This window comes from Megascapheus bottae, chromosome 9 (assembly GCF_031878675.1).
Source record: "Megascapheus bottae isolate mThoBot1 chromosome 9, mThoBot2.hap1, whole genome shotgun sequence".
In the NCBI taxonomy this organism is placed as follows: domain Eukaryota; kingdom Metazoa; phylum Chordata; class Mammalia; order Rodentia; family Geomyidae; genus Megascapheus; species Megascapheus bottae.
Window position 1 is genome coordinate 41,718,561 of NC_143517.1, and position 68,086 is coordinate 41,786,646.

The following is a 68,086-nucleotide window of genomic DNA, read 5'->3' on the forward strand; positions in this document are numbered from 1 at the left end:
GCGGCAAATCACTGCAGCCCCCGGGCTACCGCCTGGGCAGGGGCAATGGAATGACCCTACAGGTAACAGGAGACTGGACCTGACTGCTAGGAGCTTGTTGAGCCCAGCCAGAGGAAGGTCCTGGCAGGGAAGTACCCAGACAGTAGGACAAAGCACAGAAAGAGGGAGATGCAGCTGCAAAGAGTTCAACCTCGAGGACCTGGGTGGGCTACTGTCTGGGGGTTTGGCAGGTTGATAGGAGGAGAAAATAAGCGGGAGGAGAGAGGAAGGGAGACATTGAAGGCAGAGGAGCATGCAGAAGCAGCCTGGAGGCAGAAGGCCAGGACTGGAGGAGGAAACTGAAGGCAGAGGCAGGCAGGGAGGAAGGCAAGGAGGGCCTTCGTTCTGCATCACTGGTTGCCAAACCTGGCCTTGCCACCGGTTCACAGGAACTCTTTTAAAAATTCTCGTTCCTGCTTCTTGTCCTAAATCCACTGAGCTGGAACGGGGACAGCAGAGGAAAAGGGCAAGTACCTATACTTCATGATCCCTCTCCTCCTTCCTCTCTACAGGACTAGCTCCACCACCCGAAAGGTGACAGGCAGGAAGTGTCCCTGCTCCATCCTTGCTGCCTCTCTCACCAGCTGTACTCTTCCTCAGGTCGCCATAGATACCTTCATAAAACCAAGGTCAGGCCAGCCACGCAGCTGCTCTAAACTTTCTGTGCTTCCCAGCCCACCCACGTAATATTCACTAAATCCTCAGCCGCTTAATCACCTCTCAGACCCCCTAGCTACCCACCTCTCCCTGCTCCCATTCCCTCAATCCTCCTCTGCTACAACTTACTCGATTTTTTAGACTGATCTCATTGGTATTTCTCTTTTTCAGGGAGGGATGATTTATTCCTGTACTGGAACTTAAACTTAGGGTCCCTGTTGTCCCTTAGATTTTTCACTCAAGGTTGGCACTCTCTTGGTTGAGCCATACCTCCCATGTCTGGCTTTTCGCTGGTTAATTGGAGATAAGAATCTTGTGCCTTCCTGACTACTGGCTTTGAACTGTGATCCTCAGATCTCAGGCTCAGGATTGTAGGCATGAGCCACTGGTCCTCAGCTTCACTGATTGATAGTACAAGAATAGGGATTAGGAGGAGAAAGAGGGAAAAGAGGAGGAGAAAAAGGGGGAAGAGGAAGGGGAGGAAGAGGAAGAGGAGGAGGAGGAGGAGGAGGAGGAGGAGGAGGAGATTAGAAAGAAAAAGAGACTGCCAGTGATTGTAAATAGAGATTCCCTTCTTGAATACTTGTTTGTTAAACATGTCATTTGAAATATAATGTAAAAACCAATGTTAATAAATTCTTTAATTAAAAATAAGAAAGAAGAAGACACACAAAACAAACAAGCTTGTGCCTTAAAACCTTTGCGCATGCTCTAATGGCTCTTTGCCAGAGAGCCCACACTACTCTACATGCCTTCTCCTCTTACCTTCTACAGAGTCCTACTTAGGTGTTACCTTATTGAAAAGGTCTCTGTGACCAGCCATGAAATGTAACAGTTCCAGCCTTATCACACCCATGACTCCAGCTGAGCCTGATTTCTCTTCATAGCACTTGTGAGTAGCTGATATGCACTATATGTTTATTTTATTTATATCTCCCATGAAACTGTGATTGCCATGTAAGCCCGAACTGTGATTGGTCCTCTGCCCTAACCCTATTGTGAATACAAGTGAGTACTAGTACATGCAGGAGACAATATTCCTTGCATGAATAAAATTACTTATAAGCTCTTCTGGGTCTCAAGTGTCCAACCTATTGTGCAGATAACTGACACAACTAATATAAAGTAGACACTCAAATACTAAAATATGAGTTTGGAGATAGGAACGGTGGCTCATGCTTTTTAAGATAAGTTATTCAGGAGGCTGTGATGAGGAAGACTTAGGCCCCAGGCCAGCCAGACAAAAAAAAATCCTAAAAATGTCATTTTAAACAATAAAATAACTGAACATGGCAGCATACAACTACTATTCCAGCTATGTGAAAAGTGTAAATAGGAGAATCATGGCCAAAATCATAACCCTATTCAAAAAATAGAGCAAAAAGGGCTGGAGATGTGGCTCAAGCAGTAAACCACCGGCCTAGCATGTCTGAAGGCTCCATTAATGGATCTAGAAGGCAGGGGCCGTGCAAGTGTCTCCTTCTAAAGCCACACCATCAGTTCCTGTCGACGGCAACTGCAGCCCCTCTCCTCTCCTGTCTAGGTGGGAAGGGAACTGCAGCCTATCGGCCTTGTAAAGGCGATGGGCCACGTCCTCAAAAGGTCAGGGAAGAATTTGAAGAATTCAGTTTGCTAACGTCTACTTTTCTTTGGTTGTGAAAAGTGTGTGTATTGGCCTGTAATTTTTTTTTAATTTTCTAGTATTAGAACTTAAGCAAGAAGAACGGAACCACGCTGAGCTGCAAGGGACAGACAGAGATCATCATACAAACATCACTTTCTCGGTAACCTGGGAATCATCATTGACAAAAGTTCTTCATGTGTCATATCCTACTTGAGTCCCCTCATAACTCTATAGGGAGACAGCGCACATTTTGAAGCATTCAACTTATAGATAAGGAAACTGGAACTCACAAACACAGATGCTCTTTTAACATTGTCCGTGAATGGGGGAGTGGAGACAGTCCCTTCTGTGTCTATAACCCAAGCTATTTCCACTCCATCCACTAGGCTATTTAGTAAGATGAAGAGTTACCTGTGTCAAGGACCACATTGTGTGAACCTCAGTACCTCCACCACACAGCTCTGGATCTCTGTGGGACACTTCCTTCAGGCAGGCCCATGCTAAGTACTTTCTGTGTTAACTAATGCAGGTGTCCCACTGACTCAAAAAAAAGAGAGATGCCATTCCTTTCAAAGAGGAAAACAAGGCCAAGAGATAGAGGACCCCATGGCCTAGGAACAACAGAAAGTCCAGGCAGGCTTACCAGGAGAACTATTAGAGAATGATGGCGCCACGCAGCAGACCTGGTAACAATAGATAAATAGACAGCCCCCGTTGGAATAACTCATTAAACACGAGGAGCAATCAGGAGAAACAATACACTCTGAAGTGAGTCCCATGTTTCCAAGAGTTCCCCTCTAGGACAGAAAGCCATCAGTGAGCAATAGCTATTGGCTTTGTTATGCGCCCTCAGCTGACTTCTTCTCCTTGTTCCTCCTGCCTTTTCTTTTTCCTGCTGTTCCCTCCCACACTACAAGACTTCGGATTCTTGCGTTGGGCATTTTAGGGGATACCCAAGCTGAGTCACAGGGTCAGGGCCCTGGAGAATCCCACCAACTATGAAAAGCTACCACTGCCACATAGCACTTCTGCTCATCTAGCTTTGGCTAAACTAAGTCATTCGATGTTTTTCCTTCTAGAAAGAGGACGGACCAGAGATTGACCTCTGCAAAGTAGAGGGGACATATGAAGAAAGTAGAGCTCTTGGCCCATGCCTTAGTTACCCTGACTGACCTTACCTTCTGCAGTGTGTGAGGCTGGTTTTAACCCTGGCAACCTCCCTTAAGGAATATGATCTTCCCCCTTGGAAGCAAGAGAGTAAAAACACATGTATTCAGGGCACAGGACAGCAAGCTGAGGGGTCAGCTCTAAGAGGGACAATAGGTAGTAAAACCTGAGCTTCATTCAATGCAGAACTGTCACAAAAGTCCTCTTCGCTAAAGCACAAGTGTATAAATGCCGCCACTATTAACCCTTGTAGGTGACAGAAAAGAATTATCTTTCCTAGCACTAGTTACTTTTATTATTCTTCTGAGTTCACATATATTTGTAATATTGGAGTGTCTCCTTGTGATACTTCCACACAAGCACACAGTGTACGTTGAACAAATACAGCCCCAGCACCTTATCCCTGTTGCTCTTTTTTTCAAACGACAGTTGGTAGGTTTATGTTGCTGATACGTAGATAGATACATAGGTAGAGGGCCAATAGTATGGCCTGGTGGTAGAGTGCTTGCTAGCATGAAGCCCTGAGTTTGATTCCTTCATACCACATACACAGAAAAAGCTAGAAGTGGTGCTGTGGCTCAAGTGGTAGAGAGCTAGCCTTGAGAAAGCCTAAGGATATGCCCAGACCCTGAGTTAAAGCCCCAAGACTCACAGAAATAAATGAATAAATGAATAAATAAATAAATAAATCTCACCACATAGAATTAAACATGCACAAAATCAATATCCAGAATATAAAAATGAACAGTTCATAAAAAGGATACACAGTGTGTGAACAGGTTCTGGATGCCAGTCCATCTTTGCTAGCAATTAAGAAGATGCAAATTTTGGTTTTTAAAAGTGGGATGTCAGTTTCTAGATAAGAAGCAAGGAAAAATAAATAATAATTTAGGAAATCCAATAGGAAGGTGTCTTCAGGGAAATATGTTGTTTTGATGCTGTAAATTGCTTCCATCTTTTTAGAAAGCAATCTGGCAATGAATAACAAGCCAACCATGCCTTTTTTCCCAAATAATTCATTTTTAGGGATATTGAACTAAGGAAATGACCCCAAAGAGAAAATTTTAGAAGCCACTTGTCTAAATAAGCCCTCACAATAACATTTTTTATAATAGAAAGAAACTGGAAACAGCCCAAATATCCAAAAATAGAGTTCTGGATGAGCAAATTCTATGATGGAATGTTTCATAATAATTAAAAAGACAAGTTTATGGCTAGTGCTAACCTCTTAGTTATGTGGACTTGAAATATTAAGAATAAAGGGGATAAAATATTAGATACATAGCTATTTTAACTATATAAAAATAAGTGAAAGTGGGGCAGGGAGTTTGGCCTAGTGGTAGAGTGCTTGCCTAGCATGCGCGAAGACCCAGGTTCGATTCCTCGGTACCACATACATAGAAAAAAGCCGGAAATAGTGCTGAGGCTCAAGGTAGAGCTCTAACCTTGAGAAAGTACAAGGACAGTGCTCAGACCCTGAGCTCAAGCCCATGACTGGCAAAAAAAAAATAAATAAAATAAAATAAGTGTAAGTTAGGTACGAGTAGTTCACACCTATAATCTTAACTACTGGGGAGGCTGGGGATTCCAGTTCAAAATTAGCTCAGACAGGAATCCCATGAGACTCTTATCTCCAGTTGATCACCAAAATGCTGCAAGTGAAGCTGAGGCTCAAGGATAAAGTACCAGCCTTAAGAGGAAAACAATAAAACAATCAGCAGTGATACTTACTACATTGAAAATGAATTGCACAATTTGGTGGAAAGGGAGGTCAGGAGGGAGAAAATGAGGGAGGGTATGGCACTATTCAAAAAGAAGTGTACTCATGGAAGTGGCATTGTGGCTAAGTGGTAGAGTGCTAGCCTTGGACTGGCCCAGGCCCAGAGTTCAAGCCCCACAACCGACCAAAAAAAAGAAAAAAGAAAGAAAAAGAAACATACTCATTATCTGACTTAATGTAACTGTAATTCCTCTGAATATTACCTTTATAATAAAAATTGTAAAAAAAAAAAAAAAAAGAAGAAGAAGAAGAGAAAGCTCAGGAATAGCAACCAGGCCCTGAAATCAAGCACTAACAAATAAATTATTACTGTTAATGAAATAAAGAAAATATAGATATAATTTAATGCTTAATTATTACTTTAATTTGAAAATTAAAGTTTTAGATATCTGTTGGAAAGGAACAAGTGGATATTATAGTAAATCATTAAAAATATATTTAGAAGTTAGAATAAGGAAAAGTAAGATGGGGCCCTGGGCTTGCCGAATTCTGAAGAAACAGAAGGGTGCAACAGACGACAGTACTGATGATTGTTAGATTCCATTCTTGGGTAAATTAAAAAGGTTTGGGGTTTAGCTTTTCAGTTCATATGTTTCTTTGAGCTTGGAAGTGGAGGAGATTTGAGGATTGAACCCAGTGCTATATACGTGGTCCCTAAAGAGATCTTCACATTGTGATTTTTTGGGGTCTTTTTTATTTTTTGGCAGTCCTGGGGCTTGAACTCAGGGCCTGAGCACTGTCCTTGGGCTTTCTCAAGGCTAACATTCTACCACTTGAGCCACAGAACCATTTCTGGCTTTTTCGATGTATGTGATACTGAGTCTTCATGCATGCTAGGCAAGCCCGCTACCACTAGGCCAAACTTCTGACCCACATTGTGGTGTTAGTCTGAGTTTTATACTTACTAGAGTTCAGTGAGATATCCTGTGAACAGAATATTTCGGTTGTTTTGTGAGCTCACGTCATTTGAACAGTTATTTCTGTTGGAAATGCTTATGGAAGGATGATGCTGATCAAGATGCATATCACTCCATAAACCAGCATGTTGAACTGAAACCCCTTTGTACAACGATTTGAAGGTCATTTAAAAAAATGCTGATTTTTAACTACTTTTTTTTTAATCTTCAAATGTCCTTTGAAAACTCTTGACCTTTGGGATTGGAGAAGTGGTAGATTTACTAGCTCATGGGCAGAAGCATTACGTACCAAGTTCTAGCCCTGATCTCAGACCAAAAAAAAAAAAAACAAGACATAAATACAATACACAGGAACAAAGAAGAAAGTAAAACATCATCTAAACTCCCTCCTATTCCTAAGAAATAATGTTGCTGATGTTACTGGATTCTTACCTCCAGAGAGAATTTAGGCAAGTCAAGAATCATAGAGGAAGCAATAGTAAGATTTGGTAGAAAAAGAACACAATTTCAGTAGACTACTACTAGCTCCAGTTCTACTACTCCACAGGACTGAGGCAGTCACTGGTAAACAAGTCTCATAAGGGGAAAGGCATAAAATGAGTCCATCTGATGGGTCCATCTGATGCCTAGAGTATGGAAGTAGAAAAGTGGCTCAAGTGGTAAAGCATCAGCATTGAGCAAAACAGTTAAACAAGACTATGAAGGCTCTAAGTTCAAGTTAGAACCAGCCCCAAAGGAAAGGCCTACATAGTATCATTTAGACAAGGGTCTGATGCGTAACTGAGGAGTTTAACCCTAAAAGTTGGCATGCCAAAAAGACCATCATAATCCACTCTGCATCAAATCTACCCTTTCCTATCTTCTTTAAACACAAATCACAAAACAAAGCTATACTTCTGCTTAATATGGCACAATTACCCTGTGTACAATAGAAGTCACTCTATCCTTCAAGAGGTTTATTTATATCTTGAACCTCAAAAATGTAGTATAAAGTTAACTATTACTTATAGATGTAATAGCTTAGTTAACTAGTTAACTACATTTATTAGCTATTTCTAAAAGATATAATGTATTAGATGAGAGGAGAACAAAAATGCATATAAGTATATAGATATCCATAACAAAACATAAAAGGTAGGCCCTTTTTACTACAAGGCTTAAACCAAGACATGTGAAAGGGTATCAATGTATGGGAATTAATGCACCATCTATCTGGCAAATATCATGTAACCCTTCTATTAATTACAATAAAAAATATGTGGAACAAATGCATATAAGTATATAGCTATCCATAACAAAATATAAAAGGTAGGCCCTTTTTACTACAAGGCTTAAATCCTTCCTGATGGTGTTTTCCAAGATGCACACAGATGAGACGAACCCCCACCTGCCTCAACCCTCCCATCCATCCACTGAGATAAATGGAGATGATTATATCAGGGATCCCGCCCGAGGACGAAAACCTTGAACCTGCCAACCATTGCCTCTGCTGGGTTGGTTCTTATGCAGTTGCTGAACTGTAGGTGTCCCGGCTGAGAAGATTTCACTAAGAAATATCGATGGTACCAGGAGTTTGGCCTAGTGGTAGAGTGCTTGTCTAGCATGCACAAAGGTTCGATTCCTTGGTACTACATACATTAAAAAAAAAAAAAGTGCCAAAGTGGTACTGTGGTTCAGGTGGTAGAGCTCTAGCCTTGAGAAAGCCCAAGGGCGGTGCTCAGACCCTGAGTTCAAGCCCCAGGACTGGCAAAAGAAAAGAAAAAAAGAAAAAGAAATATCAATGAATCAACTCTAGTCAGATGACTTTTTACCTTTTGTAAAATTTGTTGCTTCCTGTATAGTAGTTAGGAAACCCTATTATATGTGTTTATTATTCAGAAAGTCCTGCCACTTATATAATTCTCTATAAAGCTAAATCTAACATCATGGATAGGGACATATCCAATGTTCTGTTATTGACTGACATTCTGAGGTCTTTCTCTTATATCAAAACGGGAGTTTGGGGAAACTTCTTTCTCCATACAATGATTCCCTATGATCACTTTCCTCTGTTATCACTTTTCTCTGTTCCCTCTCAGTGCCCTCCTCTGTCTTTGGCCAGCTAGCATTACCAATGGGCCGAGGCCGCAGCTGGAAGAAGCTCATTATAGAATCCATCTCACTGCTTAATTGTGCAGAGCAATTGAGGATGCTGTGCTCAGATTTTGCTTTTTCATCCAGCTCTCTGTCACTATGGAAGCACAAAATATAATCCAACACATATTCCTTCCTTCTCCTGTTTCAGAGTGTTCAATTCTGATGAGCCAAAGGAATAACAAATGATTTGGTTCAGGAAGAATTACAGTTACAAAATCTAAACCAAAGCCTTTATCTGGTAGAGAGAAAGAACAGGAGGAAGAGGGTGTGGCACTGAGTGGGAGGGGACAGGAAGAGACCAACCTCCAGGCTTCCTTACCTCCCACTCATTGCCTTAAATATCTGTTCTTCTATATTGCTGCATCTTTGTAATCAGTTCTTGTCAGAGAGAATTGTATTGTGAATTCACACCTTAGCATTCTTTAGTTCTCTTACTAGGTGAGTTCATGCAACCTAAAAGATAAACCTGAACCAAGTCCTGAGAGAGAGATAGCAACTAAAAGGGACACGAGAAAGGTGGCTCTGGGACTGGGAGCGTGGCTTAGTGGTAGTGTGCTCGCCTAGCATGCAGGAAGCTTTGGGTTCAATTCCCTGGAATCACATACACAGAAAAGGCAGGAAGTGGCGGTGTGGCTCAAGTGTCATTCGGCAGAGCTCTAGACTTGAGCAAAAAGTGTCCATGGACAGTGCCCAGGCTCTGAGTTCAAGGCCCAGGATCAGCAAAAAAAAAAAAAGAAAGAAAGAAAGAGAAACATGGTTCTGTATAAGGAAAGGAAATTGATCAACTTTAGTCACAAAAGTATTTGAAGAAAGTTAGCAAATGGGATTCTTTTTGAGGGCCTCAATTACACACTGGTCTCACAGAATTAACCAGGCAACTTGTTCAATATTTCTGTATTGAAATTAATATCAGAGTCTAACATATTCTCATAAGCCCAGCTAAAGGGAATACATTGGGGACCAGGACATAAGCAGATTCCCAGCCCAAAGTCTAGCTCTCAGGATCCCCCAGGCTCATAGAATTAACACTGTATGCTTACTCTCATATTTATAGTTAGAATGCACATCCTTGGAAATGGATAGCATATAATGCTTGCATTGGTTCATTGACCTGTGGGGTGAGCTATTGTGAGGGAAAAGCCAAGCAGAAGTTTTTAAACCGCCCACATTGTATACCGCCAGCAGACGCTGTGGGCCTGGTAGCATAATGGCAGAGGAACTTGGATATGACTCAAAAGGCTATGGATGTCATCATAGATCAATGACCATTTTGTGAAGCTTTGTTCCTAATAGGTAAGAAATAGGAAATGGAAATAGGAATGCCCATTTATCCCCAATCCTGGGGAAGCTATTTTCAGGCTGGCAACCACTACGTCTAAGCATCAACCAAGGGTGTGAAGGAATGGCTTAATAGGTCAGTACTAGCCTAGTACTGATGAGCACCTGAGTTCAATCCACAGCACCACAAGGATAAAAAAAAAAAAGGCTGGGAGTTTGGCCTAGTGCTAGATTGCTTGCCTAGCATGCATGAAGACCTGGGTTCGAATCCTCGGTACCACATACATAGAAAAAAGCCAGAAGTGTGGCTCAAGTGGTAGAGTTCTAACCTTGAAAAAACCCAAGGACAGTGCAAGGATATGCTAGGGTTCAGTTTTTAGAACTCAACCCAGATCTCTTCAGGGCCTGTGATCTTCTTCCAGTTGCTGAGAATGCCAGCGACTAAATCTTACACAAAGTTGCATTTCTCACTGACCATTGTGTTCAGTGAGAGCTATGCTTGGCTCAAAGCTATGCCCCTTCTTAGAAGGCAGCCTACAGCCATGACTGGTTCAGTGGTTTGAAGGCCAGAACCTTTGCTTTTACTGGAAACAATTATGAAGAACTCACCTCCTAAGCAACTCATGGGGAAATGAAGTCTCGGACGTCACTAATTGCTGGTTAGCCTCTCCCTGTCATGAAGCCTGCTTTCTTCATTCTTACAGGTATAGTATATATCCTGAAAGTCTAACTCCTCTGCCATATGCACAAATCTTTTGAAATTAGACAATGACAAGTATCTTCTAGGCAGTTGAGAAACAGGCCTGAAACCCTCTGGAATACCCAGCATGGAAAAGAGAGGTGTATTCCAGCCAGAAGAAGAGGGCTGAGAGTTTTTGCAATCTGTGTTGATTTTCCTATACTAAATTCAAAGTGTACTGTATTTTACCATTAAAAGCTTACCTGTGGCTGACTTTTCACTGGAGAGTTTTGCAGTATCAAATGGTCGTAGATGGGTGTCTCCATCTGCAAAACTAGTTGCATGCACTAATAAATGGCTACAAATACCCAGTGGCTCATAACAACAAAGATTGGTTTCTCCCACTTCCTCCCTGTCTAGTGAACTAACACTGCTGCTTTCATCTCATCGGCTTTTACCTGGAGACTCAGGCTAAGGAGGCAGCCTCAGCTGGGAACATGGCCAGGCATTTGGCTTTATGAACCGCATATGCTGGCTCTTAACAGCTTCTGCTCAGAGGCAGTATGTATTTGATTGGCCAAAGCAAATCACATGACCACTTATGCATTACATAAGAAAGGGATATCTAATGTTCACAGAGAGAAACACCAAAATTAGGGGTGAACAAAAATATAGTCAACATGGTGAAGTGGTTTGCTTTTTGTCTTTCAAACATGGTCCTAGCTGGGCATCGGTAGTTCATATCCTTGATCCTACCTAATCAGGAGGCTGAGATGCGAGGATCACATTTCAAAGCCAGCTCAGGCAGGAGCATTTGTGAGACTCTTATCTCCAATTAACCTACAAAAAGTCAGAAGTGGAGCTGTGGCTCAAGTGATAAGAGTGCAAGCTTTGAGAAAAAAAACAACAAGTGAGAATGCAAGGCCCTGAGTTCAAGCCCCATTACTGGTACTGGCACACACACACAAACCCACATAGTACTAAGAATTCAGTCATAATACTCAATGTAGAGAGGTGAAAAGGGAAGTAGGAGACTTGACAAGATGGATGGGGAAAGGAATAGGTGAAGAGGGAGAACGATGAAATGGTCACACTGACCAAGATTAAGTTGTATTAAATTGTAATCCTCTTGTACAATCATTGGTAGACAAAAAATAAAATGTTTAAACTCAGAAATTCAGTGAAGCAAAAGTCTGTAAAGACAATTCTTCTTCTCTTTTGCCAGTCCAGGGCCTTGAACTCAGGGCCTGGACACTATCCCTGAGCCTCTTTTGCTCAAGGCAAGTGTTCCACCACTTGAGCCACAGCTCTACTTCCAGCTTTTTCTGTGTATGTGCTACTGAAGAATCGAACCTGGGGCTTTATGCATGCTAGGCAAGCACTCTACCACTAAGCCACATTCCCAGCCTGACAATGCTTCTTGACTTTTTCGATACTAGGATTTAAAGATTAACAATAAAAGACATTCAACTTAGTGATCTCCACCAGTTATATTTGATGTAGGATAAGTATTTTATGAGCTTTCTCATACGAGGGCATTCCTACTGTTTTATTCAATGGTAAACATGTAGCTGCTATAATAATTTAGACATATGAACTTTAAGAGAATTGGTAAATCAAATGGCCATGGTTTATCCTAATCTCTCTCACAGTCTAAAAGACATGAAAGGAATAAGAAAAGAAATGAAGGGAGCGAGGGAGGGAGGGAGGGAGGAAAAGCAGAGAGGGAGGGAAGAAGGAAGGAAAGAAGGAAGGAAAGGAGGGAAGGAGGGAGGGAGGGAGGAAAACAGCCCTAGAAATTCAGCACCGTGGGTAACCATGACTTGCAGACTCTGCAAGCCACCACTAATGGACAGTTCCCACCAGGGCCTGCACTTCAGAAGACGCCAGTCCAGGGCCAAGTTCTTTTTTTCACATCTCTAAAACCATGTACTAGTGACCATGTTTATCATTGCTGAGATGTATGGGGAAATAAAGAATTATCATCTTTTCAAGTAAAAAGAACATTTGAGTCATAGAAAGCCACCTGCAGTATCTAATAATACAAAAACAGTTGGGATACAAAAAGTATTGCCAATTGACAAGCATTGTAGTAGAATTGTTGTGTTCCCACAGCCTAAAATGCATCCTTGGATGTCAAAGAAAAGTCTGGAAAATTATCCTGATGAAGCAGAGGAAGATAAAAAGTAAGCCTGTCTTGACTGTGCCTACTTGATTCAAGGTATAAGATCCAACCCTGCGACTCCAAAACAAATCCAAGATTATAGAGTTGGTATGATATAATTGCTCAAATTTAGTGAAGTTTGGAGTCAAGCATATGTGGATCTACCACTTATCAGCCATGGAACGAAACCCAAATTCTCTGAACCTTGATATCCAAATTTGTGAAACGAGACTAAAATATCAACATTCATATGAGTATGGCGAAAGTTAAATGAAATGCCATTCCTGGCCCAGAGCAAGTCCTTAATAAAATGTAGCTTTGGTCAAGCCTGGGTAGGGGAAAGCTTTACTTTCTCCCTCATCTTCATCATCACCAAAATACATCATTGACTGGAAAGAACTGGGCAGGTACAAAAGTAGCTCAGTTATGAAATTTCCAATAAGCTTGGTAGATATGTTTGTTTTTCACAAATTTATTCATAGTTATTACATGTCTTGAATCTGGTTTCAAAACATTGTGCTCAATCTAATTAACCAACAAACGGATTTAATGTTTTTTTAAAATTCTTTAGGGAAAAAAGTATTGTTTTTCCCCCACTAAATTCAGCAGCAACCAAACCACCACAAAAAGTAAGTGTCTTCATAATCAATCTATTTCCATTCTCACTGGGAAGTATTGAAAATGGTGATTTCATTATCTGAAATAATTCTTTGTCCTCATTCAGCAAGGGAAAGCATCTGCTCTCTAATAATAATGCCATGGGAAAAATCACCACAGAAATCATTTTGCATTTCCTTCTGGGATGAGTGTGAGAAACTTGTAACTGTACCATATCCTCAAGGGAAAAGGCAAATTTAAATCCATCAACAATATTGTCTTCTAAACAAAACTGCTACCGAGAATCCTATTTGCATATTTAGACTGTTACTTGGTAAAGCACAATTTATATGATGGTGTTTTATTTATTTATTGGGGAGGGGGTCTTGGGGCTTGAACTCAGCCTGGACACTGTCCCGGAGCTCTTGAGCCACAGCCCTACTTCCTGTTTTCTAGAGGTTAATTGGAGATAAGATTCTCAGGGTCTTTAGTGCCCGGACTGGCTTTGAACCTTGGTCCTCAGATCTCAATCTCCTGAGTAGCTAGGATTACAGGCATGAGCCACCACGTCCATGCCTGGCATGATGGTGTTTTTAATATGGCATAAAGTGAGGTAACCGAGTTACAGAGCAAGCTAGAATTTATTCACTCAACAGTATAGAAAAGTATATGTAGGTGACTTCATATAAATAGAGCTCATAGAGGAATGTTACCTCCCTCCTTGAGCTTTAAGAATGAGATTTTTCCCCAGGGGCTTTGGTAGCTATGGGCCATAAGAATGGGTGTAAACTGTTATGGTTTATATATGAAATGACCCCCACACTCTCTGAAGGCTTAGTTGTGATGTAAGTTTTCAGACCCCATTGATGAGTTCAAAGCTTCATGTGCTTTTGACAGGTGGGGTCTCAATGGTAGAAGTAGATCACTGGGTCTGTGACCTTAAAGAGTATAAGCTGGCTGTGTCATTTCATCAAAATACCATTCATACCTCTGTATGACCATTGCACTTAGACTGTGTTTCAATTAAAATATATTTTCTTGAAGAGGTAAAAATTTGAGATGTTACCTTTATTAGCTCTCCTATCTTATCATATACTGCCAAGCTAGTACTATCTATAGCTAGAAAACAAAATTCTGAGGATACATCCAGAGAACAGTGTATTGTAGATATTGTGATTTTACTTACTTATAAAAGTATAATACTCAGAAAATTTAATATTAGCATTTAATATTGGATTGCCTGCTGGGCAAGGTGGATCATGCCTGTAATCCTAGCTACTCATGAGCCTGAGATCTAAGAATCAAGGTTCAAAGCACTAACTCTTTGAGACTCTTACTTCTGATTAACCACTAGAAAAGTGGAAGTGGTGCTGTGGCTCAAGGGTAGGATGGCAGCCTTGAGCTGAAGAGCTCAGGGACAGCACCCAGGCCAGAGTCCAAGTCCTACAACTGACAAAAACAAACAAAAAACGGATTCCCTTTTCCTAGTGTATATCCCTTATACAGATTTAAACTTATACCATTTTTGGAAGATTACTAATGTATTTTTAAAACCAAGAATCTGGAAATCTTATCAAGGCAGATTAAGTCCCAGAGCTCTAGAGTTAGAAATCTATATTAAAACTGTCACCCATATATCTCAAAAAGATAAAAAAAATTCTAATCAAGAAGATATAAAAAGAATTGCAAAATGAATATCAAGAAACTGAAATGTGTCTGATGGTGGAGAGCAAAGGCTAATGGGAGGAAGAAGATGAATGAAAAGAGAAATGGTAGGTGAACTCAATCATAAAACTCAAAGCACATATGTGAAATGGAACAAGGACACTTGATAAGCCTGATGTGGGAAGAGATAGGTAGGAGGGGAAAATAATAGAAGAGCTGACTCTGGGTAACATGCATTGTACATATAAATGAACATGTCCAGTTGGAACTCTCTTGTACAATTATTTAATAAATAAAATAATTTCAATATATGTGATAGAAAGGTAATAAATTTGATATGAGTGACATCTATGTCTGCAGGCAGTCTTTTGAGCGATGGAAGTATGCATTGATTCTCTGACAAGAGGAAGAGTTCTGGAGTCACTAATGTGGTTACACAAGTGGAATCCCTTCAGAAAAACTGTGCAGTAACAGGAGAGAAAGAAGACAGTCCAAAGATGAAAGTGGAAGACACAGACTAGAAGACACCAGAGAACTTTCTTCTGCTGTCTTGATATCCATGAGCCCAGAAACTAGGGAGCTGGTCCACTGTGCCACAGAATGGCAGAGGAATAGTCCACACCACTGAGCTCTTAGTAACACCAGGTATTGCTTTCACTATATTACATTCTCCTTCTCATCAGTATTACCTACTCAACTTTCATAGCAGCCCAAGATTTTAAATGAGATAAAGGAAGGTGGGTGCTTTATCCCACTTAATAAAGTAAGAAACTAAGGCACAGAGGTTGAACAATTCCTCCAGAATTACATAATAAATGACACTGTGGAGATACCAAGCCTGATGGCCCAGCCCCTCCTGCGTCCCACTATTCTGTATGCCCACCAGAGAAACAGGAAAGAAGCACCTACTCCGTCTATAACCACTCAACCCTCATCACAATGGAAGTCTAAACCCAAGTTGAAACCTCAGCTGTTTTAAGACACTGACAGAAGATGGCTGATAGAGAATTTCTGGCTTCGGTTTTCCATGAGATACAGACACTGACGTATGCTGAAAGCATTCAAGCAAGCCTGACTCCATATTTGATTGCATTCTAAATGGTCATGCTGGCCTAAGACCATGTTTGTTCCTTCAGCAGAGCCCTGGTTTACCTCTGCAGAAAATGAAACGAAGAGTCTGGTGCTATGAGGGACAGTCTTTTGAACAAGGCCCTCTCTCAGAGCCTAGGTCCATGGGCTTCGTGTACTACAAGTATACTATACAAGAATAAACAGCTGTCTTGTTTTTTTGGTTTTATTTTGATCAAAGGAAACAGAATTGGTGTTTCATATGCTGAAATAGGAGTTCATTCTTAGACTTCTAGAACAGCAAAGTCAGCTTTTAGCAGAAATAAAGTTTAACACTTTCCCAGATTGGTTTTAAAGTCAATTATAAATAAATTGCTAAGCAATATGAATTATTGGTATCTCCTCTACCAGTCATGACATTTTAAAATATCTAAAATACATTTCATGGCTTTTGAGGGGAAAGAATACATGGTAAAATTACAAATGACATAAGTAAAAATAAGCTGTTATAATAAAATGATTTAATATTCCAGGTTCTATCCCATTGTGTACCTTTATATAAATGGCGAAGAACTTTACCACTTAGATACAGTGACAGAACCACTTTTAGGTGAGACCTTGTGTCCTTCTGATAAATTAGTAACCATCTAGTTCTTGAATGTTACAATACACTGAACACTTATGGGTTTTTTTTATCAGCACATAGAAAAGAAAGCAATTTACAAATAATGTGGAATAAATGGCTTGCGTGATTTCTGGGCCTTGCTCCAGATCTGCTCAATCAAACTTTCTGAGTGAGGCCTGGAATTTACGTATACAAAGATGCAAATATCACTTATACACCCCAAGGTCTGAACAGCTATTAGATTTTTTTGTGGCCAGGTTGGTCCCAGATTAAGCCTGCACTGTGAGTCACACTATAACCAGGCTCCATTGGAAACACCTCACTTGGGAAATGCTTCTTGGCTGAACGTCTAGACTCATGGCTGAATCAGTTCATGCTCACTGCACAGAGCTCTCTAAAATCAGTCTCCTAAATGTCCCACGCTTGCCCTCACCTGCTCGTGGAGTCAGGCTTGGACATTTGTGGTTGCATCAGAAAACAGTGTGCAAGGTTCTGCCATCATTTTGATCCACCATCATCTGTTAAGGTAAAAACTTTTCACCTCACTTGTCAACAGAGTGGCAAAGACATACCACATCTTCAGCCCAGCCTCATCTTCTCATAAAATAAGCCTACAAGTGGCACCCGATGAGCAGTGGCATCCTGAATGTAACACAGCTTTTACGAAGGGTCTGACTTGACCATGAGAGAGCTAACCATTACTTACACAGCTACCACCCACCAAGACCAGCTCAGCCATGACTGGCACGTGGCCGCCACCCTCCCTCTCAGTGCTCTTACCTGTCTACACTCAGTTCAGGTGCAGATTACTCATATTTCACTACTATGACATTCTTTAAACCCTAGGCCAATAGGTACTCCTGCTTTCTAGGTGAGCAAACTGAGAAAGCAACTCACCCAAAGGCTAATAAATAATAAAGTTGAGATTTCCCCCCCCCCCCGTCTGCCTGTGTAACTAAAGCATTTCACCTTTCCCCTTGGCTACTCTACCTCATTCCCCGCCCAGTGCTCACCAATGCACCACACATACTCTGAACCTTGGTCTTTGGCAAGTGCACCTGGAAATGCCTACATTTGATCCTTTCCACTCTCTTCATTTCACTCCCCTTTCTCTCATGAGACATTCCTCCTTGCCTCTGTGCCTCCCCACCCCAGCCATTTGGCATGAGCATTTGGCTTGATAATCTCTCAACAGGCTATTTGTGAAAGGTGTGAGCCACTGGGTGGAATAATCCCTGTAATTCATTCCTGTCACAGGAAACTTGAATATTAGCTAAATCACAACAGGAAACCAGTCATTTGCCAGTAATGCGATCAAACATTTTGCTTGGTCCAAATATACCTTCAGACTGGAAAACAATTCCAGCTGTCATCCAATCTGAAGAAATAACTGTGTTCTTTGTATTGTAGGCTCAAGTACCTGGTGTACTGTTTCAAGACAGAGGTTCTGCTTTGAACATTAAGTGTTCCTAATGGTTTCAGTTAAGAGGCAATCATGTAGTACAGTGGTCCCAAGTGCTATGGGCCTTCCCCGGAAGGACACTGGGATATGGTTCTAAAGTTCGAGGCATGCCGGAAAGCCAGTGGCAGAGCCTAAAGAGCCTTGGAAACCTTCCACAACCAGGAGAAGAGGCTTGTAGAAAGATAGCTAACCAGCTCAGGATGACCTCGTCTCTTTGGCAAAATGCAGGGTTTTCCGGGGTTAACCTAGGCTTGTGAAGGATCCTGAAATTGCTGGAAAAGTGAGCGTCTTACATTTTAAATGTTTTATAAAGAATATAATCACACTAGGAATAATGAATCCACCCTCTGGATGAGGGATTCAGGATGAGAGAATAATGATGTCATTTGGGATTGGTTTTTAAAGGGAAGATAATTTTAATTAAGATGTATTTGCTCTAATAGAAACCATGGGTAAGGATGACTTCAGCCATCTTGGTACTTATTACCTAAGAGCAGAAAACGGAAGATAAAAGGTTGCAAGACTGGTCTAACCATGTGTCAGTATCTTTAAAACCAAGCGGTGTAGCTCAGTGTAGAACACGTGCCCAGCGTGTATACTAGGATTATGTAGCCACTGATAGCGGCAGAGAGTCTAGAAAAGCAAGTATAAATTGTTCTCAGCTTGTATCTTTACAGTCTGAAACCTCTCTTTTAAGTGCCACCTTCACCTTTTATTTACAGAGAGGGTTTGTAAAATGATCTCTATATACCTGCAGAATCTCTGTCCCATCCATCACTGGTGAAAACCTACCACATCAGGCTCCTTTCCCTGAATTGATTCTCCTCCAAGAGACTCCATGTAAACCATACACAGTCTCAGTTTTGAGTCTCTGTTGGTGGAGCCTGGTCAAATGGAATTCTCTCCTGTAAATGATAACCCGATAGAATTCTGTCTGAACAAAATGGGCTTGAAAGATAGAGGAGTAGTGAGGCTAGCTCTTCAAGCTGTCCATTGGGAGACAAAATGCATCTTGAAATCTCCCCAGCCTGAGGATTCTTCCAACACAGTGACACATTATACTGTAAAAGCTACTTGTAAAGCAAAAGGGGACAGGGACATTGTCCAAAAAGAAATGTATTCTTCACCTGACTATAACCCCTTCGTTTTTTTGTTTTTTTTCCCAGTCCTGGGCCTTGAACTCAGAGCCTGAGCACTGTCCTTGGGCTTTCTCAAGGCTAGCACTCTACCACTTGAGCCACAGTACCACTTCCGGCATTTTTCTATGTGTGGTATCAAGGAATCGAACCCGGGTCTTTGTGCATGCTAGGCAAGCACTCTACCACTAGGTCAAACTCCAGGCCCCAAACCCCTTTGTATATCACCTTTATAGTAACAATAAAATTTTAAAGGAGAACTATTCATTATTAGGCCTGTGATTTGTTCATTGACTTTAAAGGGAATGTTTGTGATAGTGTAATAATAATAATTAATAATATTAAACCCTCACAGATAATGAAGGCCAACAGAGTTTTATTTGCTGCTGATTTCAATGGCAAAGTAAAGCTACCTCATTTGTTAAGGAAACATGAGAATATATGTCTTAGTCAACCATAAATTCTAGATGTTAAAATATTTTATGGTTGGTCTGCAAAATGGAAATGGAAACACACAATTGAAAAAAATATTAAACGTGACAAAGCAGGAAGCCAATAGCTCAGTCTTAGATAAGCCACTAACTTCAGAGTCTCTCTAAGTACACAGGCATGTCCCAGCATAAACCTAAAAATGTGTTACATAGAAATAACTGAGTACTTGTTTTGTGCTGGGTGCTACTTTAAATATTTTGTGTTTTATATCACACAAGAAGTACATGATATTTATGTTTTATGTATAGTTTATAGATCATGAACTTGAGGTATATTGAAGGCTATTAATTTGTGAGAGTCACCCAGCCAATAAGGAGAGTTAGAAAGCTGTCTCTCCTTCCCCAGCTCTCTGTTTCCTCCAGCCCCAGGGAAGGCAAGAAGCCAGGATTTGGCTCTAAGGCCTGTGCTTTTATCTCACAGTGCAACACCTCAGAATTTAAGATACTCTGTGGATTATCTAAATTAAGACAGACTTATGTTTCATAAAATGGAACATCATTTAATGACACACTCACAGCCAGCTGCAGGAAACCTATGTACTCTCTACCTCTTTGGGCTCTCCCTCTCCACCTGACTGATGGATGAGAAAACACCAAGGTCACCGTGTCTTTGTGACTAGCTCAGGCCTTCTGACTCTTCACATACACATGCAGCCTTTTGTGTTTCCACAACTGGTTTGGTACCAAACACAGGGTCTCCCTGAGCCACTGTCCCTAGACTTTTATCTCTCAGTGATCCTAGACATCTCTGGCCAGGGCGCAGTTCCCTACAGGCTCCTGCTAGAGTCTGGGTCCTGGAGAGCCAGGCCTGAGCCTGCCATAGACATTTTCAGTGTACAACCTGATAGAGCTTTTCTGGCAATGGATCTTCCTGCTCTGCCATCTCCCTCCTCAGGGCTGGCAGAGAGCATGCTAGTGGCTCAAGAGCTCCATCATGAGGACATCAGATGGAAGCTTCTAGCAAGACATTGCTACCTTCTTCCTGAACAGCTGTACCCCCACAGAAAGGACAAGGTAGAAGATGATGAATCATGGACCATCAGAGCAGCCAGGTCCACTTCAGCATTGCAGGAGAGGAAGGAGATTTAGCATGACCTGTCTCCTTGACTTCTTGTCTTCTACCACTCTGGCCTGTGGGGAAGTCCAGAAGCCACTGCAGGCTTGGCTGCAGTACCATGCCAGGCACATGGAGATCATTGAAAGTCCAGATGCTAAAGCTATTCCTCTCCCTCAGAGAATTAGATGCGATTAGCTTTGCTAATTTCTCCCATCAGCCCTGCCCACCAAATCCCCACTGGCTGCAACAGCACTTCCTGCCAGCTGTTAGCAACACGCCCCTCACCTCTGCTGGCTTCTCCCCAGAGCCTGAACGGCTCCTGCAACTCTTGCCAAGGCTACCAGCCTTTGAGGCAGCTGCCTCCAGCACTCAGCAATGTTTTGGGGATGAACATTCTGGGGAAGCATTAGCTTTCCTACCACTCCAGACTCCATCTTGCTTTAAGCTATGGAGTAGAAGCTCTCTACACTCACCTGGAAAATGAGGGTAATATTTTACTGGCTTTGGTTTTGATAGCTCTACCCTATGAGTGTAGACATTTCATCTGAACTGTCCATGGTTTTATCTCCATCACCTCCACAGCGCCTGGCACTCCATAAATGTTTCCTGGTAAGATTGCTAGGAGCATGAGATGGCATCTGTGAAACTTGTGGGTGGTGTAAGAGCCAGAGGTCAATGGCCTCTGGCTCTTGATTATTCTAATGACATGACAGTCAGCTTTCTACTTCCACTAATGAGTACTGTCACACATTCACCTGTCAAATAAATCTTCCACAGCAACTGCTACCTATTACACAGAACAATTGGTATATCTTTTGTTGTGCTTGATGTTTTGTGGTTTGGGAGATTCTGGTGCGTGCCAGGAGTGCTCCACCACTCGGCTACAGCCCCACTCCAGGATAATGCACAGTGCTTCCAGGAATGTAGTTCAACTGCAATCTCTATCATTTGAAAATGGTCCTGAGTATGGATTGTGATAAGCATGGAGAGTAGCCTGTAAACACGAAAGAGGAAGGGAAGTCGGGGAAGGTGTAAGTGCTCTACATTATTCTCTATGACCCATTGGACAAAGATGGATCCCAGGAAATGAGATGCTGCATTTTACCACACAGCAGGGTTATCTGTGGAAGAGTGGCGTTATGAGTTCATGTGCTCAGATAAGAAAAAGCTAGTTTTGTCTGGATATTGCCTTCCGTAGGCAAATTACACACTCTCCACCTCCTTGGTCCCTCTATTCCCCTCCCCCTTTCCTCCTCCCCCTCTCTGAACAGTGTAAAGGTCAGCATAAGTCCTCTGGTATTTTAGGTTCCACATCTAGAGATCCAAACCAACAGATGACTGAAATAAGAAGTATACTGTTTTATGGACTGGAACTAAAGCACACTTTCATTTCTTTCATTTTTCTTTTGTGTGTGTGTCTTTTGTGATTTTCTTTCTTTTTTTATTGCTTTTGCTTTTTGGGTGTGGGGTGTGGGGTGTGGGATGTATGTGTACGTTGGAGCCTGTACTCAGAAACTAAGCACTATCTTTTGTTTTCCACTCAAGGCTGGCACTCCACCACTTTGAGCCACATTCCATTTCCAGTTTTTTGGTGGTTAACTGGAGATGAATTGCACATATTTTCCTGGGCTGGCTACTAAACCACGATCCTCACATACCAGCCTCCTGAGCAGCTAGGGTTATAGGCTGAACCACTGGCACCCAGATTTTTCCTTTTGAGACAGGGTCTCACTGTATAGCCTAAGCTGTTTTCTAACTCTTGTGCTGGGACTGTAGGTATGATCCACCATGCCCAGACCCAGTCATATCTTGATTAGTTACTACTTTATTACCTGGAGTTCTGAGCAGAACTTCTGAGGAAACTCTTCCAAACTCCTTAACATTTAAGCCCAGATTCCACAAAATGCAGTTGACAGTTTCAAAATAATTTAATAACCACAAGTTTATGATATTCTGGTGCCAGTTGTACTAATGCTGTATTTAATATATTGCCATTTCATATGCTGTGACTCCTATTTTGAGTGGGTTTAAAATCAACCTGCTGTACCCTATCCTTCAGATACTGAAGGATAATCTATAATCTCTCCATTTCCTCTTTGTTTTTCTTGTAACCAAGCCAAACCTTTCCTGTTCTTTCTTATAAGACTTTGCACAAGTACCATTTTCCAACATACGTTGTGACAAGTACCTTCCATAGGTCTTCCACCGCCAGGACCTGGATTGTAGGGATGACATCAATAGGCTGTCTCACTCTCTGGATCCTGGTTTGGGATTCAGGTGATCCTGAAAGGAAGGTAGGCAGGAAGGAAGATGTGAAGGCATTTATTCCCTAGCTCTTTCAGCAACACTGTCTTGGGTTGCTACCTTCCAAACTGAAGTTTACCTTTTATAAAGGTTATTTTCATGCACTTTTCTGAGGTAATTCCATCCGTCAACATTGTGCGTGTGTGTGTGTGTGTGTGCGTGTGTGTGAGCGCGTGCGTGCACAGTACTGAAGATTGCATCCAGGAACTCCCACATGCTAAGCAAGCACTCCATCACTGGGCCATTTTCCAGCACTCCTGCTCCCCTCCCCAAGCCAGAATTCCACATCTTCAATTCTACTGCCAACTTTCTTAAGAGTCCAGATTTAGGCTCCTACTTACTCTGAATATTTCTGTGACCAAACTCCACAAGAAAAGAAATGAGAAGGTTGCCTGTTTGCAGAGTGGGAAGTGCAAGAGTCAGAGGAGGTGTGAAAAGCAATGCAGACTAGAGATCAAATTTACCAGGCACTTTAGTAGGACAGCCAGAGTAACCATGAGGTAACTTATTTCATAGAGAGGCCAATTTGCCTTGTAACGTGACATTTGACTTCAGCAGAAGAAATAGATGCAAACTTGTAAAAACTGGGCCAGTGCATTTGGGGACTTGTCAGATTTTTCAGTGTATGAATAAAATGCAGAAGAACAGAATTCAGGACACTTGTAAGAGAGTTACTACTCGTGATGTGGTTGTGGGACCTCAGATAGACACAGAGGATGAACTGGGAGAACAGATGCAAGTGAGAGGGCTGTGATTAGATGTAAGTAATATGATGGGAGAAATGATGAACAAAACTATAAATATGTACTGATCTTTGTGCACACATAGTATATATGTGTGTATGTGTGTGTGTGTGTATGTGTGTGGTGTGTGTGTGTTCTTTGATTAGGGAAGCACGTGGGCTTATAAAGAGTCTTACTCAAAAAAAAACCAACTAACAACAAAACCATGCATAGAATGATGTAGCCATGATCCAGTTTATTTCAACATACTAAATCAAAAAAGAATCATATTTTCTTGGGAAAAATCTGCATTCTTTATGTGCACAATTGGCTTGCTTGACCCAAATGTATTTTAGTAAAACACATTTTAGTATATCACATGTGATAGTGTTCTATGATATACACAATAAATACAAAATAATTTTACAAAATGACCAAAATTTGGGGGAAAAAATCAACAAAATTGTAAAACCAAACTAAGAATAGTTAATTATCTGTACAAAAAATCCTTTTACAGTCTTCCCTTTTAGATTTTCTTTGACAGAACTAAGCCCCAAATTTGAAGAATTAAACTCTTCCTCCCTAAGGTTTCAGGAATGGCATATTCTCCTTCATGGAAGAGAAACAAGGTTCTGAGGGTAAGAGGGGGAGAAGAATCTGGAATTAGGCCAATACATGATACCTAATTTAGGATTAATTTGGCTTTTATGCAATCTGTTAACAACTCCCTTTATCATGGAAAAATTAGTATTTAACATTTAGTCCTTTGCTTAAACTGTACTAAAGAAATCTGGGACATTAACACACTTAAAAATAAAATGCAAATTTGTGAATGTTAATTTTAATATACACACTGCTATATTTCTTCTTTTGGTAATCACTTTATCCATGTACACATGAAAAATAACGTGGCAGTCAGGAGTGTTGGCACACCTCCATAAGAAATGTACTTCAGAGGCTGAGGCAGGAGGTTCACTTGAGCCCAAAAATCTCAAGCCTAGCTCAGGCAAATAGTAGGTTTAAGTTAGAATTAACTAAAGTTGAAATCACACACCTCAGCCATGTTCCCAAACTAAACCCAGGAGGAATGCCACTTGAATTTTTTTATTTTAAATATGGATGTGAATAAATGAGTGAAAAAATTTTACAAACTTATAATCTCAGCCCTCACAAAGCTGAGGCAGAAAGGCTGCAAGTTCAAAGCCAGCCTGGGCTACCTAGTGAGAGGCTGTCTCAAAGAAGGAAAAAAGTATTAAATTAAAAATAAAATAGCAAAAAAAGCAGAATAATATGTATAGTGCAAAATTATACTAAAAAGTTCATATAGCATAGTATGGCTGGGGCCAATTGTTTATTATTTTTATGGCAAAACCACTCCTGTTTGAAAAAATTGACAATTTTTTTCCTAAATCCTAGCCATGATTCTACAGGCTGCAATAAAATGTTTCTAAGAAATGCAGTTTATCATAGAACTATAACTTTCTATATTCCTAAATAACAAACTTAGCTTTAAATATCATAGCAATAATTTAAATACAAATGCTGTAAAAAAAGAGAAAGCAATTGTAAACATTCTTCATAATTTTTATTTGTGAGATAGTAAAAAGGGATTCTACAACTTTTTGATTCTTTAAGATCTAACAAAATACTGACCATAATAAACACATATGCAACCTGGAGGCATGGTTAAGTATAACCTACTGAATTAATAAACCAGTGTATCAAAAATCCAGTATTTTCATTATTAAGACCTATTCCACCAAAAAGTTATGCTTACTGCTATTATAAATAAACTTCACATTAAGGCAACTGTCATTATTCATGAGAAATTTTTGGATTCAAAATTAAGGGAATAGGTACTATAAAACTTTTCTTTCATTCTATTATTACAGATATTATCAGTGTTAAATGTCTTGTATGGTAGTAAATATCTTTGAACATATTACCTGAATATAATTCAAATGTTTTCCTATTATACTTTGATATTCTAAATAAAGTATTATATACATTAACAGTCATAGTATGTAACACTTTAATGAACAAATTAGTAGGCAAAGTCAACTTAAAATGGATGAGAAAAAAATAAATGTAAAATAAATTATACTGTAGGGGGCAGTGAGTATGAGATTTAATTAGTCATAAGGCTCTATCTGCAATGTTTCAAATATAGCTGCTCTGTCAAGCTCAGAAGGCCTTTGTGAAATCAAATGAGAAAACATTTAGCACATTGCAAAGCGAAACAAGCAGCATTCCCATAAACCATCTCTAATATTAAAGTTATGTCCTGGTCCTTCTACATTCACTTGAGAGTTCCCAGTTTGGGCCAATTACACAGTTGTACCATAAATGGAATAAAAACAGAAAAATTCTCAATTTTTGTTTTTAGAATTTAGTTTGCTGTGAGTAAGAATCACTGCCTGATGGGGCTCGGGGTACCTCTTGAAATTTGCCCAAAATGAAGAAAATGCAGGCTGCATAGATATCCTGGCTCCTGGCTTTTGTTGTATCTCCCCTAGAGATACTTCCACCTGCTTCTCCTCCCTATCTATTATCACCATGGGCATACATAGTTACATAAAGAATGCTTTTTTGTAACGGCATAGGATTAAAAAAACACAGCTGAAATTATCTCAGGTCTAACCTATGTTCTGAGGAACACAGCTATGGGAGATGTTAAGAGGAAACCAGGTGTGTGCTGAATACATGTGTTTGGGAGGAGATGAATTTTAGTTCCACAGCCTGGGTCTTTGATGTACCGACAATACATTCTAAGAACTGTACAGCATTCTTCAATGCATTTTTTGTATATGCTGGTCCTGAGGCTTGAACTCAGTCTGAGTGCTGTCCCTGAACTATCCTTTTGCTCAAGGATAGTTCTCTACCATTTGAGCCACAAATCCACTTCAAGCTTTTTTGGGACTTAATTAGAGATAAGGGTCTTACAAAATTTCTTGCCTGAACTGACTTAAAATCACAAATCTCAGATCTCATTCTTCTGACTAGCTAGAATTACAGGCATGAGACAAAGGGCCCAGGCCCCCATGCTCTTTTCCACAAAATTCTTGGAGAGTTGACTACTCTAGTCCTACTTCTAAACATTCCAGGGTTAAAGCTGGCAACAGTTACCTTTTTAATTCCTGAAGAATGGCTTCCACTCCATTAAGCATGCATCCCCAACAATACACACTGAGAAATGAAGTCATTTTCATGTTGATGAGAATCTGATTTTTCTAAGGAAAACCACATATTCTTCCCTCAAACATTAAAAATACATGAATCAACATTTTAGGACCTGGAATCACAATTGCTTTGAGGAGAATAGAGTATGAATCCCACTAATAAGAGCTGGTAGTACTACTAGCAATAGAGGTAGGATGACTGGCTAAGCACTTATTTTTGCCTCTTAACTCTCATATGACTATGAATTTAAGAACATACTATTGCACCCACTTCAAAGGTAAGTACACTGATGTTTACAGAGATTACCTGATTCATCAAAGGTCATACAAAGGAGTAAGGACAAATCTTCAATTTCTTATCTGACCCATAACCCATTCAATGCCACCTTGTATTCTAGTGACAAAACAAAATTAGGTCTCATTCTTGTTGTTATAGAGGAAAATGACAATGTGTTTGTATAAATTTTGCTTGATTAGAATTTGGTTTCAGATTTCCTTCCTGTCAAACTTCCATTCCCTTAAAGGAAAAACTTCCTATTAAAAACAAAAGCAGGAAGTGAAGCTGTCACTCAAAGTGGTAGAGCGCTAGCCTTGAGCAAAAAAGCTCAGGGACAGCATCCAGGCCTTGAGTTCAAGCCCCACCGACAAAACAAACAAACAAACAAAAAACAAAGAAATTTAGACTGCTTTTTACAGGGTACTGTTTCTAGAGTTTTTAAATAGGGGAGGGGTTTTAAAAATCTGCATCCAAAGTGAAGACATTATCTGTGGTTTCCGCCATAACTGCAAAACGCTGGTATTCGGAAACTCGTTTCTCAAAGAAGTTTGTTTTCCCTTCTAAAGAAATGTTTTCCATAAAATCAAAGGGATTTTCTGCATGAAAAACCTGAAAACAGAAAGAGTGTCATCAGTCATTTTGAAGAAGTCAAATTATATTCCACAGAAAGGCAAAAATGACCCAAAAGCTGGCATGTGTCTACAGGTAGATGACAAATTTTTGTGTTACCTACTAACCTCTCCAAGAAACTATACTACTACCCCTTTTTAAAAAAAAGTATTATCTTTTAAAATATTATTTCAGAAAATACAGTATTTAATATTGACTGAAGGAAAATATTTTCACCACTTGAGTAACGTGACATACCATAGAGGTGCCAGGCAGTTTTCACAGATGTTAATTACTAGTAGCCATCACTACACATGACCTACAAACTGCTAAGTTAACAGCAATGTTGTATGGTTTTAAATATATTTCTTAGTTCATAAGATGGTAGATAACCAAGTAGTTGACAATGAAGGACCATAATAAGAAAAGATCAAATAAATTCTACCCATAATGACTAGATGTCTACACATAAAAGTGGTACACATGTGAATGCAGGTTTTTTTTTTTTTCCTTCTGATTTGAGGAACATAACTGGAGACTTGACTTTATGGAAGCTGTGTTTGGTGATTCACAAGACCCAATAAAAGAAGAATTCTCCATTTAGAAGAATCAGAGCAAGAACAATGTCATGGCTAAGAATATATTGAAATAACCTAACTTTAAAAGTGAGGAGATCTTAGCTGGGTGCTGGTGGCTCACGCCTATAATCCTCAGGAGGCTCAGATCTGAGGATCGTGTTTAAGGCAGACTCTTATATCCAATTAACCAGCAAAAAACTGGAAGTGGTACCATGGCTCAAAGTGGTGGAGAACTAGCCTTGAGCTGAAGAGTCTATGGACAGTGTCCAGGCCCAGAGTTTAAGCCCCACGACCAACAAAATAAAAAAAAGTAAGCAGATCTTAATACACATAGATATTTTTCTAAAGAAGATACGCAAAAGGCAAACAAACAAGTGAAAAGATTGCGAATAAATCATGAAAACATCACCGAAAAGAAAAAAAAACGTACCACAGAAAACAATTACAGGGCTGATAGAGTGCTTGCCTAATGTGTACAAAGCCTTGAGTTCAATTCCTCCATACCACATACACAGAAAAGGTCAGAAGTGGTACTGGCTCAAGTGGTAGAGCGCTAGCCTTAAGAAGGCCCAAGGACAGTGCCCAGGCCCTGAGTTCAAGCCCCAGGACTGGTAAAACACAAAAAAACTCATAGATTGGGAGAAGGTCTTCACTAGCTTTACAATAGACAGGGCCTCATATTAAAAATATAATTAGAGGGCCTAGGGCCGGGAGTTTGGCCTAGTGGTTAAAGTGCTTGCCTAGCATGCATGAAGACCCGGGTTTGATTCCTCGGTACCATATATAGAAAAAAGCCGGAAGTGGTGCTGAGGCTCAAGTGGTAGAGCTCTAGCCTTGAGAAAGTCCAAGGACAGTGCTCAGGCCCTGAGCTCAAGCCCAGGACTGGCAAAAAAAAAAAATAATAATAATAATTAGAGGGCCCAGTGGTAGAGTTCTTATCTAGAATGCACAAAGACCCAGGTTTGATTATTCAGTACCATATACATAGAAAAAAGCCAGAAGTGGTGCTGTGGCTCAAGTGGTAACGGGCTAACCTTGAGAAAGCCCAAGGACAATGCTCAGGTCCTGAGCTCAAGGTCCAATTAGAGTTCAAAAAATAAATTCTCCCAAAAATAAATTCTCCCAAAAACAAATCCTTAAAGAAACAACCACCCCATTAATAAGTGGGCTGAAGAATTAAAAAGAGACTTCTCTGGAGAAAAAACAAGAATAGCCAATGCCAGGCACGGCAGCTCACACCTATAATCCTAGCTAGTTGGCAGGCTGAAATCTGAGGATCGTGTTTCAAAGCCAGCCCGGGCACTAAAGTCCATGAGACTTTTATCTCCAATTAACCACTGGAAAACCAGAGTTGTGCTATGACTCAAGGGGTAGAGCAGTAGCCATCAGCTGAAGAGCTCAGGGACAGCGCCCAGGCCCAAAGTTTAAGCCCCATAACTGACAAAAAAAACAAAAGCCAATAGTCACATGAAGCAATGTTCATCATTTCTGGCAAAGAAATGTAAATCAAGACCACATTAACCTGACCCCAGTTAAAATGGACATTATCAAGAAAGCTAATAACAAATGCTGGAAGGGATAGGCCAAAATGGACCACTACTATACTGTTGGGAATGTAAACTGGTTTAACATCTCTGGAAGGCAATATGGAAGTTCCTCAAAAAGCTAAATGTACAGTTCCCTTATGATGCAGCAATCCCATTCCTGGGTTTTTACTCAAATTATCCCAAATAACACCACACTAAATCTACCAGCACAACTATATTCATTGCAGCAGTATTTACCATAGCTAAGCCATGGAACCAACCTAAATGCCCCTCAGTAGATGAATGGATCAAGAAAATGTAGTAGTCTAGGAGTTTGGCTTAGTGGTAGGCAGAAGAAAAAAATGTGGTATACATACATAATGGAATTCTATGCTTCTATCAGAAAGAATGATATTGCCCCATTTATAAAAAAATGGAAAGACTTGGAAAAAAATCATTTTTCTTTTTTTTTTTTTTTTGTGGGTCATGGGGCTCGAACTCTGGGCCTAGCACTATCCCTGAGCTCTTCAGCTCAAGGCTAATGCTCTACCACTTGAGCCACAGTGCCACTTTCAGTTTTCTGGTGGTTAATTGGAGATAAAAGTCTCATGGTCTTTCGTGCCTGGGCTAGCTTTGAACTGTGATTCTCAGATCTTATTCTCCTGAGAGTAGCTACAATTGTAGGTATGAGCCACGAGTACCTGGTTTCATTCATTTTTCTTTTTCATTTTTTTTTTTTGGTCAGTCCTGGGGCTTGAACTCAGGCACGAGGCACTGTTCTTGGGCTTTCTTAAGGTTAATGATTTACCACTTGAGCCACAGCACCACTTCTAGCTTTTTCTGTATATGTGGTACTGAGGAATCAAACCCAGGGCTTCATGCATGATAGGCAAGCACTCTACCACTAGGCCACAATCCTGGCCCAAAGAAATGTGCTCTTTTTTTTTTTTTTTTTGGGTCAGTTGTGGGTCTTGAACTCTGGGCCTAGGTGCTATCCCTGAGTTCTTCAGCTTGAGGCTAGTCTAGCTCTACCACTTTGAGCAACAGCTCCACTTCTTCATTCGTTGTTAGTAATCAGTAAATGCTTAGTCCTAGCAGAGATTCACAGCAGTCCAATAACTATGCACATATGACCTCATAAAATGATGTTGCTCGCAATGAGCTGGAAACAAGGGGTTTCATTTCGTTTCAAGCAATTTTACAAAACCAACTTTTTTCATGCAAAGTAAGTTGCTGTCATGAACATTTTGAAAGTAGAATAGTATATACTACAAATGCTTGTAGTAAGAAAGTATTTTGGGGACTTTACATGAGTACTTTGACTGGTATTAACACTTTTAAAAATATTTTACCTTTGAGAATCCAAGTTCTGCAAGTAGTCTGTCAGCTACGAATTCAATGTACTGCTTCATCAAAACACAGTTCATTCCAATGAGGCCAACAGGCAAAGCTTCTGTCAAAAACTCCTGACATGTAAATAAAACCATAATAAGGTACAATGACAATATAATAAATAATATGCATTTTCTGAATAAACAGAATATTAGTTTTATTACTATCCTAAGATACTCATTTTACTTAAGGACTGTAGGATAACAACATGCAAGTGATGGTCATTTGATTGCAAATATTTGGGGGAAATTTCTAGTCATATTATTTCATCTTCTCAAAGAGCCAAAGTAAATAGTAACGACTATCACATTCATATATTTTCTCAATAGAAAAAGATGCTTTGTTCTGAAATGCTAGAAGAGGATTCCCCAAAAATAATTATCAGGGAGTGTATAATTATCAAAGGCAACTGGGGAAGAAAAAATTCAACGAAGACTGTAGAGCCCAGTGCTGGTAGCTCACACTTGTAAGCCCAACTATACAAGAACCCAAGATCCAAGGATCACAGTTGGAACCCTGTCTGAGCAGAAAAATCTAAGTGATTCTAATCTCCAGTTAGGAAACAAAAAGCTGGAAGTAAAAGGATGATTTAGGTAGTAGAGACCAGCCATTATCACAAAGCCAAGCAAGGGTATGAGACCCTAAGTACCAGCACAAAAACAAAATCAAAGAAAGACTATGATGGAAGATGAGGGAAAGTTGGAGAGAAATATGTGAAGAAGTAACAATGGTCAACAAAATATGTACTCACTATCTTACATATGTAATTGTAATCCCTCTGCACATCACCCTGACGATAAAAATTAAATTAAAAAAGAAATAACAAGAAAAACTATGAGAAAAAATGTTAATAGATGTATCTATGACACACAAACCCTCACCCTAATTTTAATTATGTTCTAAAATCTAAGTGCCAGTGATTGTATATAGAGATTCCCTTCTTGAATACTTGTTGGTTAAGCACATCATTTGAAATATGATGTAAAAAATCAATGTTAACAAATTCTTTAATTAAAAAAATGTAAAAAAACAATGTTAATAGAGAGGCTGCGAGTTTGGCCTAGTGGTAGAATGCTTGCCTAGCATGCACGAAGGCCCGGGTTCTATTCCTTCGTACCACATGCATAGAAAAAAAAGCAGAAGTAGGGCTGTGGTTCTAGCCTTGAGAAAGCCTGAGGACAGGGCTCAGTCCCTGAGTTCAAACCCTGGGACTGACAAAAAAAAAAAAAGTTTAACAGAGAAGAAAAGCAAGCCATACTAACCATTTAAAATTAAAACTATTGCAGGCCCGGGAGTTTGGCCTAGTGGTAGAGTGCTTGCCTAGCATGCACAAAAACTTGGGTTCGATTCCTTGGTACCAGATGCATAGAAAAAAGCTGGAAATGGTGCTGAGGCTCAAGTGGTAGAGCTAGAGCTCTAGCTTTGAGAAAGTCCAAGGACAGTGCTCAGGCCCTGAGCTCAAGCCCAGGACTGGTAAAAAAAAAAAAAAATTAAAACTATTGCAAAACCATTAAAACTACCAAAACATGGGGCCAGGAGTGTGGCCTAGTGCTAGAATGCTTGCCTAGTATGCACAAAGCCCCAGGTTCAATTCCTTGGTACTATATACACAGAAAAAGCTGAAAGTGATACTGTGGCTCAAGTAGCAGAGATCTAGCCTTGAGAAAGCCCAAGGACAGCCCCTAAATTCAAGCCCTACAACAGAAATTTTATTTTTAAATTCATTCTCTAAAATGATAAAAAGTATACCCTAAATGGAACAGCAATTTTTTCCTAGTCAAAGCTCTTAATATGTCATAAATTTAAATTTTAATATTCACAATTCATTTACTTATTCATTTATGACATATGAATATCTGGTGTGTGGTAAGCAAGGTACCCTTCTATGTTATTGAGCAAATAAAAAAATCATCTTTCCCCTCTAGTAGCTAAAAATATAAAACTACAATAATTGGGGCTGGGAGTTTGGTCTAGTGGTAGAGTGCTTGTCCAGCATGCACGATGACCTAGGTTCAATTCCTTGGTACCACATACATAGAAAAAAGCCGGAAGTGGTACTGAGGCTCAAGTGGTAGAGCTCTAGCCTTAAGAAAGTCCAAGGACAGTGCTCAAGCCCTGAGCTCAAGCCCAGAACTGGCAAAAAAATCCAATAATTGTAACAGTTTGATATGGTAAGAATTTGATAGATAAATCAATTAATCAGGTATAAAAGCCTTGCAACTAGTTCATTTACCAAAGAAAATCTAAATATCATTAATATCTAATATACTCTTACAAACTAAATCACAAACATATAATAATTACAATATGCCATGTACCAGTACTATTAAACTAACCACATAAACTTGCTGATAATTATTGTGGCACTACAAATAATGTGAGTCAATACAGTACTGGTATAGCCGAACACAGTGGCACTTGCCTGTAGTCCCATCTACTTAGGAGGCTGGGGTGGGATAACTGTGTTAGCCCAAAAGCTTAAGGCCAGCCTGGGCAATGTAGTGAGTACCCATCTCAAAACATTAAAATGAAGTGAGAATGGTACTGATATCAGAAAAAGACAGTTGCACAAAAACTCCCCTACTTACCTGCTCAATTCTAACAGCATCAACAATGATCTCTCTGACCCTTTCTTCAGAAGGCTTGTTTACTAAGTACTGAAACATCAGGCAAGCAAAGTCACAGTGAAGCCCCTAAAGTAGAAAACATCGGAAGAACATTTTTTTGGTCAGTCATGGGGTTTGAACTCAGGGCGTAGGTGCTGTCCCTGAGCTTGTCCCTGAGCTTTTTCACTCTACACTTTCAGCCATAGCACCACTTCCCAGTTTCTGTGATTAATTGAAGAGTCTCTAGGCCTTTTCTACCCTGGCTGACATCTCAGCTTCCGGAGTAGCAAGGATTATAAGCTGTGGAAGAACTTTTTTTTTTTTTTTTTTGCCAGTTCTGGAGCTTGAACTCAGGGCCTGAGCACTGTCTTTGAACACTTTTTTTTTGGGGGGGGGTCATGGGGCTTGAACTCTTCAGCTCAAGGCTACCGCCCTACACCTGAGCCACAGCCCCACTTCCTTGTTTTCTAGTGATTAATTGGAGATAAGAGTCTCATGCTCTTTAGTGCCCTGGCTGGCTCTGAACCATGATCCTCGGATCTCAGCCTCCTGAGTAACTAGGATTACAGGTGTGAGCTACCGTGTCCAGCTCCTTGGACACTTTTTGCTTAAGACTAGTGCTCTGCCACTTGAGCCACAGTGCCACTTCTGGCTTTTTTTATGTGTATGTGGTACCAAGGAATCGAACCTAGGGCTTTAAGCATGCTAGGCGAGTACTCTACCACTAGGCTATGCTGCCAGCCATGTGAAATAACTTTTAATCAACTATTTGCACCCACGGATGTTTCCAGCACCTTACAAAGTAGGTTCCAAGAATGCCCGGAGATGAAAGAGATGTTAAGATGACCCTTCAAATCTTATTAAATACTAATTTAGTAACTTTAAGTGGCAGCAAATTAACATTAAAGAATTATTTTCAAAAGCCAAGCGCGGTGGCTCACGCCTATAATCCTAGCTACTCAGGAGGCTGAGATCTGAGGATCATGGTTCAAAGCTAGCCTGGGCACTAAAGAAGTGAGACTCTTATCTCCAATTAATCACTAGAAAATGGGAAGTGGGGTTTGTGACTCAAGTGTAGGGCGGTAGCCTTGAGATGAAGAGCTCAGGGACAGCACCCAGACAGAGTTCAAGCCCTATGACCTACACAAAAAAATTATTTTCAAGATGTGTTGTATTCATAACCTGTTTTGTAGCAGTGAAATGATGAAATGCCTTTGTACAACTACAGCAAAGAAAGAAAGAGAGGTGGAGGGAGGAGGGAGAGAGAGGAAGAAAGAGAGAGGGGGAGGGAGAGACAGAGAAAGAGAGAAAGGAAGAGAGAGAAGGAGGAAGGGAGGGAGGGGGAGAGGGAAGGAGGGAGAGAGGAAGAGGAGGGAGGGAGGGAGGGAAGAAAGAAATTTACAAACAAAAGACTGCAACTAAAGCAATTTGGAAAGCATTTCTGAATCAGGAACTTATGAATCCTTCTGCCTTCAGCTATTAATAAACATTTCTAAACTAAACATAGGCAGTAACAATTTTATAAACAACAAGGAAAATGGGGGAAGAGAATGGAATGTATGCTTTAATAGGTTACAAGTCAGAATTCCCTGGGTCTTTCTAAATGAATTAACAAAAGCTCAAAGGCAACTAGAAGGTAAACCCCTCAAATCAAACACTGCATTCCAGGGATTATTTACCTAATTGTCATTCCCAGAAGAAACTTTCAAAATGATTGCCCATGAAAAACTAATCTCAGAAAATGTACTGCAGTAGACCTGATTCAAATTACCAAAGGCTGTATGTCAAATAAATTTACAGAGATGTTAAAGAAAGTGTTAATTAAAACCTACAGCTTGTCATTTATTGCTGAGACCAATAAATTAAAGGTAAACATTCATAATGGTTAAATTAATTAACACATTTCATGAATTTCAGTGAGGTTGGGAAAATAACCTTGACAGAGATTTTGGAATAATAAAATGTTAATGTATAATAAAGAAGACAGAACAAGTCAATAGAGAAGAAATGTATTACTTAATAAAAGAAGGTAGAAATTTTTCTCAAGTATTTGAATTAAAATTAAGTTAAACTCTTTAACTTTTTATTATACTCAACTGAGTATATTTAGATTCCATTCTATAATTACACTAAATAAAATTCCAACTGCAACTGCATTTAAGAGTTAAATGTTAACAAGCAAATAGTCAAACATAAGTGAGCATTTAACTTATCTCCAGAAGATTTAAGATTTTGCAGACTATGTTGGGAGGTCAAGTACCAGGGACTAAGAGAGGGAGTGAATGAAAGTGAATATGCGTGTGTGAAAACAGAGCAATAGAGTTTTAAGAGGGGGGCTGGGAGTTGGCCTTAGTGGTAGAGTGGTTGTCCTGCATGCATGAAGACCCAGGTTCAATTCCTCAGTACCACATACACAGAAAAAGCCTGAAGTGGGGCTATGGCTCAAGTAGTAAAGTGCTAGCCTTGAGAAAGCCCAAGGACAGTGCTCAGACCCTAAGCTCAAACCCAGGACTGGCAGGAAAAAAATAAAAATTAAGAGGGGCTGGAAGTTTGGCCTAGTGGTAGAGTGATTGCCTAACATACACGAAGACCCAAGCTCGATTTCTACACATACATACAAAAAGCTGGAAGTGGTGCTGGGGCTCCAGTGGTAGAGCTCTAGCCTTGAGAAAGCCCAAGAACATCACTCAGACCCTGAGTTAAAGGCTCAGGACTGTCAAAAAAAAAAAAAAAGTTTTAAGAAATGAGAATAAGGAAAAGAGGGGTGAATTAAATTGGGTTACATTGCATATATGAATAAAATGTCACAATGAAACTTCCTGGTACAACTAATACATGCTAATAAAAAAAATCTTTTAAGCTAGGCGCAGTGACTCATGTCTGTAATCCTAGCTACAGTGACCAGGCCAGGGTTCAAGCCCCATAACCCACAAAAAAAGAAAAAGAAAGGGAAAGATTTAGCTTTCAAAGGAAACATAAAAGAAAGACTGGCCTTTTTCAAATCTAATTGTATCAGTAAAGTTTTTACTTGCTTGTAGAAAAAAACAAACAGGGTAGGAAAAGTGGGAAAAATACTTAAGGTAGAGGGAGATCTGACTTAATTATATTAAGACATGGGTGAAAATGCAAAGAAACAATTTAAGATTTCAAATTAGATGATTGGAGAAAAGGATAGTGACACCCACTGCAGAAGGAAAAACAGAAGGAAGAGCAAGTTTTGACAGATGATTTGATTTCTGAAATAACAGAATGTTGACACTTGTGAAGTCTTCCAGCCCAAAATAAATACTTAACATGCATTTGATTATAAAGGTTTGGAGCTCAGGAAAGACTAAAAGATATGACATAGGAGTTAAGAGCATTTAGATGGTAGCTGACTCTATGTGAATAAGATCAACCAGAGGGTTGCATTAATAGTTAAGGATGAACAGAAAAATTATAAGATACACAGGAGGAAAATGCAGTATTTTTCAAGCCAAGGAACAAGTGACTTCCTCTTTTCTTTTCTTCTTTCTTCCTTTCTTCTTTCCTTCTCTCTCTCTCTCTCTCTCTCTCTCTCTCTCTCTCTCTCTCTCTCTCTCTCTCTCTCTCTCTCTTTCTCTCTCTTTCTCTTTCTTTTTGGTTGGTAATGGGGCTTGAACTCTGGGCCTGGACAGTGTCTCTGAACTCTTCAACTCAAAGCTAGTGCTCTACCACTTAAGCCACTTCTGGTTTTCTGGTGGTTTATTGGAGATACCAGTCCTACAGACTTTGGTGCCAGGGCTGTTTTTGAACCATGATCCTCAGATCTCAGCCTCCTGAGTAGCTAGGATTACAGGTGTGAGCCACCAGTGCCCAGTCTCTATTTTCTTTTAATTACCAGAATACTTGTATCAGTAGAAGTCTTTTCTAGGAGAAAGAAAACTAAGTGAATATCACATCTGAATACAAATATTAACTAGAAGAACAGTTTATTCCTTACTTCATCTCGGCTGATGAGTTCATTGGAAAAAGTGAGTCCAGGCATGAGACCTCTCTTCTTTAGCCAGAATATAGCAGCAAAAGATCCAGAGAAGAAAACTCCTTCTACTGCAGCAAAGGCCACCACTCTTTCCCCTGGGAGACAGAAGTTTCACTTCCTGAAACAGTATGTACTGTAGACATAAAACTATGACATACAGATTCTCTTTTTTACAATATCACAAATATTTTGCCAAGAAATAAAACGAACATTACTGCTATAACCATGAATCCTTAGAGAAGGAAATTCTATCACTACCTGCTAAAACTGAAAGGTAAGTCTACTTTAAATTCTGTGTCAAACACTCATGTAGTTCTTGGTATATGAACAAAAGACAGCCTTCCATACTCAATGAAAAGGTGATTTGCACCAGACACCAGTGGTTCATACATGTGATTCTAGCAATTTAGAAAGCTGACATCTAAGGATCACAGTTCAAAGCCAGCGCAGATAGGAAAGTATGTAGCGCCAAATAACTACCCAAAAGCTGGAAGTGGAGCTGTAGCTCAAGTGGTAGAGTGCTAGCCTTGAGCAAAAAGCTCAGGGACAGCAACCAGGCACTGAGTTCAAGCTCCAAAACTAGTACACACACACACACACACACACACACACACACACACACACACAAAGGTAACTTATCTATAAGCCATATATGACTCATACGCAGTTAAAATGTAATATATACATAGGTTTGTGTTTGTAGAATTAGATTGAGAAACAGAATACAGATTTTATGACAAATGTCTTCTTCTCTGTGACGAGGTTTGTGAGGTTTATATTTTTAGAAATTTAGGATTCTTTAAAAGACTAGGAAAAAACATTGCCAAACATGTATAATTTTAAAAAATGTAGACAAAACAAGCTGCAGATAACTATCTATTGGGTGAAATATCACATAAGTAAAAATACTATTTTCTGCTAAATATATATGGGCAAATTTAAAAGTTTACTCACCATCAGGCAAGGGCTTTGTGGAAAAACATCCCTAAAATGTCTCTCGTGACATCATTATCTCTGACAATCTCTCTAAGAGATGATAAGTATAATCTAAAAGATTATTTGTAAGCTACTATGTCACCACACTACAAATGCTTAAGAGAAATGTATAGGTCTGTTTAGGGAGAAAGTTTTACTCATAGTCTTTTATGAGAGGAGAGCAGCTAAGTGCTTACAGAAACTACAAGTCTCTGTTGTAGATGGCATCCTGGTTTACATCTCAGTACTTTGTTGCAGGACCAAACACATGGCCCATGCTTAACTAATTAAACCAGAACTCAGCCAATGGAAATTACAGACATGCTAGGTGATAAGACACATTCAAATCTATTTTTTAGAAATTATAAACATTTGATGAATAAAAAGAATACTTATCTAAATTTCAAAACAATGACTAAGGTCAAAATATGTCAAAGAATGCTTTGACTTTTCCTTATCTTTACCTATCTTAAATCAATACATCAATTATATATTCATCCAAATTGTGTATACTAAACTAAAACATGAGAAAGACTTTTATTTATTTATTCACTTATTGCCAGTCCTGGGGCTTGAACTCAGGGTCTGGGCACTCTCCTTGAGCACTTTTGCTCAAGGCTAGTGCTCTGCCACTTGAGCCACAGCACCACTTCTGGCTTTTTCTATGTATGTGGTTCAAAGGAATTGAACCCAGGGCTTCACGCATGCTAGACAGGCACTCTACCACTAGGCCACACTCCCAGTAAAGACTTTCATTTGGGGGCTGGGAGTGTGGTGTAGTGGTAGAGTGCCTGCCTAGCATGCACGAAGACCAGGTTCGATTCCTCGGTACCACATACATAGAAAAAGCCAGAAGTGGTGCGGTGGCTCAGGGTAGAACACCAGCCTTGAGGAATGCCCAAGGACAATGCCCGTGCCCTGAGGTCAAGCCCAGGACTGGCCAAAAAAAAAAAAAAAAAAAAAAAAAGACTTCTATTTTTGTAGCACAATTTTCAAATTCACTTTTGAAAAATATCCAGAAGAATAAACAAGTGCTTATTGAGTGCCTAATTTGTCAAAGGAATTATAGAAAAGACAAATCTGTAAATGCTACAATTTAATATTAATAATCATATTCCTGAACCATGATTCTCCTGTTCCCAGTCTCCTGGCACCCAAACCTAACAAACATAGGTGCTATAATACTCTTAGTAGAGTGTATATAACTGACTCTTATTTACCTGTCATTATGTACCAAAACTCAACTTTTCAAGTTCTAATTTATTAAATAAGATAGATGACAGCTTTATTTTATGGCTGATTTCCAATTAAGCACTACAAATGATAATAACAAAGAAGCCTATTGGATCTCTGTACTTCTTTTCCACAAAATAAATTTGACTACTATCACATGAAATAGAATTACACCACCTAATACAAAATTGATTATATATAAATTAGAGCTATATACCAAAAGTCGATTTTCTATCTGCTATCCATCTCAGGGCCCAATCTGCTTTTTTCTTAACAAATGGCATTGTTTCAATTGCATTAAATAAAAAGTCCCTGTAGAAACAAAAAGAATTCATGAAAAAGTTACTCCCGTATTTTTCTTAAATTTCAATAGTTTAATCATAAACAATAATTGTAATCCTATGGTAGACTACCAGAGTTGCATTACTGCATGCTCATAAAATATAGAATGATGTGGTTTGATACAAAAGCAATAAAATATGATGATTTAATTCATGAACAGAATGTGCTAATAAACTGTTTCTTTTTCCTAAGGAAGCATACATTATCTGCAGATTAACTGGACCTTATGAGCTTTGTGTTAATCCAAACAAATATTATTGAGCAACAGAAAATACTATATTCAAAATTATCACTTGACATTAACATTATCATTTAGTTTTCAGAATAAATTTTGCTCTTATACAGTAGAAACCTTTCTAAATAAAATTGCAGCAGTAATACCTTTTCTGGGGATCTCTTATATAAGTGTCTATTAACAAACTGTACATCTCAGAGTGAACATTCTCGATGAGAATTTGAAAGCCATAGAAACAGCGAGCCTCTGGAACTTGCACCTCCTGGCTAAAGCGCTCCACCTAAGGAAATGGAGAAAACAGATGGATTTACTGCTATGAGCTCTCATGGAACACAAAAGTAAAACACTGGGCAATCACATCTGGACATAAAAATTATCATTTAAACACTGCCAGTCACACAACAAATACATCAACAAAGACTTTTTCAATCATTTTAACAAGAACTTTAAACATTACTATTTATCCACCTTACACTCCAAAAATTTCACTGTACAAAACTGTCTTCTCTCTTTTTCTTTTCTTTTCAAATACACTACTATTGAACTAAACCCCTAAGCCCACATAAAGTATTATGAAGCAGTTAAGGTGTTGGCTGTAGATGCTGCCCATAAAAAAGAATAGATTTCAGAATCTCAAAAATAGATTTAGCTGGGAGCGGTGGCTCACAGCCTCTAATCCTAGCTATTCAAGAGGCTGAGATCTGAGGATCAAGGTTCAAAGCCAGTCTGAGTACTAAAGTCTGTGAGATTCTTATCTCCAATTAACCACTAGAAAACCAGAAGTGGCACAGTGGCTCAAGGGGTAGACCTCTAGGGTTGAGCTGAAGAGCTCAGGGACAGTGCCCAGGCCCAGACCCAGGCCCAGGGGTAGAGCAGTAGCCTTGAGCTGAAGAGCTCACAGACAGTGCCCAGGCCCAGAGCTCTAGCCCCACAACCTACCCTCCTCAAAAAAACAGAGACTTGACTTTGAAGAATTTTTTTTTCTAGCAGACAGATCCATTAAAGCCTCTTCTAAAGTGTGATGTAAATTTGTATCCTCTATGTTTCTTAACAACAAACTGTGTATTCTAATCAAGAACCATAGAAGCAGAACTAGTGCTATGGCTCAAACTGGTAGAGCATTAGATTCCAGCTAAGACCTCAGAGACAGTGCCTAAACCCAGAGTTCAAGCCCCATGACTGACAAAAAAAAAAAAAAAAGAACTGAGGCCACAGTTTGGCCTACAAGTAGAGTGCTTACCTAGCATGCACAAGCCCTGGGTTTGATTCCTTGGTTACCACATACACAAAAAAAGCCAGGAGTGGTGCTGTGGCTAAAGTAATAAAGCACTAGCCTTGAGAGAGCTCAAGGAGAATGCCCAGGCTCTGAGTTCAAGGCCCAGGACTGGCAAAAAAAATAGGACATTTTTATTAAATAAAATGAGAATCCAGAACCCAGTGATATATACAGAGCCCCTTGCCTAATTAGTTGAAAGTTCTCTACTAGGTTCATAATGAGGTTCAAGTTTATGCAGTGTGCCACTTTTGTTATTACTTCACAGCATTAGGTACCAGGCAAGCACATGCCACTGACCCATATCTCTTGCTCTATATTGTATGTAGTTTTAATTGGTACAGTTTATGCTTGATTTTATGCTATTTAACATGATATATGAGACAGATAAGCTATCCTTTTCTCTGATACTTTATGAGAAAAGTACTTTGAAGAATTAAGTTTAGGGACTGGGAGCCTGGCCTAGTGGTAGAGTGCTTGCCTAGCATACACAAAACCCTGGGTTTAATCTTCGGTACCACATTCACAGAAAAAGCAGGAAGTGGTACTATGGCTTTAGTGATACAGTCCTAGCCTTGAGAAAATCCAAGGACAGTACTCATGCCTTTAGTTCAAGCCCCAGGACTGGTAAAAAAAAAAAAAAGAAAGAAAGAAAGAAAGAAAAAGAAAATTAAGCTTTACCGAGTCCATTTCTTAGATATCCTTTCTGAGGCTCAACCTAAATAGTTGTAGTGACCTTATCAGCATTTAACTGCTGAATGGGAACAAAAGTAAAGTAAAATCAAGAATCTTACCAAATTTTCATTTACAATTCCATCACTAGCTGCAAAAAAGGCTAAGATGTGAGAGATAAAATACTTCTCATCAGATGTAAGTTTATTCCAGTGAGGAAGATCCTTTGACAGGTCAACCTAGAATAAAAAGATTTTTGACTTATTTTAAACTTGGAGTTAAAATTTTTGGAAAACTAATTTCTACCTTGAAGTTAAGAAGTGGTATCCCATTACTAGTAAACTGTGTAAAAGTTAAGAGAACACCATAAATATCATAAACAAACCATTCTGTTAAAACAGTTATAATGTATTAGCATACTATATTTGCTATCTGGATAGATGATAGCTGGATAGAGGAAAGAAAGCCACTGGGGACTAGGGATTCAACATATGAATTTGGGAAACAGGATAAAATATTTAGTACAGGGGCCAGGAGTTTGGCCTAGTGGTAGAGTGCTTGCCTAGCATGCACAAAGACCTAAGTTCAATTCCTCAGTACCACATACATAGAAAAAGCCAGAAGTGGTGCTGTGGCTCAAGTGGTAGGGTTCTAGCCTTGAGAAAGCCCAAGGACAGTGCTCAGGCCCTTAGTTCAAGCCCCAGGACTAGCAAAAAAAAAAAATATTCCATTGCTCTTTAGCATTCATCTTAGAAAAATCTCTTAAGTTTCACAAAAACCTCATAAACATTTAAAATATGTAACTGTCCTTTACATATGATTGTGGCTGGGCACTGGTAGCTCACACCTGTAGTCTTAGCTATTCAGGAGGCTGAGGTCTGAGAATTAGGATTCCAAGCCAGCCCTAGCAGGAAAATCTGTGAAATACTTCATCTACAAAAAGTCAGAAGTAGAGCTGTGGCTCATGTGGTAGATATAACATCAGCCTTAAGAAAGAAAAGCTTAGGCACTCAGTTCCTAGGCCCAGAGTTCAAGCTCCATGACAAAATAAATATATGGCATATATAACAGATTTACACTTTCATTTATTTATTCTAAATCCTATTCTCTTTGATTTTCAAAAAAGGAAAAAAACTAATATTCTATTCCCCCACAATCAATTTTTTTTTTCAATACTAGAGTTTAAACTCAAGGCCTGGGAACCCTACTGGGCTGGTACTCTGTCACTTGTGTCATTCTTCTGACCCTGGTTTTTCCTGGTTATTTTATAAATGGATATCTACTCAACTTTTCTGTCCAGGCTGGCCTCAATCAATGCTCTCCAGAGAAGCAAGAATTACAAGTACAAGCATCTGGCACCCAGTCTTTTAGAAACTTATTCCTGTTTTTTGTTTTTTTTGCCAGTCCTGGGCTTGAGCTCAGGGCCTGAGCACTGTCCTTGGACTTTCTCAAGGCCAGAGCTCTACCACTTGCACTTTAGCACCACTTCCAGTCTTTTTCTATGTATGTGGTACAGAGGAATCAAACCAGGGCCCCTGTGCATGCTAGGCAGACACTCTACCGCTAGGCCAAACTCCTGGCCTATTCCTGTTATTTTTAAAAAATGTTTGCTGAGCATATAACACATGCCACTATAGTAAGTCATGGAGACTATCATGGGCTGGGAAGAAAAAACATTGAACTCTTTGTTTTAAAGATAGTGTCTTGTTATATGATCCAGGCTAGCCTTGAACTCAAGACTGTTCTGTCTACCACCTGAGTGCTGGGATTTTTACCTTGTAAAACATGTATGCTAAAGATCAAATTTTAGTTGGATGCGGTGGCTCACACCTATAATCCTAGATACACAGGAAACTGAGATCTAAGGATAGTGGTTCAAAGCCAGCCAGTACTAAAAAGTCTATGAGACTCTTATCTCCAATTAATCACTAGAAAAGGGGAAATGGAGCTGTTGCTCCAGGGTAGGATAGTAGCCTTCAGCTGAGGAGCTCAGGGACAATGCCCATGTCCAGGGGTAGGGTGGCAGCCTTGAGCTGAAGAACTCAGGGACAGTGCCCAGGTCTAGAGTTAAAGCCCCATGACCCACAACAACAACAACAAAAAAATCAATTTTTAGGGGCCAAGAGTTTGGCCTAGTCCTAATGTGCTTGCCTAAGCATGCACAAAGACCTAAGTTTGATTCTTTGGTACCAGATACAGAGGAAAAAGCTGAGGGGCTGTGAGCATAGCCTAGTGGTAGAGTGCTTGCCTAGCATTCATGAAGCCCTGGGTTCGATTCTTCGGTACCACATACTCAGAAAAAGCCAGAAGTGGAGCTGTGGCTTGAGTGGTAGAGTGTTAGCCTTGAGCAAAAAGTGCCCAAGGACAGTGCCCAAGCCCTGAGTTCAAGCCCCATGACTGGCATAAAGGGAAAAAAAAAGCCAGTTGTGCTGTGGCTCAACTGGTAAAACTCTAGTCTTGAGAAATCCCAAGGACAGTGCTCAAGCCCTGAGTTCAAGGACCAGGACAGGCAAAAAAAAAAAAAAGCGATTTTCTCTTCATCTCTGACAAAATTAACTTCTCAGTAAAATCAGTACATAAAGATAAAGATGGCCACTACATATTAGTAAAGGGTACAATCCATACCTAGAATATTACAGTTATAAACATTTACTCCCCCAACACGGGAGTACCCAAATTCGTCAAGCAAACTCTCTTAGAATTACAGAACAAGATAGACTCAAACACAAGCATAGTGGGAGACTTCAATATGCCACTCTCACCAAATGACAGGCCAACACAACAAAAGATAAGCAAAGACACCATCGACTTAAACGACACCATAGTCCAGCTGGGCTTAACAGATATACACAGAATCTTCCATCCAATGGTAAAACTTTATACATTTTTCTCAGCAGCACATGGAACATACTCCAAAATAGATCATGTAATAGTTCATACAGAAAACTTAAGCAGATACAAGAGGACTGATATAATCCTATCTGATCACAGTGGAATCAGAGTAGTTCTGAACAACACAGTAAAAGATAAAAGACATTCACACACTTGGAAGCTGAACAACACACTTCTGAATAACTCCTGGGTTACAGAACAAATCAAAGAAAAAATTAAAAACTTTCTTGAATGTAATGACAATCAAGAGACATCACAAAGGAACTTATGGGACACAGCAAAGGCAGTTCTAAGGGGCAAATTTATCACACTAGGAGCCCATATTAAAAAGACAGAAGAAGAGCACGTAAATAACCTAAAGAAGAAATTGAAGCACCTAGAGGAGCAAGACAAAGTTAATTCTAAAACAACTAGAAGGACAGAAATAACAAAAATAAAATCGGAAATATCAGAGATTGAAATAAGATCCACTATACATAAAATTAATAAATCAAAAAGTTGGTTCTTTGAAAGACTCAAAAAAATTGACAGACCCCTGGCAAGATTAATCAAAAAAAAGGAGAGGAGAGACTCAAATAAACAAGATTAGAGATCCCACCCGAACAATCACAACCAATATCCAAGAAATTCAGTCCATAATGAATAAGTACTACCAGGACCTATATTCAAAGAAACAAGAAAATCTAGTAGAAATGGATGACTTCTTAAATAAATATAGGCTACCCACACTGAACAATGATGAGATAAACAAACTGAACAAAACAACTTCATACAATGAAATAGCAGAAGCAATCAGGGAAAAGCCAACCAAAAATAGCCCAGGTCCAGACGGTTTCACTGCGGAATTCTACAAGACATTTAAAGATGAAGTAACACCTATACTCTTGAAACTCTTCTGAGAAATAGAAGCAGAAGGAACAATACTAAACTCATTTTATGAAACTAATATTACACTCATCCCCAAACCAGGGAAAGACCCAACAAAAAAAAAGTACTATAGACCTACTTCTCTAATGAACACAGACACAAAACTCCTCAATAAAATAGAATCCAGAAACAAATTTAAAATATTATACACTACGATCAAGTAGGCTTCATCCCACAGATGCAAGGCTGGTTTAACATTTGCAAATCAATCAATGTAATACATCATATCAATAGTGCTAAGGATAAGAATCATATGATCATTTCTCTGGACACGGAGAAGGCATTTGACAAAATACAACATCCATTCATGGTGAAAACACTAGAAAAAATAGAATAGGTACATTCCTTAAAATAATTAAAGCCATATATGACAAACCTACAGCCAGTATTATACTAAGTGGAGAAAGACTGGAACCATTTACCTTAAAATCAGGAACTACACAGGGATGCCCACTCTCTCCACTTCTCTTCAACATAGTGCTGGAACCCTTAGCCAGAGCGATAAGGAAAGAGAAGGACATCAAAGGGATCCACATAGGGAAAGAAGAAATTAAACTATCCCTATTCGCAGATGACATGATCCTCTACCTGAGTGACCCAATAAATTCCACTCCCAAACTCCTAGAATTAATAAGCCACTTTAGCAAAGTGACAGGATACAAAATTAACCTGCAAAAGTCAGTAGCCTTCTTGTACACCAACAATACACAAACAGAAAGGCAAATCAATAAAATGATCCCATTTGCAAAATCCCCAAAAGAATAAAATACTTAGGAATTAACCAAAGATGTAAAGGAATTAGTTAATGAAAACTATAAAAGCCTAATGAAAGAAATTAAAGAGGATACCAGGAAATGAAAAGACATCCCATGCTCATGGGTAGGGAGAAACAATATAGTGAAAATGGCCATATTGCCAAAATTGATATACAAATTCAATGCAATCCCCATCAAAATCCCAAAAACATTCTTTACTGAAATAGAAGATATAATCCAAAGGTTCATATGGAACAAGAAAAGACCTAGAATAGCCAAAACAATTCTACACAAAAAGAACAATGCAGGTGGTATTACAATACCAGACTTCAAACTCTACTAAAGAGTCATAATAACAAAACAGCACAGTACTGGCACAAAAATAGACCAGAAGATCAATGGAACGGAACAGAAGATCCAGAAATAGAACCACATACCTATAGTCAACTTGTATTTGACAAAGAAGCCCAAGATACACAGTGGAAGAAACACAGCCTATTCAATTATTGGTGCTGGCAAAACTGGGCAGCCACATGCAGAAAACTAAAAATTGACCCTAGCCTTTCTCCATGCACAAGCATTAACTCAAAATGGATCACAGACCTCAATGTCAGACCGGAAACCTTGAAACTGCTACACGATAGAGTTGGAGAGACACTGGAACACATAGGCACAGGCAAAAATTTCCTGAACAGAATCCCAGGGTCACAACAGATTGGGGAGAGACTTGATAAATGGGACTACCTAAAAATAAAAAGTTTCTGTACAGATAAACACAAAGACACTAAAGTAGAGAGATAGCCAACCAACTGGAAAAAGATATTTACCAATAATATATCAGACAAATGCTTAATATCCAGTATCAACAGGGAACTCAAGAAACTAATCCCCCCCAAACCCAACAAACCAATCACTAAATGGGCAAGGGAACTAAAGAGAGACTTATCAAAAGAAGAGATTAAAATGGCAGAAAAGCATATGAGAAAATGCTCATCATCCATGGTCATAAAGGAAATGCAAATAAAAACAACCCTAAAATATCACCTTACCCAACAAGAATGGCCAAGATTTTGAACTCAGACAATGACAGTTGCTGGCAGGGTTGTGGAGAAAAAGGAATCCTACTGCACTGCTGGTGGGATTGTAAGCTAGTTCAGCCACTCTGGAAAGCAGTGTGGAGGTTTCTTAAAGAACTAAAAATTGACCTTCCCTATGATCCCACCATACCACCCCTGGGCATCTATCCTGAACATCATAACCCAAGATATGATAAGGACACCTGCTCAGCTATTTCATCTCTGCACTATTCACAATAGCCAGGCAATGGAAACAATCCAGATGAATAGATATATATATATATATAGAATATATATATATATATACACACACACATATATATATATACACACACACATATATATATATGCACACACAATGGAATTCTACATAACCAACAGACAAGATAAAATAATGGCATTTACAGGGAAGTGGATGAATCTAGAGCGAATCATTTTGAGTGAGACAAGTAAAGACTAAAGGAACAAAAGGTACATAGTGTCCTTAATATGTGACTATTAGATCCAAAAAGTACAAGAGCAAGAACTCAATATTTGCGTACCCAATGCTATGGACATGGTACTGGAAATATAAACACAACTACATAGACAAAAATCTATGACTCTATAGACATGTTTTATTACATAGATTAATATGTATCTATGGCATACAAACCCTCAGCCTAATTTTAATTATGTTCTAAAATCTAAGTGCCAATGATTGTATATAGAGATTCCCTTCTTGAATACTTGTTTAACATGTAATCTGAAATATGATGTAAAAATCAGTTAATAAATTCTTTAATTAAAAAAAAAAGTAGGGCTGGGAGTTTGGCCTAGTGGCAGAGTGCATGTCTAGCATGCATGAATCCCTGGTTTCAATTCCTGGGTACTACATACACAGAAAAAGCTGGAAGTGGTACTGTGCCACTTCTGGTTTTCTAGTGGTTAAGAATCTCACAGACTTTAGCACTTGGGCTGGCTTTGAACCTTGATCCTCAGATCTGAGCCTCCTGGGTAGCTAGGATTACAGGTGTGAGCCACCAAAGCCCAGCTTTAATTTTTTTTTTTTTGCCATTACTGGGGCTTGAACTCAGGGTCTAAACACTGTCCTTGGCCTTTTTCTTTTTTCCTCAAGGCCAGTGGTCTGCCACTTGAGCCACAGCACCACTTCCAGCTTTTTTCTCTGTATGTGGTACCGAGGAATTGAAACAGGGTCTTCATGCATGCTAGGCAAGCACTCTGCCACCAGGCCAAACTCCCAGCCCCACACCTAGGGTTAACTGAGGGATATTTTCTTCATTGTTATGTATTATATGCCTTCAATGTTGAATGTCTTTTTATCTTTTGTGCTGTTTTTGGTGTTGGTACTATAACTTGAACTCAAGGCCTTGAGCTCTCACTTAGTTTTGCCCAAGGCAGTGTTCTGCCACATAAGCCACACCTCTATTGCTAGCTTTTTGCTAACTGACTGGAGATAGGAGTGCCAAAGACTTTTCTTCCACCAGGTAGCTTTGAACTTTGATCCTCAGATCTCAGCCTCCTGAGTTGCTAGCTTTACAAGCATGAACCACCAGTGTCTGGTATTCAAAATATCTTAGGGAATTTTATTTATTGCATTGATCTTATTCCTTCCAGATACACAAACTTTCCTGCTTAACTTTATCTCATTTCAACAAATTCTCAATCCCACCATCTATTCTAAAAATTCTGTACAAATTAGATGCTATTGCTCTATTTAATACATGGCTGTTCCCATGAACTAAAAGGCTTGGCTGCTAGTACATGGTGATCTGTCGAAATGGTGGAATCTTTCAGAGGTGGAGGACAGTAGAAGGAAACAAAGGCCCTGAGGTTGCCCTTGGTGGGCATATTAGAATTCTTGTGCTCACATAAGGTCATATAGGATGAGACTAAATGAAATGAACTCTAGGATATAGGAACAAGGGGTTTATCTTGTGTGGTTGTTGTCCTTAATATACTGTTATTTCATTTCTCTTTATTCCCCTTATGATTAATCTTATGTTGCTACTGTATCTGACTTTGTTCCCTGGTATATTGCATATGTGCTTATTCGTTTATTTGAAATAGGAAAGGGAAGGGGGAAAACAAGATGATTGGGAGGGGAAGGAGGGGAAATGGGGACAAAAACACAAGAAGGAGTATTAATGTGTGAGAAGTAATGCACCCACTACCTGTCGAATGTAACTGTAACCCCTCTATACGTTACCTCCTCTATACATTACCCCGACAATTTAAAAAAAAGAATAAATGTCAAAAAAAAAGAGGAATCCCTGTGCTCATTACAGCCCCTCCATCACTCCTTGGCCACCTATAGTGCGAGCAGCTCATTATGCACTTCTGCCGTGATGTGGTATGTCAAAAGTAATGGGGCCAAGCGGCCATGAACTGAAACCTCTAAAACCATGAACCAAAATAAACCGTTTCTTTTATAAACTAGATTTTCTCACATTTTGTCATAATAATATGACAGAACTGTCTAATTAAAAAAAATGCCCAAGCCCCAGACCTTTGTCTTCTGAACAAAGGTTTAAAACCCAGGAATTAATTTAAGTTGATTAAATGGTAATTTACAAATTTGTTTATATAAACAAAATAGAACTAAAAATGTGTTTGACTTCCCTCCGAAACATGTATCTGATTTGTGTGTTAACTCTTAAATTTTAAATCAGCATTTCTTTGTCACTGCAAAACACTGATTACATTCACTAAGATACAAGAAATTTCAGATGAATTTTAAGAAATCCAGTTATCAGAGTCCTAGTTTTTAAATAGGACAAATGAAAGACACCCAAGCACTCTACTTGTTCTCCAAACCATATTTAACCAAAAAAAAAAAACTTTATAAAAACCACAGACAGTTAAGAGTCAGGTGTGCCAAACATTTTGACCCAGTGTAAAAACAGCAGATGTTCATTTTCATCTGTCTCTGTGCGCTATATACCAACTGCCATATAACAAAGATGTTGACAACATAGCAAACATGGATACAGAGGCAAAACTAGAGTAAGAGAAGCTTCAGATGTCAGTGCCTTTCTTAATTCTAGATTAATATTAACTCAATCTATGTACAAAATGATAGTTTTCCTTTATTTATTGCATACTAACTTTCATACCATTCAAAATATCTCATGGGCCAGCTATAGCTACCCTTATTTATTGACAGAGGCTCAAAAAAACTAGTTACACAGGTAATAAGTATTGAAACAGGATGTGTGTGTGTGTGTATGTGTGAGTGTGTATACATGTATATATTTTTGGTGAGAAAATTGGTTGAACTCAGGCCCTCAAACTTTCTGGGCAGGTACCTACCCTACCACTTAAGTCAGCCTTTTTTTTTTTTTTTTTTTTGCTTTAGAGACTTTTGGATAAGGTCTTATGCTTTCACCTGGGGATGGCTTCAAACCATGATCCTCCTTATCCTACTTATGCCTCCTGTATAGCTTGGATTGTAGACTTGAACCACCATAGCTATTTTGTTAACATGGGATCCTGCTAACTTTAAAATTTTTTTTTTTGTCAGTTGTGGGGCTTGAACTCTGAGCCCAGGTGCTGTCAACTGACCTCTTGACCTCAAAGCTATCATTCTACCACGTTGAGCCACAGCACCACTTCCACTTTACTGGTGGTTAATTGGAGATAAATGTCTCAGGGACTTTTGTATGCCCCGGATGGCTTTGAACTATGATCCTCAGATCTCCACTCCTCCTGAGTAGCTAGGATTATAGGCATGAGCCACTCATATAGCAAGGATGACAGGTGTGAGTCACTGGCACCCAGCTCCTGCTAACCTTTTGCCCTACCTGGACTTGAATCAAAGTCCTCTGACCCTTTTTCTCCTGAGTAGCTGTGACTATAGGAGTATACCAGGCCCAGCAAAGAGCAGAATTACCTAGGCAATCTAACTCCAAAGCTTGCATTTTAAGGACGTATTTCCATATATATAATCAAGTTTCTTGACAGACTAATCTTTAGGAAGAACCAAATATATCTACTCAGATACATGTATGTAGCCATAGAGACAGTTATGTATACAAACACTGCACAACTGTGTGATTTGTTATGCAAATATCACACAACGTATTTAGAAGCAATAACTAACTCTCTGTGTGTTCTAGACTACAGAGCAGTCAAATGCATGACCAAGTGAACTCACCAAGCCTGTAAGTATTATTTGTTGTGTTCAAAAGTTATTTCCAAGGTGGAAAAAGCTCACAGCAGCAGAAAGCATTGGAAAGCTGTTGTGTCAGAGACAGCCGTTCAGTATCCATGCAGCTGAAGGCAGGTCTTGTTAGGAGGAGCACCGTGAAGTCAGCCACACAGGCTCATGTATGAGTGCACTGCCTGGATGTCAATGTGTTCACACAACACTCTTTTCATACGCCTACATAGGTCTCTCATGAAAGCAAGGTCTCTAAAACTTTTACACTTTCACTTTTATTGTGATTTTTTTGGAGGGGGGGGGCTGGTCATGGGGCTTGAACTCAGGCCTGGGCACTGTCCCTGAGTTCTTCAGCTCAAGACTACCACTTAAGTCATAGCACCACTTCCAGTTTTCTGGTGCTTAACTAGAGATGAGAGTTTCACAGGTGGATGCAATGGCTCAGGCCTGTAATCCTAGCTACTCAGGAGGCTGAGATCTGAGCATCAAGGTTCAAAGCCAGCCCAGGCACAAAAGGACCTGAGACTCTTATCTCTAATTAACCTCTAGAAAATTGGAAGTGGAGCTTAGCTCAAGGTTAGAGCAGTAGCCTTGAGCTGAAGAGCTCAGAGACAATGCCCAGGCCCAAAGGTAGGGTGGTAACCTTGAGCTAAAGAGGTCAAGGATAGCACCCAGGTTGAGTTCAAACCCCATGACCCACACAAAAAAAAAATGTCTCATAGATTTCCATGCTCAGGCTTGCTTTGAGCCATGATCCTCAGAACTCAGCCTCCTGTAGCTAGGATGACAGGCATGAGCTACCAGCTGCTGGCTTGAGACTCTTAACAATACTAAACTACCAAAAAGCCAGAAGTGGAGCTCAAAGTGGCAGTGCACTATCTTTGAGCAAAAGAAGATCCGGGACAGCACCTAGGTCCTGAATTCAAGCCCCAGGACTGGCATCAAAAAAAAAAAAGTTTAGCCACCAGCCTTGACAGATAAATCTGAAAGACCTTTATCTACAAGTAACCAGCCAAAAGCCGAAGGTATGGCTCAAGTAGTAGAGCACCAACAATGAGCATGAAAGCTAAGTGAGAGAATAGGCCCTGAATTCAAGCCTGGAGATTGACACACACAAAAATAAATAAGTAAATAGAAAAGGAGCAAAATAAGGTGCCATTTCTTTTTTGCCAGTTCCCAGGCTTGAACTTAGGACCTGAGTACTGTCCTTGGGCTTTCTCAAGGCTAGCACTTTACTACTTGAGCCACAGCCCCACTTCTGGCTTTTTCTACGTATGTGGTGCTGAGGAATCAAACCTGGGGTTTTGTGCATGCTAGGCAAACACTATACCGCTATATCATGCTCCTGGCCCATGGAGGGAGCCATTTTTTTTAAATAGCAAGATACAGACAATAGTGCAAGCTAAAACAATGAAGATCACTGTAATTTCAGTAATTTCAAACCTTATCTTATACTACTCACCTTATGCAATTTATCTTTTATGTGTCTGTGCTGATATTAATTCTTTTTTTTTTTTTTTTTTTTTGCCAGTCCTGGGCTTGAGCTCAGGGCCTGAGCACTGTCCTTGGACTTTCTCAAGGCTAGAGCTCTACCACTTGAGCCTCAGCACCACTTCCAGCTTTTTTCTGTGTATGTGGTACCGAGGAATCGAACCCAGGTCTTCATGCATGCTAGGCAAGCACTTTAACCACTAGGCCAAACTCCCGGTCCCTGATATTAATTCTTGAACCTCGCTCTTTTGCTTAGCTTTTTTTGCTCAAGGCTAGCACTTCGGTCGAGCCACACCTTCATTTCTACCTTTTTGCTGGTTAATTAAAGGTAAGAGTGTCTCCAGATATTTCTGCCCAGGATGGTTTGAAACCTCCATCAGATCTCAGTTCCTGAATAGCTAAGATTACAAATGTGAGTCACCTTTTCCCAGCATTATTGTATGTATTTTACAAGTCAAAATACTTCAAATTTGTATAAAGCAAGAAGTGAATACTGCACCAGGGAACATGCGCATTGGTGGGAAACCATGCCAACACGTACCTCTTCTGCTGTCCAGAAAGATGCCTGAGCTTGTTTATACATTTTCCAAATATCAGGGTATTGGATTGGAAAAATGACAAACCGCCGGGAACTCTTTCTTAGAAGTGGTTCTTCGTTTGACTTCACTGCACTTTCACTGGTATCTGAAGATAACCTCTTTAAAAAACAAAGTACAAACATGGGTTTTATGCAGATATTTCCTCTGCATTCATATCTAAATATACATCTGCTATGCCGTGAGGAATCCTTCCAGTAGCTGGTAGCTACATGACTATAGGAAATTGTTTAATTTCTCTGAGCCTTGTTCAATTTCTGCAACTACAAAATAATACCTACCTCAAGCTGGGTTTGATGGCTCATGCTCACAATCCTAGTTACTTAAGAGGCTGAGATCTGAGCTTCACCATTCTGGCCTGGGCAGGAAAAGTTCATGATATTCTCTCTCTCTTTTTTTTTTTTTTTCTTTTGTGGATCATGAGGCTTGAACTCTGGGCCTAGGTGCTGTCCCTGAGCTCTTCAGCTCAAGGCTAGGCCCTACCCCTTGAGCCCCAGTTCCTATTTTCTAGTGGTTAATTAGAGATGAATCTCACATTCTTTAGTACCTGGGCTGGCTTTGAACCGTAATCCTCAGGTCTCAGCCTCTAGAGTAGCTAGGATTAAAGGCTTGAGTGACCAGCCTAGCTCAAGTCCATGATATTCTTATTCCAATTAACCAGCAAAAAGCCAAAAGTGGAGCTGTGGTTCAAGTGGCAGGGCACTAGCCATGAGTACAACCACTCAAGGACAATGCCCAGGCCCTGACTTCAAGCCCTAGGTCTAGAACATGCACACACACAGACACATAAACATACAAACATACAGACACACACACACACACACACACACACACACACACATACACACAATAATAACTTACCTGATGAGAAAAATGCAAAAATTATTATAGTTTTTGCTGCTTCTGAGAATCCAAGTACAAAGCTAAAGACACAATAAATTTCTAAGTTTGTGGATAAAATACCCTTATCCCTTCAAAAACATTCTACCATAGAATACTGGTATGATTATGACACTGTTATAAGCTACTTTTTTAACGTTCTTTTCTAACTTTAACTCAAATAAAATACTTACCTGAAAACATAATAACAATTTACTGTCCTTTGTTCAACTTAACTCTCCAGTGTGTGTGTGTGTGTGTGTGTGTGTGTTCTTTATAACACAAATTGTTTTTACGTTTAAGGGGATATGAAGTAATATTCCCAGCCAAATTAATATAATACTTATTTCAAATGACTGCTACAAAGATCAGAGGAACTAATATAAGTAAAAGTACTTTGAACATACTAAAATACTATATATTTTAGGTTATTGACTAGTAGATGTTTCAGGTTGTCTTTTAAAAGGCTGTCCCTCTATTCAAGAATTATTTTAGCCATTACTTATTTGATCAATCACTATCCTTTATTACTTCCCTAAAGGAACCTGAAGGATCTTTTACTCTTTAAATACTCAGAATAGTTGGAAAATGTTTTAAAATTTAGATATTCAGCCAGGTATGGTAGTTCATGCCCATAATTCCAGCACTTGAAAAGCAGGCAAGGTTAGCCTGGGCTTCTAAAAAATGTATGTAAGCTGGTTACAGGTGGCAAACGCCTATAATCCTAGCTACTCAGGAGGCTAAGATCTGAGGATCCTGGTTCAAAGCCAGCCCAGGGCACTAAAGGTCCATGAGACTCATCTCCAATTAACTACCAGAAGACCAGAAGTGGCACTGTGGCTCAAGTGGTAGGGTGGTAGCCTTGAGCAAAGCTCAGGGACAGTGCCCAGGCCCAGAGTTCAAGTTCTATGACCGACAAAAAAAAGTATATCTATTCCTATATATTATATGTATACTATACATATACATTAGAAAACTGAAATCTAAGGCAGAGGCCTATGGTCAACAAATACTTCAAAACATTCCACCCATATTGCTCTTCCTTTAACCCCTCTGGATCATTCTTTTATAATATTCTGATACTATTCTTTTGTTTTGTTTTGCATTGTATTACCAGTGCACAGGTATCAGGGCTGGAAATCTCTACCATACCCCATTTGCTATATGGATATACTGAAAGTGAGGAAGGAAAACACAAGCCAGTGGCACCAAGCCAGTTTGGTAAGCATAACCTGTGTCAGGATCTATATTACTCCTGACTATTGGCTTCAGGCTGGGATGCAAGTCGTGTATGTGTATGTTACATATAATAATATATAATTATAATAGTATATAAATATATATAGTATTCTATCTTGATAAAAGATGAATTAGGAGAAAACAAGGGGTAAATCAGTACAATATATTTTTTCTTTTTTATTTTTTTGTCGGTCAAGGGACTTGAACTATGGACCTGGGCGCTGTCTCTTAACTCTTCTACTCAAGGCTACTACCACTCTATTCCTGGGCCTGAGCATTGTGTCTGAGCTCTTCAGCTCAAGGCTACCACCCAACTCCTTGAGTGTCAGCACACCCAACTTCTGGTTTTCTGGTAATTAATTGGAGAGATAAGAGTCTCACAGGCTTTGTAGTGCCTGAGCTGGCTTTGAACCATGATCCTCAGATCTCAACTTCCTGAGTAGCTAGGATTACAGGTGTGAGCCCCTGCTCCCGGTTAATCAGCACAATCTTGAACCAAGCTGGAACTGATGTAACACTTATTTCATGATGTCTATTTTAATACAATTTGAGCTGTTACATGTTAGGCTCTCCAAGTTCCCTCTATAGACTTACACTAAGAACCCACACTTATAAAACAAGCTCTATTGTGGGGATAAGCACATTCATCTCTTAACAATCACTAATGGAATCTTTATCACTCCTGTGCCATAGTATTATATTTTCACTTCAAATTGGGCATTGCAAAACTGAATTCATTATTTTATTAATAGAGTTGACTTCATAAAGACTTCATAGGCCAGGAGCGTAGCCTAGTGGCAGAATGTTTACCTAGTATGCACAAAGCCCTGGGTTCGATTCCTCAGTACCATATACTCAGAAAAAGCTGGAAATGGCACTGTGGCTCAAGTACAGAGCTCTAGCCTCAAGCAAAAAGTGTAGTTCAAGCCCCAGCACTGGCAAAAAGACAGACAGACAGACAGATGGAAAACCTGTCAAAATTATTTTAAGAAAGAGGAATAGGATAAGAGAGAATATTAGAGGGATATTGGATCCAAATATACTGTATGCATGTATGAAAATGTCAGTGTCAAGTTCTTTTGTAAAACTAATGTAAGCTAATAATTTTTTTGCTCTGTTGTGGGACTTGAACTCAGGTCCTGGGTGCTACTGCTCAGCTCTTCAGCTCAAGGCTAGTGCTCTACCACTTTGAGCCACAGTGCCATTTCTGGTTTTCTGGTGGTTAACTGAAGGTAAGAGTCTCATGGACTTTAGTGCCCGAGCTGGCTTTGAATCATGATCCTCAGAGCTCCATTTCTTTTTGGTGGTTAACTAGAACCATACTCTAATTCCATCCACTACTTCCATGTGTTTGCCTCTTCTATTTCTCGAACATTTACATGCTGTCATATTTGTATACTATTTATGGGTATCATTTTTCATGCTCCTAACTCCCACCAACTCTGACAAAGCAGATGGAATATCCAAGAATGTGCCTTTACATATAAACTTACTACTGAAGCTTGGCACATCATTTAGTGTTTTCTGCCCTAAAATTATTTCCTTCCTTCCTTCCTTTCTCTCTTTTTCTTTCTTTCTTTCTGCCAGTCCTGGGCTTGAACTCAGGGCCTGAGCATTGTCCTGGGCTTTCTCATGGATACAGCTCTACCACTTGAGCCACAGAATCACTTCCAGCATTTTTCTATGTATGTGGTACCAAGGAATTGAACCCGGATCTTCAGGGTTGCTAGACAAGCACTCTACCTCTAGGCCAAACTCCCGGCCCTGGCATAAACTTTCTCACCCTGAAAACTGTGAGAAGCTGCTGGAAGCTATAGACCTTTTACACTGTGTATTTCCATCTGTGCATACAAAATCAATATACAGCCTTAGGAGATTCATAAGCTACCTTCAAGCTCTTAAGGGCTTGAAGGTAGTTATGAATTAGTTGAAGGCAATGTTCCTTAAAATCAGTGTACTATGATCAGCTGATGTGCTTATTTTAAACATAGTTTCAGATCTGTCCCAAGAATTTGGTTCAGTAGGTCTGGAGTATGGGCGAGTATTTGACTTTTTTTCTTTTACAAAGTACTCCAGAGGGTTCCCACACAGATGACCCAAGCCGCAGCATTAAATCCATAGAAACAAGAAGTTTAATACATTCATAAAGAACTTCTGAACTAAGATAGATGCTCATTACAATGCATTCTAGATCTGAAATTATGCCCGTCATTGTGTATTATCACTGAGACAGGAATAATTAAAAACTTAACTTGGGGCAGGGAGCATAGACTAGTGGTAGAGTGCTGGCCTAGCGTGCATGAAACCCTGTTAGTATGTAAGTGGCACTGCGGCTTAAGTGGCAGAGTGCCAGCATGGAGCAAAAAGTGTCCAAGGACAGTGCCCAGGCCCTGAGTTCAAGCCCCCCCCCCCCCCGCCCCCCCTTTCGGGCTATGAGTTTAGCCTAGTGGTAGAGTGCTTGCCTAGCATGCACTGGGTTTGGTTCCTCGGTACCACATACATAGAAAAAAAGCCAGAAATGGTGCTGTGGCTCAAGTGGTAGAGCTCTAGCCTTGAGAAAGCCCAAGGACAGGGCCTAGGCCCTGAGTTCAAGACTGACCAAAAAAAAAAGTTAACTTCCAGGTGTTAAGCCAGATGCCATTAGCAAAACCAGAAAATCTGAAATTTCCTTATGGGGAAACTGTTATTAACCATATATTTCCAGAGGAAGAAAAGTTTGAAGGATATTTACAATTGGTTTTTAAATACTGTTTATCAATTAATGTTTGAAAAATCAAAATACACTGAAATACATCTGCAATTTGCAACCCTGTAAAGAAATGTAAGGCTAGGCATGAACTCTGAGCTGAATTTCTGTGACCTTACAAATGGTCACAATGTTACATTCCAAATACGACACACCGAAACAGGTTACAAAAACGTCTTCTTCCAAATGGTTGGCAAAATAAGGAGTATGAAAATCTTTGAGCAACAACTTAAACTACCAAGTAACTTTCCAGGTCTTTTACTATTACTTCTATTAGCACAGAAGGAGAGAGAAGGAGCACGACCTTGGTGGTATTTTTGCATAAAGCACTTCTCAGAGAGAGAAGTATCACTTCCACTGTGTTAAATAAAGATACGGACACCCCAAAGATTCAGTTAAGTAGCCTGGCCTGAGCAAACCTGGCTCCTCCCCCCCCCCCCGCACCCCTCCTTGTTTTGAGTATCTCCGGTCTCCCTACCACCTGTCATGGCCACCCCATCCACCTGTGTCAACTTTCACACGCTCCCTTTAACTCAGATATGGATATGCCTTTCTCCGCTAGAACTGCCAGTCCTCTTTCCTTGCCTCAAAGTTTCTGGACAAGGGAAGAGTGGGGGCAGTGGGAGTGGATTGAAAGGGGTGGGGGTGCTCCGCTCCGGGGGCGGAAAGCGGCTCGCTCCGCTCCCCTGCCCCGAGCGGCCTGCCGAGACAAGCCACGACGACAGCCGGGGGCGGCGACGGCGCGGCAGGCCTGCACCCGGCTTTGTGTCCGTGACAAATACGACATCCAACAGAAGTCCAGCGACTGGCGGGTCCCCGCCGCCACTGGCCAACTAAAGGCCCAGCGTGACCCGGGGCGAACGATGAAGCCACGGGAACATTTACCTCATCCGGCTCGGGCCTGGCCGCTTCCGGCCTTTCCGGGTCGCCCATCGCGCAGACTCCGCCAGAGCTACCGGAGCCAAGAAAACGAAGCGCCACGGGCCACCTCCACCGGGAAAGGAGCCTAGGCGGCTACGGGGGTCCGCGGAGCGCGACCCGCCCCCAGCTCCAGCAGGGACCCGCCCCGCGGCGCGGCCCAGTTTTCTCGCTGGTCCATTGAAGGAGCCTCTCTTCAGCGGCCCGGCCCGCCCCGCCTCCTGTCTCAGGAACACGCCCACTCCGGCAGTCCCCGCCCCCTCGGCAGCGACCCCACCACTCCGATCTCCCCGCCCTCGCCGCAGGGACCCGCCTTATCCGGTCGGCCCGGCCCAATCCTCAGGGACCCACCTACTTCCGCCGGCCCCGCCTCGTACACCCACTGACCTCTTCTGGCCTCGCTCCACTCCACTGAACTAGTCCGTCCTCCCCACGTGAAACCTGAAGGAGTCCCCATCACAGCGGTCCCTTGCAGGTGCTGCTTCCTTCCCGCTGAGGAGCCTCCACACTCCGGAGGACCCCACCACCTCGCTGCCCGGCCCCGCCCACTCCGGCTACGACACACCTCATTTTCCTGGCTCCGCCTTCCACATGGCTCACGAGTATTTTTGCTGGGCGGGCTGAGCCCCGCCCACCCCGAAGATCACGCCCCCTCCTCTGGCCCCGCCCACCCGCCTGGTGTGCAGGCCCTGTGAGGGACGCAGATTGCGCGCGGCTCCCCCGGCGCTCGAGTCACGTCCCCACCAGGCGTGGGCCAGCCGCGGTACACTCATTCTCCCGTCGGGAGAGACCGCTAGCGGTGGCCGGGAGGCCCGTCGTGGGAAAGGGCGAGGACGGGGAGCACAGCAGGAAAGGACCACTGAAGAAAAAAGCCTGTCTGTACTTCAGCCACCGCACCGAGGAAGAGGGCCGGGGGCGAAGTCCGTGTGTCCGTGGGGCAGGAAAAGGAGAGAAAAAGGAGGAAATTCCGGGGGAATTTGTTGAAAACAGTGTTTTCTTGCTCCGTGCTCAATGACGAACGTGGTGCAGAGGTGACAGTCCCGTGTAATGTGATGGTATAAGAAACCACGTGGAGGAAAGACGAGTGGAGGAAGAAGTGAATTCGCAGGCTGAAGAGCAAAAGGAGAAACATGAGGCAGAAGTGCTAGAAAACCAGCTTGTGCACAGGTAGAGGCCAGAGGAGCAGACATACGGAACGCCAGAGGCCAGGACACTAATACAGATGGTTGGACTGCATGCCGCTGTCCGTGATTTGCCAGTGGGTCTAGGATTTCCACTGCCAAACCGCTTCTGAAAGACAACCACCTCACTCATAACCAAGGAGCCCCTGATGGTACTGTGCCGGGGACCTGTGACATTCTGGACTACTCCTGTTCATAGTTGTGGCCAACTGTGACACATGTACAATAATCACTTTTGCTATTGCAGCTGAAGACATCACTAAACATAATCTATCAAATTTCTAATATTCTCTCGCAGTATGCTAACTATAATAAAAAGAAAATAAAATGAGCAAGCAAATAAACAAGGTGCTGGTGATTCAGAATGCTGAGATTGAAGGATTTGAATTTGAAGCCAGTCTAGGTGGGGAAATCCATGAGATTCTTTTTCCAGTTAACCAGCAAAAAAACGCTAGTAATGGAGGTGTAGCTCAAGTGCTAGACTTAAGCAAAAAGAGCTACGGGAGGAGTATACAAACCATGAGTTCAAGCCCTAGATGAAATAAAAAGTTGAAATGTGAAGGGAAACATGCCATTACTTTAACAACTTGCACTTATTTGGTGGCTTGCTGTCTGAAGTGTGGTATAAGACAATTTTACTGTTAAGCCTCATTCTAAAATCTATCCTAAATTAGAAGAGAGCCTTTGGGTGGGTGTGCAGTGGTACTGGGACTTGAACTTAGGGCTGCTTGGCTTTGTGCTCAAGGCTGGCACTGTACCACTTGAGCCGCAGCTCCATTTCCTGCATTTTTGCTAACTAGAAATGAGTCTACTAGACTTGCCTACCCAGTCTGGCTCCATGATTATCAGATCTCAGTCTCCCAAGTAGCTGAGATTATAGGCATAAGCCACTGGCACCCAGCTAAGTTAGCCTTTCCTAAAGAAACTACTAGGGCTTAGTGCTGGTGGCTCGTGTGTGTGTGTGTGTGTGTGTGTGTGTGTGTGTGTGTGTGTGTGTGTGTGTGTGTGTGTGTGTGTGTGTGTGTGTGTGTGTGTGTGTTATAGTGATAGAGTTCAAACCCAGGATCCTGAGTATGCCAGGCCAACACTTAAACATTTTACCACTAAAGCATTACAAGTTCTGTCTCCAGCTCACTTCACAGCCACTTTGGTATTGCTTGGTCCTCAGTGCAGCAGTCCTCCTAAGCGGAATGTTTAGGAACTGAAGGGAGCATGATGTTGTGACTCCAACAGTGGGTCCATAGCTTGCAGGTTTAGAGAAGAGGGACTTTGCTATAAAAGCATCTGTCAAGGGAATCTGGAAGAAGGGATATGCATCTAAGTATATTATCTGCATCTAAGGAATTATCACAGTGAAAACCCATGTACTATTAATTTATGATAAAAATATTAAAACCAATAAAAGCAAGTTGGGTTTTTTGTTTTTTGGGTTTTTTTTTTGCTCCCTGGCTGCCATGTGGTTAGCAGAGTTGTTCCACTATGTACTGCCTCAACACCGTCATAGAAATGAGTGACATGATCATGAACTGAAACCATGAACCAAAATGAATCATTTCTCCTTATAGATTGGTTATATCAGGTGCTTTGTCTCAGTAATAGAAAGCTAGCAAATACATACACACACACACACGTACACACAGAGTAGTAGTCCCTTACAAATATACAATATCATCAGTTAAAAATAACTATTTTTCTAGTCTCGTGCCTGTAATCCTAGCTATTTAGGAGGCTGGGATCTGAGGATCACAGTTCAAAGCTGGCCTGGGCAGGAAAACCTGTGAGACTCTTAGCATTAACCATCAAAAATCCAGAAATGGAGCAGTGATTCATCTATTATAGTGTGAGAAAGAAAGCTCAGCAACCAAGCAGAATTCAAACTGCAGGACTGGCATACACACATGCATGTGCATGCACATGCACGCACATGCACACACACACACACAATAAAAATAAAAACCTTCTGATTTTTAGTTTCACAAAATTAAAAATCTACAAATTCAAACATGGCTTGAGAAGGTAAAAATTCAAATTTGTCAAGTAATGGATGATTTGTTACACACGAGGGCTTGAACTCAGGGCCTCACACTTTCATTAGGCTTTCTGGCTAACAGATAGTACTCTATCACTTAAGTCTTGCTTCCAGTCTAGCATTTTGCTGATTAACTATAGGCATGAGCCACTGGCACCTGGCATGAAGCATATTTTTTTTTTTTTTGCTTTCCATTCGTGGCATATAGCCTGGACTACATAACAAAACTTTTTTTTAAAAGAAAATAAATAGCTGGGCACGGGTGGCTCACACCTTTTACCCTAGCTACTCAGGAGGCTGAGATGTGAAGACTGTAATTTGAAGATAGCCCAGGCAGAGAAGTCCATGAGACTCATTCCAGTTAATTAGCTAAGAGCCAGAAGTAGATCTGTAACTCGAGTGGCCATGCCAGCCTGAAAAAAGTCTTACCGACATTTAACTTTCTCTAACTCGGCTAAAGCTACTTGCAATACAGAGCTACCTATGCATGAGCACAATACCTCATAGCACGCGTGTGTGCACACATACGTACTTATACACACACACACACAAATCTGAGATAAGAATTTAGCAACTATAGGGCTTTATGGTTAATTTGAATATGGGGATAAAAGAAAAATAAACTACGCTCTTACATTTCCGACAATAGCTAGAAAACTGACTTGTATTTTCAAACCTGGCTCCATTTGTTTTATGTATTGGGCTTACAGCAGTAGTTTCTTGTGGCCTCCTGTGAACAGATGTCACACAGTAAGCAAGCAAACAGCATTGGCTCCGTTTAAGGGATGCTTGAGTCATAGTTAACAGAAAGGCAGCAAACTTATTATATCACCTGTTCTGGGGGCGGAGGGCATATGAGAAGTGGAAAAATACAGAATGACCAAAAAACAAAAACAAAAAACCCTTCAACCTTAAGGTATTATACTTTTAGTATTGATGCCAGACACTTGTCTCTACAATCCTAGCTAATATAGTCTGAGATCCAAAGCCAGGCTGGCAGAAAAGCCCATGAAACAGTATCTTTAATTAACCAGCAAAATGCTTGACTGGAGGCATGGCTCAAGTGGTAGAACTCTAGCCATGAGCTATGTTCATGAGTAAAGGAGTCCTTGAGTTCAAGCCCTGATATCAATATACATGAATATACAAAATACTGTCAAGTTCTTATCTTCTTTGTATATTCCAAGATAATTGTGTTTATTTTATTTGCCAGTCCTGCGCTTGAACTCAGGGCCTGAGCACTGTCCTTGGGCTTTCTCAAGGCTAGAGCTCTACCACTTGAGCTTCGGCACCACTTCCAGCTTTTTTCTATGTATGTGGTTCCAGGGAATCGAACCCAGGTCTTCATGCATGCTAGGCAAGCACTCTACCACTAGGAAAAACTCCCAGCCAACTGTGCTTATTTTTACAAGTACATTCTGTAATCTTTAGAATGCTCCAAAGTTTTATCGAAACATTACATCTCACCTATCAACAATCATAGCATGGCCTTTCTGTAATGTTCTCCTTGACTTAATATAGTAGTTCTAGGTATTTGATACCTTGAAATAAATTCATTCAACCTATGTGTATACTTTTAAATACTTTCAGATTACAGAATCTTTATATCTTTGGGCTTATCAACTAATTTTGCATATGGTATACTTCTCAGCTCCTGGATTTATCCTTTAAAACAAAGTGTATGTATCTCTGACTCAAGAATATCATGAGATGAAAGTCAGACTTGGGTGCTTTTATATTAAGGCTGAGGATAAAACTCAGCTTTAGGCCTGGTATCATCATCCTTCTACATTCAGTGGCTCCATCCTATTGATATTGAATGTTTGCTGCTTTCTTTTAAGGACATTTTACTTCCTAGTGACTGAAGGACCTGATGAAGTCCTCTAGGAATCAAAAGTTTCTCCTTTAATATTAATTTCATTTTTTGATGCCTGTATCGAGAAAAACTGTTATCGCTGATTTATTTCCACTCCTTCTTGAGCACAATCCATTTGTTTTAAGTTCAGAGGATTAGTTTTCTCATGGACATAATTTTTAGGGAAACATGACAAATGCAGGTGTGTTCCCTAAAGTTACCAAATCAATATACAGATTCTCATCATATAACCATTCCATTCTGTAGGCCATATAGTACAAGCCTGCTAGATAAACTGTAGTTCTTATAGTACATAGGAACATAAGGAACTTAAATATATTAAAGGCCTAATTCATAACTCTCAAAGCTTATCTAACTGCAACTATTCCTTTAGCTTACCGGACTAACAGAGTAATTGCCAGATTTCATCTTCAGCATTGAATTAAATATTTCAAATACAAATACTTTTCCTGAAGAGATTCAACTTGTATCAGAGCTATCAATTAAAGGCTCCAGAATCTAAAAGTAATCAAAAGCAAGTCTGCAGAAGCTTCAAGAAATTGAAGCTCAAGATGGCTGCTATTATAGCAGCCCTTCATACCTTTGAGGTAAGAAAAAAATATATTCATTATTTGTTTCTCATTTTAAAATCTTTGGACTAAGATGGGTGACATAGCTGACATTAGAAAATTCTACTTTTCAAAATAATGCATCCAGACTTTCAATACTGATTTTATTATTCTATCAACACACTGATATAATCATACATTCCACCAAATAATATAGCCCAAGTTTAGGAAAGCAGATTCCAGAATGCCTATAGGTATAGTTCAACAGCTTAGCACCTGCTAGCTGTTCCTAATTAGAGCAAATTATCTAGCCTGTATGCATAAGCACAGTAAGAAAAACTTCTGGACATAATGCCTAACAAGTATGAAACATCCAGTGAAAATAATGAGCAGCAACACCACCTTGCAGTAAGCAATTTTCTGTGAACTATGACTTCACACTGTCACATTTTGAATGTATTTGTACACTCCATCAGTTGGAAGTGTTCAAGGCATTTGTGATCGTGCCTATTTTGATGAAAACACTGAAAATACTTTGTCACCACTGAAGCACTTCCACCACAACTACAAGGTTGAAATGGATCTTTCCACAGCAGGCAGTGTGGGGCTTTAGGAAACTTTTCAACAGTAAGATTCATATTCATGAGTATGTTTCTGAATCACCTAGGGGATGCTGTTTGTAAACTCTGCTACTCAGGTGGCAGAGATATGAAGAATCAGGATTCAAGGACAGTCAAGGCAAAGTCAACAATGCCTATACCACCACCACCACCAACAACAAAAAAGTTAGGCATAGTGGCTCACAGGGGTCCTCTCTCAGCTGTGTGACAGGAGAAGCCAAGGAGAAGGATTGATCCAGGTCCAGGCTGGTCTAGACAAAATAAAAACAAAAAGCAAAACAACAAAAGAGCCCACTGTATAAAGGTAGAGGGACTGTGGGGAAGCACTGAACGAAAGGCTACTCCCTACCACGGAGCAGGTGCTCCCTCAACTCAAATGCCACTGAAAACATTTTGAAGATGTCATGCTTCTATCAAACATTCTCTAAGTTAGAAAAACATGTAGGCAAATTACATATAAAAGCTTGAGAACTACAGCCTTAAAAGAAGATCTTACTTTAAGTTTAAATAGAGAAGTTTCTGGTACACACACACACACACACACACACACACACACACACACACACACACGGTATATCTTTAATGTTTGGGATGATCACTAAACAATGAAATTGTTTTGGGAAAAACACTAAGCCAGTCGCAGTAAGGTCATTATACCAGTATTCTTGATACTCAGATGATTTAGGAAAAGAAATGAATAAAGTAGTAAAGCTATGAAAAGCCACAGTAAAGTTCATTCTTGGTCTTAGAATTCATTTCCAATTCTATTAGATTTAATAAATCACTAAACAAGACCAAAAGAGAACTTTATTTTATATGATCTTTATTTTACATTTAGAACTGTTTTATTCTTTACTTAAAAAAGACTCACTCTGCTTTTAATTGCTACTAAAAGCATTTTAACCAAAATCTTGATTTAGGAAGACTTTAGACATTGTGTTATATATTTTCATTCTTTTAATAGCTACTGAAAATAATTTCACAATTAGGGTTTCAAATGCCCTAGTCCTATCTAGGTCTTATTTAATATCAATCCTAACATGTGCATACAAAGGTTATAGTGATATATAAGTTCTATGTCTTTCAAACTTTCAAGATGCTATTCAGCTCTTCATCTAACTACTAATTCATTTATTCAGAAATAGTATTTGACTATGAACCAATGTCTCACTTTGGCTAAGTTACACAGATCTAATACAGTGTATTCTTGTATAAGTTTTAAGTAATATAGTGAACTTCACTAGTACCATTCGGTTTTTTGCATTTTTAGTGTCAACAGTGTTGAGAGAATATCATTAGATTCAGTCTTTTAAAGAAAGTCATATGATAAAGGCGTAGTCTTTGAACATGAAAATAATCCCTAACCTGATTTTACACAGGAACTAAAGGAGGACAGTCCAGAGAACTTGACCCATTTTTTTTTACATGTGAAATCTTAGTGGTGGACTTAGGGAAAAAAAGTGTTTCTTACTATGTCACTGAAGAAAGTTACTAAAAGCTACAAGAATTTACAGATATCCTAGTCCCAGGACTAGTAATAAGCAGTGGGTTATCAAAAAAGGAACCTGCCACTTAATTGTAAGTTAACTTTTCTATGCCAAGTAACAGTCTCATTTCACTTCTCCCATTAATGGGAGGGAAAAAAACAACAACAACAAAAACAACAAAAAAGAGGCCTGGCCAGGT

General features: G+C 40.1%; 1 protein-coding gene across 1 annotated transcript; it reads right to left on the reverse strand.

Moving 5' to 3' along the window:
- Positions 1-25,586: 25,586 nt before the first annotated feature.
- Rrm2b (ribonucleotide reductase regulatory TP53 inducible subunit M2B) lies at positions 25,587-60,359 on the reverse strand. The gene is made up of 9 exons (XM_090339162.1): positions 60,114-60,359; positions 54,310-54,465; positions 42,588-42,704; positions 40,667-40,800; positions 40,161-40,255; positions 37,697-37,830; positions 33,718-33,822; positions 31,090-31,203; positions 25,587-27,633 (listed from the first exon to the last, which is right to left on the reverse strand). Exons 1-9 carry the CDS (start codon positions 60,159-60,161, stop codon positions 27,481-27,483), a joined length of 1,056 nt encoding a protein of 351 aa, XP_090195288.1. The 5' UTR covers positions 60,162-60,359; the 3' UTR covers positions 25,587-27,480.
- Between the last annotated feature and the right edge of the window lie 7,727 nt (positions 60,360-68,086).

What these genes read in the sequence shown, in the direction of transcription:
- Rrm2b (XM_090339162.1), bottom strand. Translation starts at nt 60,161, where the DNA reads ATGGGCGACCCGGAAAGGCCGGAAGCGGCCAGGCCCGAGCCGGATGAG. An exon ending in AACTCATCAGCCGAGATGAA is followed by an intron (nt 33,823 to 37,696) that starts GTAAGGAATAAA and finishes TTTCTACTTTAG; the next exon opens with GGGCTTCACTGTGACTTTGC. An exon ending in ATGCTGTTAGAATTGAGCAG is followed by an intron (nt 31,204 to 33,717) that starts GTAAGTAGGGGA and finishes TTTACATGTCAG; the next exon opens with GAGTTTTTGACAGAAGCTTT.